We start from the raw sequence: 72,089 nt of genomic DNA on the forward strand, positions 1-72,089 counted from the left end.
GTAAGATGCAACACATTTATTAACAGGCGAAAGACTCTTAATAAATGTGTTGCATCTTTTAGCTGCAACGCGGCCTGTCATCAGTACTTTCTACGTGCTGCGGCGTGCTGTAAGAGCCTGAGGGAATCCGGGAGGGAGAATCGGAGTGGTGAGGTAAGTACATTTTTAAAATGTATTTTATTGTCTGATTGGGGGGCAAACAGTATGATTGGGGGGAGGTATGGGTCTGGCACGGAACTTTGCCTTGTTACGCTCCCCAGAGATAAATCTGGGCCGCACTATACATATAGATTTCTGCTATAATTTACATCAGTTACTGGCATAACTTATAGTAAAATTGTTGGCCATTTCTGCACCCCAAAAATGTCAACATTTGTGTATTTTAGTAAACTGTTGTAGAAAGGTTAATATATTCCCCCCAAAGGCTACAGACTGTAATACAATATCTTAACCCCTTCCCTCTTTAGCCACTTTTGACCTTCCTGACAGAGCCTCATTTTTCAAATCTGACATGTGTCACTTTATGTGGTAATAACGTCGGATTGCTTTTAGCTATCCAAGCGATTCTGAGATCGTTTTCTCATGACACATTGGACTTGATGTTACTGGCAAAATTTGCTCGATATGTTCAGTATTTAATTGTGAAAAACACCAAAATGTAGCGAAAAATTGCAAACATTTGCATTTTTCTCAACTTAAATGTATCTGCTTGTAAGGCAGGCAGTTATAACACACACAATTGTTGCTAACTAACATCCCCCATATGTCTACTTTAGTTTGGCATCGTCTTTTGAACATCCTCTTATTTTTCTAGGACGTTACAAGGCTTTGAACTTTAGCAGCAATTTCTCACATTTTCAAGAAAATTTCAAAAGGCTATTTTTACAGGGGCCCGTTCACTTGTGAAGTGGCTTTGAGGGCCTTATATATTAGAAACCCAAAAAAAGTCACCCCATTTTGAAAACTTCACCCCTCAAAGTATTCAAAACAGCATTTAGAACATTTCTTAACCCTTTAAACTTTTCACAGGAATTAAAGCAATGTAGGGGTGAAATTTACAAATAAATTTTTAATCCATTTTTATTTATAACACAGAAAGTTTTTCCATAGAAATGCAACTCAATATTTATTGCCCAGATTCTGCAGTTTTAGGAAATATCCCATATGTGGCCGTAGCGTGCTACTGGACTGAAGCAACGGCCTCAGAAGCAAAGGAGCACCTAGTGGATTTTGGGCCCTTATTTTTATTCGAATATATTTTAGGCACCATGTCAGGTTTCAAGGGCTCTTGCGGTGCCAAAACAGTGGAAATCCACCAAAAGTGATCCCATTTGAGAAACTACACACCTCAAGGAAATTATCTAGGTGTATACTGAGCGTTTTGACCCCGCAGGTTTTTTGCAGAAATTATTGGAAGTAGGCTCTGAAAATAAAAATCTACATTTTTTCAAAGAAAATGTAGGTAAAGCAAATTTTTTCTCATTTCCACAAGGACTGAAGGAGAAAAGGCACCACAACATTTGTAAAGCAATTTCTCTCGAGTAAAACAATACCCCACATGTGGTAATAAATGGCTGTTTGGACACACGGCAGGGCTTAGAACGGATGGAGCACCATTTGGCTTTTGGAGTTCACATTTAGCAGGGATGGTTTGCGGAGGCCATGTCACATTTACAAAGCCCCTGAGGGGATAAAACAGTGTAAACCTCCCACAAGTGACCTCATTTTGGAAACTACACCCATTGAGGAAATTATCTAGGGGTATACTGAGCGTTTTGACCCCACAGGTTTTTTGCAGAAATTATTGGAAGTAGGCCCTGAAAATAAAAATCTACATATTTTCAAAGAAAATGTAGTTTTAGAAAAAAATTTCTCATTTCCACAAAGACTGAAGGAGAAAAAGCCAGCAAAATTTGTAAAGCAATTTCTCCCGAGTAAAACAGTACCCCACATGTGGTAATAAACGGCTGTTTGGACACACGACAGGGCTTAGAATGGAAAGAGCGCTATTTGGCTTTTGGAGATCACATTTAGCAGGAATGGTTTACGGAGGCAATGTCGCATTTGCAAAGCCCCTGAGGGGCAAAACAATGAAAACGCCCAAATAGTGACTCCCTTTAGGAAACTACACCCCTTGAGGAATCCATCTAGGAGTATTGTGAGCATTTTGACCCCATAGATGTTTCATAGAATTTATTAGAATTGGGCAGTGAAAATAAAAACAATCCTTTTTCTTCAATAAGACGTAGTTTTACCGCAAATTTTTGGGATTTCTCAACAAATAATGCAAAAAAAGAACACAACATTTGTAAAGCAATTTCTCCCGAGTACGGCAATACCCCATATGTGGTCATAAACGGCTGTTTGGGCACACGGCAAGGCTCAGAAAGGAAAGAGCGCCATTTGGAGTGCAGATTTTGCTGGATTGGTTTCTGGGCACCTGTGGGACCAAAACTGTGGATACCCCGCAGAAGTGACCACATTTTGGAAACTACGCCCTCAATGCATTTACCTAGGGGTGTAGTAAGCATGTTAACCCTGCAGGTGTTTTGTAGAAATTAGTGTGCACTCGATGTTGCAGAGTGAAAATGGGATTTTTTTTCCATAGATATGCCAATATGTGGTGCCCAGCTTGTGCCACCATAACAAGACAGCTCTCTAATTATTATGCTGGGTTTCCTGGTTTTAGAAACACCCTTCATGTTGCCCTAATCTTTTGCCGAACATTCGACCAGGCTCAGGAGTGAAAGCGTACCATGCAAAATCGAGGCCTAATTTAGCGATTTATAAAGTATTGGATCACAATTGCAGAGGCTCAGATGTGAAATAATAAAAAGAAAGCCCTGAGAAGTGACCCCATTTGGAAACTGCACCCCTCAAGGCATCTATTAAGGGGTGTAGTGAGCATTTTCACCCACAGGTATTTTCCATAAATGATTGCGCTGCGGGTGGTGCAAAGTAAAAATTGATATTTTTCTCTAGAAATGCCATTTCAATGGCAAATATGTCATACCCAGCTTATGTCACTGGAGACACACACCCCAAAATTTTTTAAAAGGGTTCTCCCGGGTATGACGATGCCATATATGTGGAAGGAAACTGCTGTTTGGGCACACTGTAGGGTTCAGATGGGTGGGAGCGTCATTTGGCTTTTGGAGCGTGGAATTTGCTTGGTAATAGTTTTGTTTTGGAGAGTTTCCGTTTATAACGTGGGGCATATGTGAGCTGGGCAGAGTACATCAGGGGCATAGTCAGGGGGTATAATAATGGGGTAAAAAAACAATAAAATAATCCATTTATGTGTGTTACGCTGTGAAGCAATCCTTTCTGCACAGGCCAGTGTCGCACTGATATATGGCGTCCTTTCTTATGCCCCTTTTGGTCCGCATATTTGCAGTTTGGGGAATTTTGCTGTGAAGTGTTGTCCTGGTATAATACGGGCACCCTCGCTTCCAGCAGATATGTTTGGGCCCTCCCCTTCCTGGTTCCCTAATTTTAGATCCTTGATAAATCGCCTCCTGAAACAGAGGAAATGTTCCCCTCGGGCACAACTGCATATTTTTTATTTCCTGACTTATTGGAGCCATAACTAATTTAATTTTTTCATAGACGTAGCGGTATGAGGGCTGTTTTTTTGCAGGACAAGCTGTAACGATTATTGTTACCATTATCGGGTACATGCGACTTTTTGATCACCTTTCATCCTATTTTTTGGAAGGCCAGGTAAACAAAAAAACGCAATTCTGGCACAGCTTTTTTATTTTTTTTTATACAGTGTTCACCATGCGTTATACATTACCAGTTAACTTTATTATGTGGATCCGTACGATTCCGGAAATACCTAATTTATAGAACTTTTTTATGTTTGACAACATTTTGCACATTAAAATTGCTTTTGTAAAAAGAATGTATTTTTTCAGTCGCCAAGTTGTGAGAACCATATCTTTCCAATTTTTTTGTCGACGGAGCTGTATGAGGGCTTGTTTTTTGCGAGACAAGCTATAGTTTTTATAGGTACCATTTTTGGATACGTGCAACGTTTTGATCACTTTTTATTCCAATATTTGTAGGGCAGAGTGACCAAAAAACAGAAACTCGGGTATAGTTTTTTACAGGTTTTTTTTACGCTGTTCACCGTGTGCAATAAATAATATAATATTTTGATACATCAGGTCGTTACGGTCGCGGCAATACCACATACGTATGGTTTATTATTTTTTTTCAATAATAAAGGACTTGATAAGCGAAAAAGGGCGATAGTGTTTTATTTTATTACTTGAAACTTTTATTGTTTTCAAACTTCTATTTTTTTCATTTTTTTTCTAATACTTTGCACTACCTACGTAGTGCAATGTATTAGATCTGTCAGTTATTCACTGACAGCAAGCCGATTAGGCTTCGCCTCCCGGCGGGGCCTAATCGGCTTCCGTAATAGCAGAGCAGGAGGCCATTGTGTCTCCTGTTGCCATAGCAGCAGTCGGCAGTCCTGATTGCCTGTCAGGGCTGGTGATCTGCTAGTAACCACTACGATGCAGTAATCGCTTTCGATTGTTGCATCGAGGGGGATAATGGCAGGGATTGGAGCTAGCTCCGGTTCCTGCCATTAAAGGTGGATGCCATCTTTCCGGTGGCTACGGAAGCCGATCAGGCTCCGCCGCCGGGCGGATCTTGACCGTCTTCCGTATTAGGCAGACCGGGAGGCCAGTATTAGGCCTCCGGTTGCCATTGCAGCCACCGGAACCCCGGCAATTTCATTGCTGGGGTTCCGATGAGCTGCAAACACCTTAAGTGCAGCACTCGCGTTTGAGCGCTGCACTTAAGGGGTTAATGGCGGGGATCGAAGCTAATTTCGGTCCCCGCCATTACAGCCGGATGTCAGCTGTAAGATACAGCTGAGATCCGGGGATGATGGCACCGACTCAGCTTCTGGGCCGTTGCCAAACATTTGGCGTATGGATACGGCAATTTGCGGGAAGTCATAACTTTCCATGGCGTACCCATACGGCAAATGTCAGGAAGGGGTTAATGTAAGGATGTGTACACTTAATTGTGCAGCAACGCTTGTTGTCTCCATTCTATGTCAGTGTGGGAAGTAGATGTCCGGCCTTATGATTTTGTGATATGTGATAGACCCAGATTCCCAATCACCAAACCAAAGAATGCAAAATAAAGACACAAAACATTATAATTGGGTGTTAAATGGTCAAAACTTTTATTATATTATATGACCAAACCCAAAATGGCAAACCTCCGACTCACGAAGAGTCACCCTCCAGCACGCAAGAAAGGAAAAAACCCCTGTGGGGGGAAACCTCTAGGGAAACCATGGCTGGAGGATTGCCCTTCCTCTGGGCTTAGAAGGTGCCAAAATAGAATTTGTAACAGAATTTGTAAGTTTTCTCAGATTTTCAAGGAAAGACAATACAATGAACGAACAACATAAAACACATAAATTGGCTGATCTGGTTGGCTAGGCGGGTGTCTCTCTTCCTGGGCACCCATTAAAATGAATGGGTGATCCACGGATGAGACGGGTCCTCCAGATGCCTCCTTGTAGCATCTGTCTCCGCTCCGGCCAATAGAAGGGGATCTCCTGCTGGAAACCCCCCTCTATTACAGACAACCCGTATGAAGAGGATGGCATCACTGTGATGAAGAAGTGGTCTTGGGTGTAGGGTTTCCCTGCTAGAATCTCCAAATTACATCAAGTCGGCATTGGTGGAGAAGTCAAGCTCAAGGTCCTCAGTCCCATCCAATATGGCGCTGAATGTGGCAGTAAAACCTTCTAATATGGAATCTTCTTTATGTCATAAACATTTGTATTTATGACATCAGCGCATTCATCATCATTACTGCAGGAGTTTATTAACACTGCCGCCTCATTCATTGTGACGTCACCCACAGTGGTCTGAAGTGTTAACCCTTTACTGACTGGCAGTGTACTTACCACAGAGGCCATAAAGCTGAATAGAACATATCAGCGGCCATAAAGGAAAAGGGATATTGCAGGGAGCATCTCCGCACAAGAACAATGCATGACAAAGGGTTGTCCAGGATAAGATAACTTGTCTGCTTTCTCCAAAAACCAGCACCACACCTGTCCATAGGTTGTGTGTGGTATTACAGCTCATTAATATTCACTTCAATGGAGAAAACCTGCAATACCAGATACAACCTGTGGATAGGTGTGGTGCTGTTTTTGAAAGAAAGCAGCCATATTTTTCTAACTCTGCACAGCCCCTGTTAGAAATAGTTAAAAAAAAGGGGGGGGAGAAAATAAATTAAAAAAAGGTAAAAAGAGGAACTCTGAGGTAAAATAAATCAAACTAGACTGAAAGGAGTCTGCTGGAGGTGCCAGATAGAAAGACATATTTCTGCCATGGGGACCAGATTAGTTGAAATGTATCTTGAAGGGGGGCTTCAGAGAGTGGGTTTTAACCCCTTATAGCCCTATGAAGTGCTGTTGCATTGAAAAACTATGCAGTTCATCTTCGAATGCAGCGTCACAAAAACAAATTATTTTGTAAAAAATAAAACTATATAAATTTGGTATCGCCATAATCGTAACGACCCGCAGAATCAAGTTATCATGCAATTCATGCCGCCCGATGAACATTGTAAAATCAAAACAGAAATGGTGGAATTACAGGTTTTTTTTCAATTCACCCCACAAAATGTATGCTTTTTTACATTTTTTAAAATGCATTATATATTACATTAGGCCGCAGGGTAAATTCCACATAAACAGCGCCATTTATGGGTTAACTGTTTAAATGATACCAGTTCAAGTGACTTTTATCGAAAAACACCATAAGAATTTTTTTCACAATTAACCTTCTAATTGGGCCTAGAATGTGTGATACTGTCTGCTAAGCCGTTGTATCTAAGTAGACCTAAGTAGACAAAAGTCGATGGTCCAGCGCAGTCAGGTTTAAAACAGAACGTAGTTCCAATTTTATTTGGATGGTTAAAACAAGATCATTCCCGAATGCAAGGGTGAAAATGTAGGTAAGGTGCCTACGCGTTTCAGACGTATACCACGTTCTTCCTCATGGCTTTAATGCTAACAACTAAATGTCAGAACGAGGTCTATATCTGGTTGCCAACAGGTGAAAATTAGTGATGTCACAGAAAAGTGGTGCTGTCCAGCATAGTAGTGCTGAACTAGGGAGACGCCTATAAAGCATCAGCATTCTATGAATAAAAGCTATCCAGCACGGTGGAGCTGTCCAGCAGAAGTGGTGCTGAAACAGAGAGCCGGTGATAGAACATCACTGCTCCACTAGTAAGTTATGTGCTTATAGCGTTGATTGATGAATATTTATAAATAATAAAATGAGGGATAACAATGACCCAAATCTATCCTAGAGTAGTGGATAGAATATTAATGCTAATTTCTGTTTATTAGGCTGTCGGATATAAACCTCTGAAATACTCACATCGAAAAATTAAAACATGAATAGACGCAAAAAAATACATCATTTAAACAGTTTAAAACAATACATGAACTGGAAAGAAGGGGAATTATGTATTGGTCTTCAAGGATAATTAGTATTGGAAAATTTGTTTTCCTTTGTATACTAGACCGTCAAACGGGAAATCTGATGGGGGAAGGACCCGTTAATATGGATAATTAGGTGTCATCTGTAAAAGCCATGAACATTAACAGGTATTATTGATTATTAGGCCATATTAGATTCTACCGATCATTTCATAGATTCTTTTACTATTAGTGGAACATTAATTCTTTTTTTAAGTTCAAACGTTTAGGAAACCTCGTTTTTAGTGTAAATATCCAGTATGCTTCACGTGATAAGATTTTATGTTTGATGTTCCCCCCTTTTTTCTGGCATAACATCTCAGACTTGTAATTGATCTATTATGGAAGGTTATGAAATGTTTTACAACATTGGAGATATTGGTGAGGTTAGGATTTCTTATATAGCCCAAATGTTCTAGTATCCTAGTTTTACATTTGCGGCTGGTGCAACCTACATACATTAGGTTGCATTACAAACACTCCACAATGTATATCACTGCCTCACTGTTGCAATTAATGTAAGTTTGAATTGAAAAATTTGTATTGTTATCTAAATCTCTGAAGTTCTTAGTAGGCTTAGCATATGAACAGATTTTACATGGATGCGATCCGCATTTAAAGAAACCCGTATATTGAAGCCATGTCAGTTTGGGAATGTTTGAGGAAAATATAGAAGGAGACAATAGATCACCTAAGGAAGGAGCTTTTCTGGATACAACATTGCAACCATCTTTCAAAATATCTGACAGAGCCTCGTCTTACATTAGAATGGCTACATTTTTATGGACAATTTTCTTTATTTCATTAAACTGACTACTGTGTTGTAACACCAAAGTAGGTACGTTTAGACCAGTATCTTTATTATTATGTTTTGGCTCTAGAAGTATATATCGGGGCTTTTTTTCTACAATGGAGGTTGCTCTTTTGAGGGTCCATTCTGCATACCCTCTTTTGCATAGTCTCCTACAAATTTGCTGTTGTTCCACCCGGTAATTGGGGTCGTTACTACAATTTATTTTTGCTCTGTACATTTCTCCCACTGGGATTGATGAGATGGTTTGTCTGGGGTGATCGCTTGTAGCATGCAAGATAGTGTTCCCTGAAATCGGCTTACGGTATGTTTTAGTGTTGATTATTTCCCCTGCATGTCCTTTGAGTTCTAGGTCCAGAAACTGGATAGTATCTTTTTGTGAAAAATAGGTAAATTTCATTTTGAATTGGTTGTCATTAAGATAATTGATGACATTTGGGATATCTGACATATTGCCTTCCCATATAAATAGCAGGTCGTCTATATACCTTAACCACAAAAAAGGCCATACTCACTAGGTAGGTGGGTGGGTGAAAACCCGTTCCCATCAGGACGCAGACGGGTCAAAGAATGCTGCAGAAGGAGTGTGCATTAAATAGTGATAGCCCCTCCCACTAGTCTTGAGGGGAGTGGCGGACTAAGTGCTCAAAGGTGTGCGATAAATGTGTGTCAGTGTAGTGCTAGGGTGTGAATGGATGGTAAAAAATAAATATGTATGTATGAAAGTGTCAGAACTGTGTAATAATGTAATAAAAATAAATAAAATAAATGTGATGAATAGGGGTCAGTGCTGTGAATAGTACATGGGGTGTCAGTACTATGTGTAATACGTGGAGGGATAATGTGCTGGTCGTCAGGCATGGCGTATCTTGCCGAATAACAGCCTATTTGTAACGCCGCTAGTGTTAGCTAAAGCGGGCTGCTCTGCATTCCAAACCAAACGCCAGCACATCATGCCCTCCCAGCATATAAGACCCGGCTGCGTCCTGAAAAAAAGTGTAGTATACGTAGTAAGAAATATCCATGAAACATGGGGTATTAGTTGTTATTTTGGCCAAAATACGCAAAGCTCGCAACCCAACGTCAAGGGTCCCCAGTGCCTTGCGAGTCCCTAACCAGAACTTTTCGTTCCTAATTTAAAAACACAAACAGAAAAAAATGGGACATAAATATCAAAACCACAAAAAAGGCCATACTCACTAGGTAGGTGGGTTTTTTTTTTTTTTTTTTTTTTTTTTTTTTTTCTTTTTTCTTTTTTTTTTTTTCTGTTTGTGTTTTTAAATTAGGAACGAAAAGTTCTGGTTAGGGACTCGCAAGGCACTGGGGACCCTTGACGTTGGGTTGCGAGCTTTGCGTATTTTGGCCAAAATAACAACTAATACCCCATGTTTCATGGATATTTCTTACTACGTATACTACACTTTTTTTCAGGACGCAGCCGGGTCTTATATGCTGGGAGGGCATGATGTGCTGGCGTTTGGTTTGGAATGCAGAGCAGCCCGCTTTAGCTAACACTAGCGGCGTTACAAATAGGCTGTTATTCGGCAAGATACGCCATGCCTGACGACCAGCACATTATCCCTCCACGTATTACACATAGTACTGACACCCCATGTACTATTCACAGCACTGACCCCTATTCATCACATTTATTTTATTTATTTTTATTACATTATTACACAGTTCTGACACTTTCATACATACATATTTATTTTTTACCATCCATTCACACCCTAGCACTACACTGACACACATTTATCGCACACCTTTGAGCACTTAGTCCGCCACTCCCCTCAAGACTAGTGGGAGGGGCTATCACTATTTAATGCACACTCCTTCTGCAGCATTCTTTGACCCGTCTGCGTCCTGATGGGAACGGGTTTTCACCCACCCACCTACCTAGTGAGTATGGCCTTTTTTGTGGTTTTGATATTTATGTCCCATTTTTTTCTGTTTGTGTTTTTAAATTAGGAACGAAAAGTTCTGGTTAGGGACTCGCAAGGCACTGGGGACCCTTGACGTTGGGTTGCGAGCTTTGCGTATTTTGGCCAAAATAACAACTAATACCCCATGTTTCATGGATATTTCTTACTACGTATACTACACTTTTTTTCAGGACGCAGCCGGGTCTTATATGCTGGGAGGGCATGATGTGCTGGCGTTTGGTTTGGAATGCAGAGCAGCCCGCTTTAGCTAACACTAGCGGCGTTACAAATAGGCTGTTATTCGGCAAGATACGCCATGCCTGACGACCAGCACATTATCCCTCCACGTATTACACATAGTACTGACACCCCATGTACTATTCACAGCACTGACCCCTATTCATCACATTTATTTTATTTATTTTTATTACATTATTACACAGTTCTGACACTTTCATACATACATATTTATTTTTTACCATCCATTCACACCCTAGCACTACACTGACACACATTTATCGCACACCTTTGAGCACTTAGTCCGCCACTCCCCTCAAGACTAGTGGGAGGGGCTATCACTATTTAATGCACACTCCTTCTGCAGCATTCTTTGACCCGTCTGCGTCCTGATGGGAACGGGTTTTCACCCACCCACCTACCTAGTGAGTATGGCCTTTTTTGTGGTTTTGATATTTATGTCCCATTTTTTTCTGTTTGCGTCTATATACCTTGCATACCAGTTAATAGATCTGCCAAAAGAGTTATCACTAGAAAAAATGAAAAGTTCCTCCCACCAAGCCATCACAAGATTAGCCAAAGAAGGGGAGAATTTAGCTCCAATTTATACTCACTTAAGTTGTAGGTAAAACAACCCATCGAACTGGAAGAAATTGTGTGTCATCAGGAAGACAAGGACCTCTAGTGTATATGATTGTAGCTCAAAGCTGTAGTTGCTGTGTTTAAAAAGATGATATTCTAGTGCCCTATGGGCTATTTCGTGTGGAATGCTGGTATAAAGTGAGGTCACATCACAGCTCAGCCATGTAAATTTATTTTCCCATCTTTTTTTGTGAAATGAGCATAACACATCTCTGGTGTCACGTAAATGGCCCAGGGTTCTTAGTGCAAGGGGTTGTAACAAGGAGTCTAGCCATTCAGAGAGTTTTTCTGTTAGTGATCCTATCCCTGACACTATGGGGCGCATAGGTGGGGGGTTTATGCCTTTATGAGTCTTGGACAATGCGTGCGTGATTGGAATTTGAGGGACATTGGACCATAATATATTCTGCTTGTTTACTTGTTAATACGCCACTACCTAAACCATCGTTTATTCGTTTGTTGAGCTTTTTTTGGAGCATGGATGTTGGATTACATGTTAGTTTTTATATGTGTCTGTGTCTGCTAGAAGTTTCAAAATTTGGGTTTTGTACATTTCCCTATCTAGCACAGTGATACTACCCCCTTTATCCGACCTCTTAATAATAATACCCTTGTTATTTTTTAACAATTTTTTTGCCATATTCACCTCTTTAGAGATATTAAAGTTCTTATTGCAACACTTCGAATTTTCAGATAGTTGCTGGAGATCCTTTTCAATTGCCCATTGAAATCTGTCCATAGAGTCTGTCCTAGATGCCAGAGGATAGAAGCTTGGATTTTTCGTAACAAAGTCCGCAGAAAAATGAATATTTCTTATAGGAAGTTCTGGGTTCAGACTCTCTAAGCATTGGATTGCCCTATGTTCCTCAAACGATAGTGATCTATGGTCATGGCTGTTTGTATTGGATTCTCTGAGATAAAAATCTTCGGAGTCTGTTGTCATTGAGAGCGTATTATAAAAATGCCTCTTTACTGTTAAATTCCTTACAAATCTATTAATGTCCAGAAGTGTGTTGAAAGAATCGAACATGCGATTAGGGGCAAAATTGAGGCCCAACGACAGAACTTTGACTTGTGCTGGAGTCAGTTCGGATGAGTAAAGGTTGATCACATTAATGCTGAGTGTGGATTCCTGCGGTTCCGTAGGCGGCGGTTTTGTTCCTGGTCTGTTTGGGTGATGTTTCCTACCGCCCCTCCTTTCCCGTTTTTTTACTTCCTTGGTTTGCTGACAGGTTGGTATCTTTGGGAGTATAGGTTCCTAGAGTTATCACTATCTGAGGCTTCATTAAATACTTCAATTGAATCAGGTTCCGAGGAGCTGAAACTGACTCTATTCAGACATACTTAGCATTGGTGGCAGAAGCAGGAGCCATAGCAGGTCGTTGGAGGAGAGAGACAGGACAGGGGAGGTGAGCCAGTTCCTGGTGGTGTGGGAGGCAGGCAGGCATGCAGGTCCCAGCTGGTGGTGAGGTCATCTTCAGCTAGCTCCAGCTATTTAACCCTGTCGGTACGCTCGTAGCGGGGGATGTGGCGCTTGCCCCTGGCTAGCATGGGTCGGCATGGTGATAATGTATCACCAGCCGACTCATGAGCGCCCGCACGAGACAGTCCGTGCGTGCGGGAGACTTGAAATGGAGACAGGGGATAACTATCCCTTGTCTCCATGGTTTCCAAACAAAGCAGGGCCATGCTAATTGTCCTGCTTCGCTTAGAACCGCATTCATGACCAGGGCTGTTGTTGTTACAGCCCTGGCTCATGATACATTATATGTATTATACACCACATATATATTATATATATGTGTATATATATATATACATATACACTGTATATATACACACATATACATACACACTATATATATATATATATATATATATATATATATAGGGACACTTCCCTTTACAATCCCCCTGTTGTCGGGGACTCGACAATGCAATTTGGGGAAGTGTTTGTGGGGTTCTATTTACCCCCTCAACCTCCCTGGTTACTGGTAATGGTCTGAGATGGAAGGAAGTATACTATTGGACCTAGATACTCGACATCAGCTATCTCCTCAAGGACATCTTCCAGCCAGTCCTCTGACTCTGGAGTCTAGTGTCCAAAGAAACTAAACCTCAAAGTTCACAGAATGAAGATGAAATTAAATCTCATAGTCCATAGAACGAAGTTGAGATAAAACTCACAGTCCATAGAACGAAGCCTCGAAGCTCATCAGACGAAGTTGAAATTAAACCTTCATAGTCCATAGTACGAAGAAACCTTTATAGTCCATAGAACGGGGTTGAAATAAACTCACAGTCCATAGAACGAAGCCTCAAAGCTCATCAAAAGAACAAAGCTCATATGAAAACCTCAAAGTCCATGAACAGCAGATTTCTTGTTCTTTCTTGCTTGGAGTTTCATCCTCTTGAGTGGCGTCAGCAGTTCTTTCCAGTGGCCGATCCAATTTTAGCATGCCGACCCGTGTAAGGCTACTTGTGCCCTCATATGGTCAGCCTTGGAATGGCTTAGCCCGCCTTTCAACAACCTTTTGTACGTGATCCATTACTTTTCCAACTTTTCCCAGCATCTTGATTGAAGACGAAACAATCTTTTTGGGCCGATATCCAGGTCTTTATCATGGCAGGTTATCATCCCCGAGGAGGAGTTGAGGTCTTGGTACCCAGGAATCTACTGTGGGGTGGAGCATCGCCTTCCATTTCCCCTCTGACATTCAATCCATCATCATATTGACCATACCAGTTCTCAGGTTGAGGTGGCAAATACCTACAAGGGTTTGTGTGTACCTTACCTGTCCCTAAGGGTTCCTACACACTACCCAATCACACAAACAAAGTGAAAAATATCCAAACATACAAAAATATTCCCCCCCAAACCATAGGTATATGTACATATAGAGATTCATGCTCAAACAGCATCTCTCACTACCCCTCCATAAACACGAGAATGGTCCACATGTAAATCGGGTGACTACAGGCTGTAAATATATGCCCGCCTACACATACATACTCACTCACTGTGGGATGGGCACGTCCTCACTGAGTATGCCTATGTTGCGGACACATATCAACACCTGGAATGTCTATATGTCTGAACCTAAAAAAAGAATTAATGTTCCACTATTAGCAAAAGAATTTATGAAATGATTGGCAGAATTTAATATGGCCTAATAATTAATAATACTTGTTAATGTTCATAGTTTTTACAGATGACACCTAATTATCCATATCAACGGGTCCTTCCCCCACCAGATTTCCCGTTAACCAATTGACGGTCTAGTATACAAAGGAAAACAAATTTTCCAATACTAATTATCCTTGAAGACCACTATATAATTCCCCTTTTTTCCAGTTCATGTATTGTCTTAAACTGTTTAATATCATGTATTTTTTAGCGTCTAATTATGTTTTAATTTTTCGATGTGAGTATTTCAGAGGTTCATATCCGACAGCCTAATAAATAGAAATAAGCATTAATATTCTATCCACTACTCTAGGATAGTTTTGGATCATTATTATCCCTCATCTTATTATTTATTACTAGTGTAAAGGATCTGCCAGGCACAGCTTCGGGGTTAACGCCCATAGATAATCAGTCTGCACCTGCTTCTATGTCTGTGAGACTGACTCCATCTTCCACCACTCAGGGTGGCAGGCTTAGGAGTGGGAGAACCTATCACAGCCTGGCCAGACGGAGCTAGCTCCCGCCCTCTGTCTATTTATACCTGCCTTTCATGTTCCTCCTTTGCTTGTGATTCTTCTCGTGTGGTTTCCTGGCCCTGCTGCAGCTTCTTGTACCATTGTCCTTGCTTCATATTGACCCCGGCTTGCTGACTACTCTCCTGCTCTGCGTTTGGTACCTCGTACACTCCTGGTTTGACTCGGCTTGTTTACTACTCTTCTGCTCTGCGTTTGGCACCTCGTACTCTCCTGGTTTGACTCGGCTTGTTCACTTCTCTTGTTGCTCACGGTGTTGCCGTGGGCAGCTGCCCCTTTCTCCCCCTAGCTCTGTGTACCCTTGTCTGTTTGTCTGTCGTGCACTTATTGAGCGTAGGGACCGTCGCCCAGTTGTACCCCGTCGCCTAGGGCGGGTCATTGCAAGTAGGCAGGGACTGAGTGGTGGGTAGATTAAGGCTCACTTGTCTGTCTCCCCATCCCTGTCATTACATAATCACAAGCCCATACCTTGTCTACCCAGGTCCCTGACACCACTATCGACCCCCTTGAGACCCTGGCTCAACAAATGCAGGGTCTCTCCCTACAGGTCCAGGCCCTGGCTCAGAGGGTCAACCAGCCTGATGCTACCATGGTAATCCCCCTCACCTCACCTCTTGAACCCCACATGAATTTGCCCGACCGGTTCTCAGGGGACTGGAAGACTTTTCTTTCCTTTTGGGAGAGTTGTAGGCTCTATTTTCGTTTAAAGCCCCACTCCTCAGGTTCTGAGAGCCAGCGGGTGGGTATAATTATGTCCCGGCTCCAGGAAGGGCCCCAAGAATGGGCCTTCTCCTTGGCTCCTGACGCCCCTGAACTTTCCTTTGTTGATCTTTTCTTTTCTGCTCTCGGACTCATCTATGACGAGACTGACAAGACTGCTTTTGCCGAGAGTCAGCTGGTGACCTTACGTCAGGGTAAGAGACCTGTTGAGGAGTATTGCTCTGACTTTAGGAAGTGGTGCGTAGCTTCTCGGTGGAATGACCCTGCCTTAAGGTGCAAGTTTAGGTTGGGTCTGTCGAACGCCCTGAAAGATCTGCTAGTTAGTTATCCCTCTTCTGACTCCCTAGACCAGGTTATGGCTTTAGCGGTACGACTTGACCGACGTCTCAGGGAACGACGACTTGAACGTCTTGATGTTTTCTCCTCTGACTCCCCCATGATGCCTCCCGAGGTTCCGTTGCTTCGTTCCTCCCCGGAAGACTCAGAGTTACTTATGCAACTCGGGGCCTCCGTGTCCCCCCAACAACGTAGAGATTTCCGCAGGAAGAATCGTCTCTGCTTCTACTGTGGGGATGACAAGCATCAAGTGAACAACTGTCCTAAGCGTAAGAATGCAGCCGGAGAACTTCCGCGCCTAAGTGATCATCGGGGAGGTCACTTGGGCGCACAGGTATTTCCCGTAAATATGAAACGTAATAAAATCTTGCTTCCCTTTCAGGTCTCTTTTGGTGGTAGGTCTGCTACCGGCAGTGCCTTCGTGGATTCAGGGTCTTCTGCTAATATCATGTCTGTGGAATTTGCTATGTCTCTAGCTATGCCTTTGATTGATTTGCCTAAACCTGTCCCGGTAGTGGGTATCGACTCCACTCCTCTTACTAATGGTTATTTTATACAGCATACCCCTGTTTTCGAACTCCTTGTTGGCTCCATGCATTTGGAGCAGTGCTCTGTACTGTTAATGCAGGGATTATCGTCCGATTTAGCTTTAGGCCTTCCCTGGTTGCAGTTGCATAATCCCACGTTTGACTGGAATTCTGGGGACCTTACCAAGTGGGGTAATGAATGCTTGACGTCATGTTTTTCTGTTAATTCTATTTCTCCCCCTGAGGTGGTGAACACGCTACCTGAGTTTGTTCAGGACTTCGCTGATGTTTTCTCTAAGGTGGCCTCTGAAGTGTTACCTCCTCAAAGACAATATGATTGCGCAATCAATTTGGTACCAGGAGCTAAGCTCCCTAAGAGTAGGATATTTAATCTCTCTTGTCCCGAACGTGAAGCCATGAGAGAGTATATCCAGCAATGCCTGGCCAAGGGTTACATTCGCCCCTCTACTTCTCCGGTAGGTGCTGGCTTCTTCTTCGTAGGGAAGAAGGATGGTGGTCTTAGGCCATGCATTGACTACCGAAGCTTGAATAAGGTCACTGTAAGGAATCAGTATCCCCTTCCTCTCATTCCTGATCTCTTTAATCAGGTTCAGGGGGCCCAATGGTTCTCTAAGTTTGATCTACCTTGTATAACCTTATCCGCATCAAAGAGGGGGATGAGTGGAAGACTGCGTTTAACACGCCCGAAGGTCATTTCGAATACCTCGTCATGCCCTTTGGGTTGTGTAATGCTCCCGCGGTCTTCCAGAATTTCATAAATGAGATTTTAAGAGACTACCTGGGTTTATTTCTTGTAGTCTACCTTGATGACATACTTGTGTTTTCCAAGGACTGGTCCTCCCACATTGAGCATGTCAGGAAGGTGCTCCAGGTCCTTCAAGAAAACAAACTGTTTGCTAAGACTGAAAAATGTGTGTTTGGGGTGCAGGAGATACCATTTTTGGGCCAAATCCTCACTCCTCATGAATTCCGCTTGGACCCCGCCAAGGTCCAGGCTGTGGCGGAATGGGTCCAACCTGCCTCCCTGAAGGCGTTACAGTGCTTCCTGGGGTCCGCTAATTATTACAGGAGGTTTATTGCTAACTTCTCGGTCATCGCTAAGCCTCTTACGGATCTCACTCGCAAATGTTAAGGCTGATGCACTGTCACGTAGCTTCATGGCCAGCCCTCCTTCGGAGGAAGATCCTGCTTGTATTTTGCCTCCAGGTATATTCATTTCCGCTATTGATTCTGATTTAGTCTCTGAAATTGCGGCTGATCAAGGTTCAGCTCCCGGGATCCTTCCTGAGAACAAGCTGTTTGTTCCCCTGCAATTCCGGCTAAGGGTACTTAGGGAAAATCATGACTCTGCACTATCTGGCCATCCAGGCATCCTGGGTACCAAGCACCTCATTGCCAGAAACTATTGGTGGCCTGGGTTGCCTAAAGACGTTAAGGCCTACGTCGCCGCTTGTGAAGTTTGTGCTAGGTCCAAGACTCCCAGGTCCCGACCAGAGGGCTTACTATGTTCTTTGCCCATTCCCCAGAGACCTTGGACCCATATCTCCATGGATTTTATCACCGATTTGCCTCCATCTCAAGGCAAGTCGGTGGTGTGGGTTGTAGTAGACTGCTTCAGTAAGATGTGCCACTTTGTGCCCCTCAAATAACTGCCCAATGCTAAGACGTTAGCTACCTTGTTTGTCAAACACATCCTGCGTCTCCATGGGATCCCTGTCAATATTGTTTCTGATAGAGGGGTACAATTTGTTTCATTGTTTTGGAGAGCCTTCTGTAAAAAGTTGGAGATTGATCTGTCCTTCTCCTCTGCCTTCCATCCTGAAACTAATGGCCAAACTGAGAGGACTAATCAGTCTCTAGAACAATATTTAAGGTGTTTTATCTCTGACTGTCAATATGATTGGGTCTCATTCATTCCCCTCGCCGAATTTTCCCTTAATAACCGGGTCAGTAACTCGTCAGGGGTCTCCCCCTTTTTCTGTAATTTTGGGTTTAATCCACGGTTCTCTTCCGTTTCACCTGGTAGTTCCAACAATCCCGAGGTAGAGGTCGTTCATTGAGAACTGTGCACAGTCTGGGCTCAGGTTCAGAAGAACCTAGAGGCGTCCCAGAGCATACAAAAAACTCAGGCAGATAGAAAACGTTCTGCTAACCCCTTGTTTATGGTCGGGGATCTGGTGTGGCTATCGTCTATAAATTTGCGCCTTAAGGTCCCGTCCAAGAAGTGTGCTCCCCGGTTTATAGGGCCGTACAAGGTCATTGAAGTCCTCAATCCTGTCTCCTTCCGACTGGAGTTGCCCCCATCTTTTCGAGTACACGACGTGTTCCATGCCTCCCTCCTTAAACGCTTCTCCCCGTCCTTGGCTCCCTCGAGGAATCCTCCGGTCCCTGTTCTTACCCCTGAGTGGGCAGAATTCGAGGTGGCCAAGATTGTGGACAGCAGGATGGTCCAAGGCTCCCTCCAGTACCTGGTCCATTGGAGAGGATACGGGCCTGAGGAGAGGATTTGGGTACCCGCTCGGGATGTTCACGCTGGGATATTGGTCAGGAGGTTTCACCTTCGTTTCCCCAGTAAACCAGGTCCACTTAGAAAGGGTCCGGTGGCCTCTCATAAAAAGGGGGGGGTACTGTAAAGGATCTGCCAAGCACAGCTTCAGAGTTAATGCCCATAGATAATCAGTCTGCACCTGCTTCTATGTCTGTGAGACTGACTCCATCTTCCACCACTCAGGGTGGCAGGCTTGGGAGTGGGATCACAGCCTGGCCAGACGGAGCTAGCTCCTGCCCTCTGTCTATTTATACCTGCCTTTCCTGTTCCTCCTTTGCTTGTGATTCTTCTCGTTTTGTTTCCTGGCCCTTTTGTCTCCTGGTTTGACTCGGCTTGTTTACTACTCTTGTTGCTCACGGTGTTGCCGTGGGCAACTGCCCCTTTCCCCCCTAGCTCTGTGTACCCTTGTCTGTTTGTCTGTCGTGCACTTATTGAGCGTAGGGACCGTCGCCCAGTTGTACCCCGTCGCCTAGGGCGGGTCGTTGCACGTAGGCAGGGACTGAGTGGTGGGTAGATTAGGGCTCACTTGTCTGTCTCCCCACCCCCGTCATTACAACTAGCCATCAACCAATGCTGTAAGCACATAATTTACTAGTGGAGCAGTGATGTTCTATCACCGACTTTCTGTTTCAGCACCACTTCTGCTGGACAGCTCCACCGTGCTGGATAGCTTTTATTCACAGAATGCTGATGCCCTATAGGCGTCTCCCTAGTTCAACACTACTATGCTGGACAGCACCACTTTTCTGTGACATCACTAATTTTCACCTGTTGGCAACCGGATATAAACCTCGTTCTGACATTTAGTTGTTAGCATTAAAGCCATGAGGAAGGACGTGGTATACGTCTGAAACGCGTAGGCACCTTACCTACATTTTCACCCTTGCATTCGGGAATGATCTTGTTTTAACTATCCAAATAAAATTGGAACTACGTTCTGTTTTAAACTTGACTGCGCTGGACCATCGACTTTTGTCCCCTTTTTTCCAGACCCATATATACCCAGTACAGATATTGTTGTAGATTTCACGTGCAGCCCTATGTAACACCTCTGATAACACAGTGATAGCTCTCTGAGTACAGATAATGCAGTAGATGTTACCTGTAGTCCTATGTAACACCACAGATAACACAGTAATAACGGAGTACAGATAATGTAGTAGTGTTACCTGCAGTCCTATGTAACACCACAGATAACACAGTGATAACTCTCTGAGTACAGATAATGCAGTAGATGTTACCTGCAGTCCTATGTAACACCACAGATAACACAGTGATAACTCTCTGAGTACAGATAATGTAGTAGATGTAAGAGACAAACACATGCAGAGACACAGAGACACACACACACACACACACACACACACACACACACACTGTAACATAGACACATACAAACACAGAGACACATACTGTATACACACTACACACACATATGCACATAGACACTCACCATGTATCCTTGCTGACAGGATCACAAGTTTATTTCAGGACAGGAGCTTCCTCCTCTGCTTCTCGGCTGTTATTTACTCCGTGTGTGTAACAGCAGAGCACAGAGTAGAGGCAGAGCCCAGTGGCACCCCCTACATGCTGGGAGGGTGCAGCAAGGGAGTGGACCAGTCCAGTCCCCTGACCTGAGTCATCTGACCTCATGTCACTGACGTGAGGTCAAGTGACAGGTAGGGTGATTGGACTGGTCCACTCCCTGGCCGTCACAGACCTCAGTCAGAACGACGCTGCGTGATTTCCTGGCTCTTCCTAAAGCTGCTGCAGGTGTCCGACATACAGGGCGCCTATAAGCAGCGATCAGCTGCTCTGCGGCGCCCCCCCCCCCTTCCCTACAACTTATTTGCGCCCGGGGCACATGCCTCACCTGTCCCCCCTAGCTACGCCCCTGCACATAGGATACCTGCTGCACAAACAACTCACACATTGGATACATGCTGTACATGCCACTCACCCATAGGATACATGCAGTACACGCCACTCACCCATAGGAAACATGCTATACACGCCACTCACACATAGGACACATGCTGTACACGCCACTCACACATAGCGTACATGCTGTACACGCCACTCACACATAGGATACATGCTGTACACGTCACTCACACATAAGATACCTGCTGCACACGCCACTCACACATATGACACATGCTGTACACGCCACTCACACATAGGATACATGCTCTACACGCCACTCACACATAGGATACATGCTCTACACGCCACTCACACATAGGACACATGCTGTACAGGCCACTCAAACATAGAATACATGCTGTACACGCCACTCACACATAGGATAAATGCTGTACACGCCACTCGCACATAGTACACATGCTGTACATGCCACTCACACCACACGCCACTCACACATAGGATAAATGCTGTACACACCACTTACATATAGGACACATGCTGTACACGCCACTCACACAGGATACATGCTGCACACGCCACTCACACATAGGATACATGCTGCACACACCACTCACACATAGGATACATGCTGTACACACCAACACCACTCACACATAGGATACATTCTGTACACACCACTCACACATAGGATACATGCTGTACACACCACTCACACATAGGATACATGCTGTACACACCACTCACACATAGGATACATGATGTACACGCCACTCACACATAGTACACATGCTGTACACGCCACTCACACATAGGATACATGCTGTACATGCCACTCACACATAGGATACACACTGCACACGCCACTCACACATAGGACACATGCTGTACAGGCCACTCACACATAGGATACGTGCTGCACACGCCTCTCACACATAGGATACATGCTGTACACACTACTCACACATAGGATACATGCTGCACACACCACTCACACATAGGATACATGCTGTACACGCTACTCACACAAAGGACACATGCTGTACAGGCCACTCACACATAGGATACATGATGTACATGCCACTCACACATAGGATACATGCTGTCCATGCCACTCACACATAGGATACATGCTGCACATGCCACTCACACATAGGATACATGCTGCACACGAAACTCACACATAGGATACACGCAGCACACGCCACTCACACATAGGATACATGCTGCATGCGCCACTCACACATATAATACATGCTGTACACGCCACTCACACATAGGATACATGCTGCACACGCCACTCACACATAGGATACATGCTGCACATGCCACTCACACATAGGATACATGCTGCACGCGCCACTCACACATAGGATACATGCTGTACACGCCACTCACACATAGGATACATGCTGTACACGCCACTCACACATAGGATACATGCTGTGCACGCCACTCACACATAGGATACATGCTGCACACACCACTCACACATAGGATACATGCTGTGAATAGAAGTGTATGACGCTGACAAATCAGCATACACTTCTCATCGTTCCCACCCAGCTTCTTTCACTGCAGAAATACAGCGTGACATCACCCACAGGTCCTTCAACCTTGTCATCGGACAAAGAAGATACATCGGCTCCAGGCGTCCAAAAGGTTAATATGCTCGTCTCTAGGGAGTTTGCTATGCTTACCTGCACATGGTGATGCTGCTGCAAATTCAACTGTACTCTGACACCTGGAGCGGATGTGTCTTCTCTCTTCCGACGCCAAGGTTGAAGGACCTGCGGGTGACGTCACGCTGTGTCTGCAGTGAAAGAAGCTTGCTGGGAATGATGACGTCACCCACAGGTCCTTCAACCTTGGCGTCGGAAGAGAGAAGACACATCAGCACCAGGCGTCAGGGAGTACAGTGCAGGGTATGTGCAGGTAAGCATAGCAAACTCCCTAGAGGCGAGCATATTAACCTTTTGGACGCCTGGAGCCGATGTATCTTCTTTGTCCGACGACAAGGTTGAAGGACCTGTGGGTAACGTCACGCTGTATTTCTGCAGTGAAAGAAGCTGGGTGGGAACGATGAGAAGTGTATGATGCTGATTTGTCAGCGTCATACACTTCTATTCACAACGCCCAGTTGGTAAATCAAGTAAACACGCCCAGTTGGTAAAAACACAATACACACCCAGTTGGAAATACGAGAAAACACGCCCAGTTGTCCATTTAAATGCTCATTTGCTTAAATATAAAATTGCTCATAACTTGGGCAAAAATTATTGTTTTTTTTAAAAAAAAACAACGTTACTGTTTTCTACATTGCAGCGCTGATCACATGCATAGGGATTTGATAATCTGGTGACAGAGCCTTTTTAAGTTGTGAAGTGGCTTTGAGGGCCTTATATATTAGAAACCCCCAAAAAGTCACCCCATTTTAAAAACTTCACCCCTCAAAGTATTCAAAACAGCATTTAGAAAATGTCTTAACCCCTTAGTGACCAACAATACGCCTTTTTACGTTTGTCACTAAGGGGCCTTAGGCTAGGCTGACACCTTTTCACGTGAGCCTAGCCTAAGTCCTGCACGGGTCTCCCGTGCAGGCTGGAGCCGGGGCTCAGCTGTCTGATGACAGCTGAGCTCCTGCTCCAACACCCGCGATCGAAGTTTACTTCGATCGCGGCCGTTTAACCCGTTAAATGCCGCCGTCAATAGCGACCGCGGCATCTAACTTTGTTTACAGAGGGAGTGAGCTCCCCGTCACCCATCGGCGGCCCGCAAATGCTATAACGGGTCTCCGATGGGGTGTCATGGCAGCCGGGGGCTTGATAAAAGCTCCCAGGTCTGCCCTGGACACATGCCTGTTAGGACGTGCCGGAGGCACGTCCTAACAGATTGCCTGTCAGATTTACACTAACAGGCAATAATGCTCTGGTATACGAAGTATACCAAAGCATTATAGCAGCGATCTGAAGATCGCACAGTAAAGTCCCCTAGTGGGACTAATAAAAGAAGTAATCAATGTGAAATAAAGATTATTAATAAAAAGTACAGTAAAAAAATAAATAAAACCATTTTTTTCCATAAAAAGTGGTTTTATTTAGTAAAAGTGTAAAAAAAAAATAATAATAGTACACATATATGGTATCACCGCGACCGTAATAACTCCATTAATAAAGTTAATATGTAATTTAAACCGCAAAGTGAACACCGTAAAAAAAAAATGCAAAAAAACAATGGCGAAATTGCAATTTTTTTCCATTGCCCCCCAAAAAAGTCATAATAAAAATGAATCAATAAGTCCCATGCACCCCAAAACAGAACCAATCAAAACTACGTCTCGTCCCGCAGAAAACAAGCCCAAACAATCAATACATTGATGAAAAAATTAAAAAGTTATGGCCCTTGGAAAGCGACGATGCAAAACAAATAATTTTAGTTCAAAAGTGTTTTTATTGTGCAAAAGTCGTAAAACTTAAGAAACCTCTACATATGTGGTATCGGTGTAATCGTACCGACACATAGAATAAAGGTAACATGTTATTTACGTCGCACAGTGAACGGCGTCAATTTAAAAACGCATAGAACAATGGCGGAATTTCAGTTTTTTTTATAAACCCCCCAAAAAAAGTTAATAAAAGTTAATAAAAAAATTATATGTACCCAAAAATGGTGCTATTAAAAAGTACAACTAATCCCGCAAAAAACAAGTCCTCATACAGCTATGTAGACGAAAAAATAAAAAAGTTATAGCTCTTTGAATGCGACTATGGAAAAACAAATAAAATAGCTTCGTCATTAGGGCTTAAAATGGGCTGGTCACTAAGGGGTTAACCCTTTAGACATTTCACAGGAATTAAAGCAAAGTAGAGGTGAAATTTACAAATTACATATTTTTTAAAATAAATTTTTAATACAATTTTTTTTATAACACAGAAGGTTTTATCAGAGAAATGTAACTCAATATTTATTGCCCAGGTTCTGCAGTTTTTGGAAATATCCCACATGTAGCCGTAGCGTGCTACTGGAATGAAGCACTGGCCTCAGAAGCAAAGGACCACCTAGAGGATGTTGGGGCCTTACTTTTATTAGAATATATTTTAGGCACCATGTCAGGTTTGAAGGGCTCTTGAGGTGCCAAAACAGTGAAAATTCCCCAAAAGTGACCCCATTTGGGAAACTACACACCTCAAGGAAATTATCTAGGGGTATAGTGAGCATTTTGACCGCACAGGTTTTTTACAGAAATTATTGGAATTAGGCCGTGAAAATTAAAATCTAAATTTTTTCAAAGAAAATGTAGGTTTCCACAAGGACTAAAGGAGAAAAACCACTGCAAAATTTGTAAAGCAATTTCTCCCGAGTAAAACAATACCCCACATGTGGTAATAATTGGCTGTATTGAGACACGGCAGGGCTTAGAAGGGATGGAACGCCATTTGGCTTTTGGAGCTCAAATTTAGCAGGAATAGTTTGCAGAGGCCATGTCACAATTACAAAGCCCCTGAGGGGATAAAACAGTGGAAACCCCCCCACAAGTGACCCCATTTTGGAGACTACACCCATTGAGGAAATTATCTAGGGGTATAATGAGCGTTTGGACCCCACAGGTCTTTGCTGAAATTATTGGAACTAGGCCCTGAAAATAAAAATCTATATTTTTTCAAAGAAAATGTAGGTTTAGCTAATTTTTCTCATTTCCACAAGGACTGAAGGAGAAAAAGCACTGCAAAATTTGTAAAGCAATTTCTCCCGAGTAAAACAATACCCCACATGTGGTAATAAGTGGCTGTTTAGACACACGGCAGGGCTTAGAAGGGAAAGAGCGCTATTTGGCTTTTGAGATCACATTTAGCAGGAATGGTTTGCAGAGGCCATGTCACATTTGCAAAGCTCCTGAGGGGACAAAACAATGAAAACGCCCAAAAGAAACTACACCTCTTGAGGAATTCATCTAGGGGTGTAGTAAGCATTTTGACCCCACAGATGTTTCATAGAATTTATTAGAATTGGGCAGTGAAAATAAAAACAATCCTTTTTCTTCAATAAGACGTAGCTTTAGCGCAAAATTTTTAATTTTCCCAACAAATAAAGGAAAAAAAGAACACAACATTTGTAAAGAAATTTCTCCCGAGCACGGCAATACCCGATATGTGGTCATAAACTGCTGTTTGGGCACACGGCAGGGCTTAGAAGGGAAGGAGCGCCATTTGGAGTGCAAATGTTGCTGGATTGGTTTCTGGGCGCCTATGGGCCCAAAACAGTGGAAACCCCCCGGAAGTGACTCAATTTTGGAAACTACACCCCTCAATGCATTTACCTAGGGGTGTAGTAAGCATTTTAACCCTGCAGGTGTTTTGTAGAATTTAGTGTGCACTCGATGTTGCAGAGTGAAAATGGGAGTTTTTCCATAGATATGCCAATATGTGGTGCCAAGCTTGTGCCACCATAACAAGACAGCTCTCTAATTATTATGCAGTGTTTCCCGGTTTTAGAAACACCCTACATGGGGCCCTAATCTTTTGCCCTGACATTCGACCAGGCTCAGGAGTGAAAGTGTACCATGTAAAATTGAGGCCTAATTTGTCGATTTACAAAGTATTGGTTCACAACTGCAGAGGCTCAGATGTGGAATAATAAAAAGAAACCCCTGAGAAATGACCCCATTTGGAAACTACACCCCTCAAGGCATTTATTAAGGGGTGTAGTGAGCATTTTCACTCCACAGGTCTTTTCCATAAATGATTGCAATGCGGATGGTGCAAATTAAAAATTAATATTTTTCCCTAGATATGCCATTTCAGTGACAAATATGTCATGCCCAGCTTATGCCACTGGAGACACACACCCCAAAAATTGTTAAAAGGGTCTCCCGGGTATGAAGATGCCATATATGTGGAAGTAAACTGCTGTTTGGGCACATTGTAGGGTTCAGAGCGGAGGGAGCGCCATTTGGCTTTTTGAGAGCGGATTTTGCTTGGTAGTAGATTTGTATGATTATTGCTGGTGTTTCCATTTATAATGTGGGGCATATGTAAGCTGGGCAGAGTACATCAGGGACATAGTCAGGTGGCATAATAATGGGGTAAAAAAGCAATAAAATGATCCATAGATGTGTGTTACGCTGTGAAGCAATCCTTTCTGCACAGGCCGGTGTCGCACTGATATATGGCGTCCTTTCTTATCCCCCTTTTGGTCCACACTCCGCACCTTTGCAGTTTGGGGAATTTTGCTGGGAAAGTGTTGTCCTGGTATAATACGGGCACCCTCGCTTCCAGCAGATATGTTTGGGCCCTGCCCTTCCTGGTTCCCTAATTTTAGGTCCTTGGTAAATCGCCTCTTGAAACAGAAGAAATGTTCCCCTCGGGCCGGCACAACTGCATATTTTTTCTTTCCTGACTTATTGGAGCCTTAACTAATTTTATTTTTTCATAGACGTAGTGGTATGAGGGCTGTTTTTTTGCTGGATGAGCTGTAGTTATTACTGGTACCATTTTGAGGTACATGTGACTTTTTGATCACCTTTTATCCTATTTTTTGGGAGGCCAGGTAAACAAAAAAATACAATTCTGGCATAGTTTTTTTTTAGGTTTTTTTTATACAGCGTTCACCAAGCATTATAAATTACATGTTAACTTTATTCTGCGGGTCCGTACGATTCTGGCGATACCTAATTTCTAGCACTTCTTTATGTTTTACATTTTTTTGCACAATAAAATTACTTTTGTAAAAAGAATGTATTTTTTCTGTCGCCAAGTTGTGAGAACCATAACTTTTTTACTTTTTTGTCGACGGAGCTGTATGAGGGCTTGTATTTTGCGAGACGAGCTATAGTTTTTATAGGTACCATTTTTGGATACGTGCGACTTTTGATCACTTTTTATTCCAATATATGTAGGTCAAAGTGACCAAAAAAACAGAAACTCTGGTACGTTTTTTTTTTACGTTGTTCACCGTGTGCAATAAATAATATTATATTTTGATACCTCAGGTCGTTACAGTCCCGGTGATACCAAATACGTATGGTTTATTATTATTTTTCAATAATAAAGGACTTGATAAGTGAAAAAGGGCGATTGTGTTTTATTTTATTACTTGAAACTTTTATTGTTTTCAAACTTTTATTTTTTTCACTTTTTTTTGACACTTTTTTTATACTTTTTTTTACACTTTTTCTCAAGTCCCACTAGGGGACTTGACGGTCCAACTGTCAGCTTTAGTTTTTTTCTAATACATTGCACTACCTACGTAGTGAAATGTATTAGATCTGTCAGTTATTCACTGACAGCAAGCCGATTAGGCTTCGCCTCCCGGCGGGGCCTAATCAGCTTCCGTAATGGCAGAGCAGGAGGTCATTGTGTCTCCTGTTGCCATAGCAGCAGTCGCAAGTCCTGATTGCCTGTCAGGGCTGGCGATCTGCTAGCAACCGCTAAGATGCAGCAATCGCTTTCGATTGCTGCATCAAAGGGGTTAATGGCAGGGATCGGATCCTACCATTTCATGTGGATGTCAGCTGTAATATATCGCTGACCTCCACCGCTGATGACGCTGGATCAGCTCCTGAGTCGGCGCCATCTTGCCGGCGGCTACGGAAGCCGATCAGGCTCCGCCGCTGTACGGATCTTGACCGGCTTCCGTGCTAGGCAGACTGGGAGGCCAGTATTAGGCCTCCGGTTGCTATTGCAGCCACCGGAACCCCGGCAATTTCATTGCTGTGGTTCCAATGAGCTGCAAACAGGTTAAATGTAGCGATCACGTTTGAACGCTGCATTGAAGGGGTTAATGGCGGGGATCGAAGCTAATTTTGGTCCCCGCCATTACAGCCGGATGTCAGCTGTCAGATACAGCTGAGATCCGGCGATGATGGCACCGACTCAGCTTCTGAGCCGGTGCCAATTATTTGGCGTAAGTATATGACATTTTGCGGGAAGCACTGGCTTTCCATGTCGTATACTTACGACAAATGTCGGGAAGGGGTTAAGCTTTCTATGCATTTAAACGTCTTTTCTCCTATCCATATGGGACTGTTAATCAATGGATACAACAACTGGGGTAATACTATCATTTTAATTACGGCTATTCGATCTGCCATAGAAAGGGGTAACCTATTCCATATCTTAATTTTTGGGTGAGAATTTTGTAGCGGGTGTCGATCCACGTAGGGTAGTCTCTTCAATCAACCCATCGGGTTGACCACCAGATCATGGGTGCAGGGGATTTAACAGGTGAGTAATGGCTGTTTTTTTCATTTCAAAACATTCCATGCAACTAGTTTAATTTCTCGGACATTCCTTTTAAGGAAATATTTATCGGGGCACAATGCACCATTTCTGGGCGCTGTATCCAATGTTTATCTGGACAGTCGCCTGGTTATATTTCTGGACTTTGTATGCACTATTTACCTGGATGCTGGGTAATAATTATGTGAGTTAGAAACAGGAGGACCTGCAATCTCATCAACATTGTCCTTTCCTCATAAAATGTTCTTCTTGAGACATCTGATGGATTACTCTGAAAATATGGCGTAGATGCCAATCAAGGTCCAAAGGTTGACATACTCAATGGCCTCCAGGATCTGAATTTTACCTTTTTCTTTCACTAACCCATTTCTCTAGGAGTCATATATAAAGGTTGGGTCTATGGAGCCCAGATGAGCTACATTAGCAACTTTGAAAGAGCAGCCTCAGAGACATTCAGCTCCAGGATGGTCTGTGCCAGATAAGTAGTGGTTCAGAACGCACTGGACGATGTAGGTGCACGAATAGGGTCCCAACCCAATCGTAGTCAAAATAAGTATTTGGCACACAAAGCTGAAGTTTAAAGAAGAAATCTTGATTTTTTTCAAGTGGTTGTAGATGCCAGAAGCTTAGTGCGACGCTTCGGTCATTACATGACCTTCATCAGGCACTGTGCCGTTCTGGTTGCTGGTACATCCAGTAGTTGGCGCTTCGTTCCGAATGGCAGCTGACCGCTGTAGTTGGCGCACTTGAGATTTCTTAAAACTTTGGCTTTGAGTGCCGAATACTTATTTTGGTCTGTGTCAGATGTTAGGGATGAAGTCTACCACTGGCCAGACCACCTATCTTTCCTTCGCTCTGGAAATATAGGACAGTCCACGAGGCAGCACATCATGTCTGGTCAATTCCCCTACTACTCTGTACACTAACATCTTCAAAAGAGAAGAGGAAGGTGCAGATGTGACGTTCAGGTTAGGTATTTGCAGTATTGAAGTTGTATTGTGCTCCCCTTGGAGCGCTGTGCAAAGGCAAAACTCCTTTATTGGAATGATGTGTAGATGGTTGGTACTCTATTTGGGTGTGCAGGCTTAGTTTGTTGTGTGCTCACTTGGCTAGGTCGGCATTAATGAGTGAAATGTATACAGTACCTTAGGAAAATACAGTGTGAGACAAAGATGATAACAGGAGCGCTCCCTAGAGTAATACCTTGAAAAAAAATGTCAATTAGTCTTCTCACCTTTTAAACCTCTTTGTTGATAAGAACATCGACTGGATGCAGTTGTCTCTCTTTTTGTAGCTTCTTGTTCTTCTGACACGGAGTACAGTATGTCTCAGGCTGGGGGATTTCTTTGCTGGACTTCAATGAATCAGTGACCATGTCCACAATTGATTACACAGGTATAATATAGATTTTATGAAAGTTCTTTGGAATTAAAACAAATTATTTTTATGTATTTGTCTATCCATTTTTATTAGAAATACAATAAATACATTGAGGTATGTTTTTATTGACATGTGTTGCTATCAGCCAGACAGGAAAAAAATATGGATGGCCTTGGGAATCTGTAGAGGCAGCTGTTCTACAGGAAAGGGAGTGCAGAGACCCTACCAAACAGGACGAGGGGAGGAAGTCCATTGCCGGGCATCTGAAGAGACTTGCCATTAAACACCCAAAACCATTGTACTTCACCGCAGCCCTGCGAATCATGGACAAGGCTTCATTTTCAAAGACTTCTGGACAGTTGTCTTTTAATTGGATGGATCTTAAAAACCCCTTCTGGACAGTGGGGGATGGGAAGGAGGAGGTGTGGACGGATGACGTTCCGGCATTCTTAGATGGACATTAGTGGTTCATATCTGCTGCCTCTTTAGCTTTCAGGCCTTGATCTGGCACATCCCTTTCCATGGCTGACATTCTCGACACCAGGGCTTCCTCCTGCTGATGTTGTACGGTACATTCCCTTCAGTTCTGAAACAAGAATAAATAAAATGTCCTAGTGAAGAGTTGCTCTCTTGAAGATATTCCCCGTGACCCACACCAAGACCCTTTATCTGCCAGGTAGGTAGATAGTGCGTTCTATGTTCAACTAAGATACAAAATTCACAAGTAAATCTGCTCAACTAAGATGGGGTTAACACAAAGGTTTCAAAACGGGGACAGATAGGGCGCCAAGCGATGGTAGAATTTTATTTAAATACGCGTTTCTGGCACGACTTGTCCCTTTATCTGATCTTAACCTGACGAAGGGACCAGTCAAGTTTAGTCCCGGACCAGTCCGGTCCAGAAATACAGTCAAAATAAAATGGGTTTTACTTTACTGTCCACGTGTGAAGTATTTGTGTTACCCGCCGCTTACCAATTTTTAAAGGGGAACTCCAAGAAAAATTTGTCATGCAATCAAAGGCGCAGTGCCCACCCAAACTACATCGCAGGATTTTATTTAAAAAATTGGCTGTTATCTATTGGATTACTCCAATATGTAAAGGCCAATATCACTAACAGCTCCTGGCTCAGCCAGCAGAGGTGGGGTCCGGAGCCGAATGGGACCCAGAGCTGCTGAAGGAGCGGGAAGTACATAAAGGGGATTTGTCCGGGGGTCTGAATACATTTTAGGGTTTGGTATTAAAGGGGTTTTCCAGGCTTTATAAAAATTGTAATTCAAACTGAAAATTGCACCATTTAGCAAATACCCACCTTCTAATTCTCTGCGGCTCCAATGCCGGCGGTTCACAATCCTCTGCCGGCCTGTTTACATAGGCTGGACCAGTGATGTCCTGTATCGGCACATGATCGCACTAGTCAATCACTGGCCACAGTGGTCACGTGCCATACTTACTTAGATCACTTCTGCAGGCGATACCCTCCCTCTATACTGTCCTTACTGCAATGTTTTTATAGTGAGGACAGAATACAGGGAATATCTGGTACACAAAGTGTATTCTCACTAACCCTGCCCCATGACAAGCCATGCCCAATGAACCACGTTCTGTCAAAGGTAGGCCCTGTCAAGTCCTGTCTCAATCCATCTGAAACCGAAGTGTCCCTAGAAAGAAATTCCAAATATTGTCAACTATGCTCTATTAGGGTATAGTATGAAGAATCAGTGCAGTAGGGTCTATATACTACTATATACACAAAGCTGCCATGTGCCGAACATTGCAAAACACCCTTTTCATAAAAGAGCGTTAATTCCAGTCCTGCAGTCACCCTGATGACCTTATACTGTGCCAGTACTTGAGGTAGGTGTGCCCCTTTATATATTACTTGCAGCCAGAATTGGCACCGGGATTATCAGCTCATTGACAAATTCTTGAGGTCACATTTGTGTCTTGATGTCACCAGTCTGAACCAATCCTACACCACTTGCTCTTTATAGAATTTTCAGAAAAAAAAATACCCCTAGCAATAAATACTGCATGTAAATAATATTCTCATTACAGTACAACAACAAATAAATGGAAAAAGCGCCATATCCCTATTAGGTCCCGCGGACATCATAGAGGTGGTCCTTGACTTCCAGTCCTGCAGTCACCATGAAGACTTTGTGCTGTCAGTGCAGGCAGAATAAAGCTGACATGGTGACAATGTAATGTTTTATATGTACTACTACTCCCTGTACTGACTGATAGTAGAGAGAATGGACTAAGCTGAAGGATTCCCGACTCTTAGCAATTCTTTAACCCCTTAAGGACGCAGCCTAGTTTTGGCCTTAAGGCTCAGAGCTCATTTTTCAAATCTGACATATTTCACTTTATGTGGTAATAACGTCGGAATGCTTAAACCTACCCAAGCGATTCTGAGATTGTTTTCTCGTGACACATTGGGCTTCATGTTCGTGGTAAAATTTGGTCGATATATTCAGTGTTTATTGGTGAAAAATTTCAAAATTTCGAGAAAATTTTGAAAAAATTGCATTTTTCAGAATTTAAATGCATCTGATTGTAAAACAGACGGTTATACCACCCAAAATAGTTACTAGTTCACATTTCCCATATGTCTACTTTAGATTGGCATCGTTTTTTGAACATTCTTTTATTTTTCTTGGACGTTACAAGGCTTAGAACATAAACAGCAATTTCTCATATTTTTAAGAAAATTTCAAAAGCCTTTTTTTTAAGGTACCTCTTGAGTTCTGAAGTGGCTTTGTGGGGCCTATGTATTAGAAACCCTGATAAAACACCCCATTTTAAAAACTAGACCCCTCAAAGTATTCAAAACAGCAGTTAGAAAGTTTTTTAACCCTTCAGGCATTTCACAGGAATTAAAGCAAAGTGGAGGTGAAATTTGCAAATTTCATTTTTCTTGCTGAATTTCAATTTTATTCATTTTTTTTTCTGTAACAGAGAAGGTTTTACCAGAAAAACACTACTAAATATGTATTGTCCAGATTCTGCAGTTTTTAGAAATGTCCCACATGTGGCCCTACTGTGCTCGTGGACTAAAACACAAGCCCTAGAAGCAAGGAAGCACCTAGTGCATTTTGAGTCCTCTTTTTTATTAGAATATATTTTAGGCAGCATGCCAGGTTTGAAGAGGTGTTGAGGTGTCAAAACAGTAGGAATCCCCCAATAGTGACCCCATTTTGGAAACTACACCCCTCAAGGAATTCATTTAGGGTTGTTGTTACCATTTTGACCACACAGTTTTTTCACAGCACGTATTTGAATTGGGCTCTGAAATGAAAAAAATTTCATTTTTTCCAATAAAATGTCATTTGTGATCAAAATTTCTTATTTTCACAGGGAACAAAATACTCAATTTTGTTGCCCAATTTCTCCTGAGTGCATCAATACCCCATTTGTGGCAATAAACTGCCGTTTGGGCCCATGGGAGGCCTCAGAAGGGAAGGAGCGCTGTGTGTTCTTTGGAGTACAGATTTTGCTGGTTTGGTTTTCGGGTGCCATGTCGCATTTGCAGAGCCCCAGAGGTATCAAAGCAATGGAAACCCACCAGAAGTGACCCCATTTTGGAAACTACACCCCTCAAGGAATTCATTTATGGGTAATGTGACCATTTAGACTCCATAGTTTCTTCACAGAACTTATTTGAATTGGGCTGGGAATTAAAAAAATATATATTTTTTCCAATAATATGTAATTTTAGCTCAAAAATTCTTATTTTCACAAGAAATAAAATACTCCATTTTGTTGCCCAATTTGTCCTGAGTGCGGCAATACCCCATTTGTGGTGATAAACTGCCGCTTGGGCCCATGGGAGGGCTCAGAAGGAAAGGAGCGCTGTGTGTTCTTTGGAGTACAGAATTTGCTGGATTGGTTTTCAGGTGCCATGTCGCATTTGCAGAGCCCCAGAGCTATCAAAGCAATAGAAACCAATCACAAATGACCCCATTTTGGAAACTACACCCCTCAAGGAATTCATTTATGGGTGTTGTGACCATTTTGACCCCATAGTTTTTTCACAGAACTTATTTGAATTGGGCTGGGAATGAAAACAAAATTATTTTTTTCAAATAATATGTAGTTTTGGCTGAAAATTTCTTATTTTCACAAGAAACAAAATACCCCATTCTGTTGCGCAATTTGTTCTGAGTGCCGCAATACCCCATTTGTTGTGATAAACTGCCGTTTGGGCCCATGGGAGGGCTCAGAAGGAAAGGACCACCATTTGGCCTACTGGGGATTTTCTAGTGCGAAGTCATGTATGCAGAAGCCCCTGAGGTACCAGTACAGTTGAAGCCCGCAAGAAGTGACCCCGTTTTAAAAACTACACCCTTAAGGCATTCATCTAGAGGTGTAGTGAGCATTTTGACCGTAGACCTACACCCCATAAACTGTAATGTAGGTTCTCCCGGGTATGGCAATACCCTACATGTGGCTGTTATCAGCTGCCTGGACACACAGCAGGGCCCAGAGGGGAAAGACGAGGGGGGATAAGCTGTGTGGAGTGCATGAGGGTAAGTAAAATTGGGGTAAATTATAAACCAAGGGATGTATGATAAATTTTAAAACACTTTCATACAGAGCTCTGGTTATTCGGGACAGGTGTCACATTGATATATTGTGTCATCCATTATCGCCCTCTTATAGCAGACTTTGCACCTCTTTTGACTTTTTCCCTTCTTGCCAGTTTGGGGAACTTCTCCTGGAAAGTGTTGCCCTGGTACGATGCGTGTGGGCTCGCTTCCAGAAGTACTGGGTGCCCCCCCCTTCTTGGTCCCTAAAGATTAGGTTCTTGATAATCACCTGCATTGTACAATGCCATATGTATGATGTGCCCGGCCAGCTTCTTATACCACACCGCATGGCGCTGTAGGGCTTCAGGGCTTGATCTTACAAGTCCATCCCTCCCATGTACCTATTGTAGTCCAGGATGCAGTCTGGTTTGGGGGTGGCCTTTCCTTCATATATCCTAAACCTGTAGGTATACCCTGATGCACTCTCACAGCTTATACATCTTCACGCCATACCTTGCCCTCTTACCTGGCAGGTACTCGCGGAATTGAACGCTCCCTTTAAAATGTACCAGGGACTCATCAATAGAAATACACTTCTCGGGGGTGTATGCTTGGGAAAACCGGGCACTGGAACGGTCTAATAGGGGTCTCCGTTTATACAAACGGTCAAAACTGGGGTCATCTCGGGGTGGGCACGGCTCATTATCAGTATAATGTAAGAAGCGAAGTATTGCCTCATTTATTTATTTTTTTAGGTTCCAGTTCAGTTCTGAAGTTGCTTTGAGGGGCCCATATATTAGAAACCCCTATCAAATACCCCATTTTAGAAACTAGACCCCTCAAAGTATTCACAACAGCATGTAGAAAGTTTATGAACCCTTTAGGTGTTACACAAAAATTTAGAGCAAAGTAGAGGTGAAATTTACATTTTTTTTTTGTCAGAAAATCCTCTTTATACCATTTTTTTTATAACACAAAAGGATTTATCAGAGAAACGCAACCTAATACGTATTACCCAGATTCTGCAGTTTTGAGAAATATCCCACATGTGGCCCTCGGGCGGTAATGGACTGAAGCACCGGCCTCCGAAGCAAAGGAGCACCCAGTGGATTTTGAAGCCTCTTTTTTATTAGGCACCATGTCCGGTTTGAAGAGGTCTTGTGGTGCCAAAACATTGGGAACCCCCCAAAAGTGACCCCAATTTGGAAACTAGACCCCTTGAGGAATCCATTGTAGTTTTCTTGGGGTGCATGCGGCTTTTTGATCAGGTTTTTATTCTATTTTTAGTTGGCGTGGTGACTAAAAAACAGCAATTGTACTATTGTTTTTTTTTTTCGTTTTTTTTTACAGCGTGCACCGTGCGCTATAAATGACATATTCACTTTATTCTGCGGGGCGATACGATTACGGCGATACCAGATGTTTATAGTTTTTTTTTATGTCTTATGGCGTTTGCACAATAAAATAAGTTTTGTAAACAATCATTCACTTTTTGTGTTACCTTATTCTAAGAGCCAGAACGTTTTTATTTTTTAATCAATAAAGCCGTGCGAGGACTTATTTTTTGCGTAACGAACTGGAGTTTTGATCAGTAACATTTTTAGGTACATGCGACTTTTTGATCTCTTTTTATTCCTTTTTTTGGGAGGTGAAGTGACCAAACAATTGTGATTGTGGTTCGGTTTATTATTATTTTATTTTACGGCGTTCATCGTGCGGGATAAATAATGAAATAATTTTGTAGTTCAGGCCGTTACGGACGCGGCGATACCAATTATGTATAGTTTATTTGTTTGTTTATATATTTTTATTAATAATAAAGGACTGATAAGGGAAAAGGGGGGATTTTTACTTTTATTACTTTTAAATCTTTTATTTTCTTATTTTTACACATCTTTTTTTAACTTTTTTTTAACTTTATTACTTTGTCCCACTAGGGGACATGAGGGCAGGAGGCCCTGATCGCTATTCTAATACACTGCACTACATGCGTAGTGCAGTGTATTAGAACTGTCAGCTACTCACTGACAGCAAGCATAGTGGGTCCTGACGTTGTCAGGACCCACTAGGCTTCCGTCTATGGCATAGCCGGACGCCATTGTTTGGTGTCCGGTTGCCATAGTCACCATCGCCGGCCGCTATCGCGTAGCAGGCCGGCGATGGCAGCTTAACCCCTAAAAAGCCGCGATCTCTATAGAACGCGGCTTTTAAGGGGTTAATCAGCGGGGACACAGCGATCGGTCCCCGCTGTAGGAGCTGTGACAGCTGCTGAACAAGACAGCAGCGTCACAGCTCCTGTATGTGTCGGGAGGACGGCCGAAACGGCCGTTACTCCCGAGACGTACTATTACGGCATGGAGCGCGAACGATACAGCTGCCATGCCGTAATAGTACGTCAAGGAGCGGGAAGGGGTTAAATAGGGAATATGCCCTGAATACTAACCCCAAATTTATATTACATTTATAGTAGGGCAGATTTACTATTCAAATTGAGCCAGAATTATGGCGTACATGTTGTGCGCCATATTTATTAATTGTTTTAGACACATTTTGCGGCGTGCTTGACAAGGGGTGTGGCCTATAATAAAGGGGCGTGTCTTAAACTAAGCCAACCAAGAGGTGGTATAAGGAAGAGAAAAGTGTCTAACATGTCTAGCAAAATCTATCATACATCGTGCACCACTGTGATAAATTTGGCGCAGTTTCTGACTTCCTTGTATCAGTTTACACTGTGTAAAACTCAGATAGTTTTAGACCCCATGCACACTAAATTATTTTTGCGGCCGCAATTCACCCGCAAATCTGCAGGTGAATTGCGGCCCCATTCATTTCAATGGGCCCATGCACACGACCTTGGTTTCCACGGTCCGTGCATTGCCCAGGAACCTGGTCCGCAAAAACAACGGACATGTCTTACTACGGTCGTGTTTTGCGGTACAGGCTCATAGAAAATAATGCACGCGGTCATATGCACGGCCTGCGATTTGAGGGCGGCCGTGGGTGACACTCCGCGGACGTACGAGCCGTAAGTCACGGTCAATGCACCTCACTATGGTCGTGTGCATGAGGCCTTAATAAATCTGCCCCATGGTAATACCAGTGACAGCCCGCTCTTTCCCGGTGGGGTACAGTCCTCCGCACATCTTCATCCATGTCTCATCTTGTATGTGCCGGTTACTTTTCTCCTTATACCTGAGAAGTAACAAAAATAACATCAGAAACTAAAAAAACACAATTCCAAGTATTTCTCCCCATTTCTAAAAATAACATTTCCTGCAGGTGAATAATGGAAAATATAAAGATATAAATATATTCAGGCCTATGTGTCTGTCCAGGGGGTCAGTGAGGGTCCTGCCTGTTATATGTGGGGAGGTCTTGCTGCACAATAACGGAGGGGAAAATGTCTGTACATCAATATATATTTGTCTCTAGGAGCCCCTACAAAGTCTCAGTGAGGGCCCTGTCTGTTATACGGGGGGAGCTTGTATACAGCGTTAGTAACAGGCATGTCACTCCAGTATAGATATTTTGGGTGCCGGTTCTTCGACCTCACTGTCCATAGTTTAATTAAACACCTTAAGAAAATCAATTATCACCAAGAAGTTTTATTTAAAGGGGTACTCCCATCTTACTATTTCTCTGGGACTCACACCTATGTGGAAAACGGAGGTCTCTCCCTGACCCTGTCCTGCTTTGTTCCCAGATCCCTGTCCCGTCTAATGGCTGCTGATTCCAGGTGGAGAATGACTTGGGAAAGGCCTCGCACGTTCCTCTCTCTATTCTGTTCTATGGAAGTTTCGGAAACAGCTGAGCGCTGTTGAACTATTTGCGTAACTCCCATTGTACAGAACGGAGAGAGCTGCGTGCATGCGCATAGGTGGATATCACATAAACGTCTGAGATGGAGAAAACCCTCTAAAGAGATTATTTCATTAAAGGGGTTGTACATAATTAGAAAAATAGAGCTGATATCTTCCAAAAACAGAGCCACACCTGTCCACAGGTGATGTGCGGTGTGTGGACAGCTTAGCCCTATACATTTCAATACAGAAAAGCTGCAATACCACACACAGCCTCTGGACAGAGGTGGCGCAGAGCTTCCATTTGGGTCATAGAGAGGGTCTCCAGCGTGATACCCCCCTCTATGATATCTAAATACCCTTATAGGGCATTTCCGGTGTAACCAGAAGTTAAGGTGATACAAAAAAATATTCCATACATGAGATTTCCTTAATGGAGATATTGTAACAATAATTACTGAAAATATGTAATTGACTTTTTCCTCCATTGTAGGAATAGAACCCGAGAAGTGACGTTTTGGACTACGGAACAGTCGATCCTCCGGATGAAATGCTGTGTGGTTGGAGCGCAGTCCCAGGAGCGCTGGTGTTGATGTGCTGATCCATGTTCTTCTTATCTGGAGCTTGTATACAGAACACGCGATCCTTCTGGTCCGACCTACTAACATATATAAGCACAGCCTAAACACACACGTAATGATATATAATAACATAACATTAACATAACATTACTATGTATCAGCCCTGATACGTCAGTCTCATCATATTTCTGGGGTCCCCGCACACAGGATATACGTTACCTCCTGTGATGATGTCACTTCCCTGTATTTCCTGTATGACATGGCTGCTCTTCCTCTTCCCGTTTCCCTTTCTGATGTATTTCCTCTTCCTGTGTGATAAGACGTGTGCTGTTGCCTCCTGCTGTGTATAACACGAGATGCAACATGTCTTATAAAACATGTAAATAATAATCGCAGAAAGCGAAAAACATTTTGTTCATTTCCATTCACATCAATGGTTATTTGTTTGCAGCCGTTTTTCTGAGCCATACTTGTCTGTTTTTAGAATCAACTACAGGGAGATTTGAGATGTGGTTTGAGAATTTCTTTCCTATGTAAACCACACCGATAAGGACAGCTAAGAAGCCTCAGTTATCAGCGAGCGACCCCATCATTAGACTAAGCAGAGTGCCCCCATACAGTGCCAGCAGAGTATTGTCCCTTAAACAGTGCCAGTATACTGCCCCCTCATAAACAACACTACCAGCAGAGACCACCTCAATAAACCATATTGCCAGCAAAGTGCCTCCAATAATTAGTGCCAGCAGACTGCCCCCAATAACCACTACAAGCAGAGTTCCCCCTCACAAATAGTCCCAGCAGAGTGCCTTCCTTTATGCAGCTACATCATGTAAGATCTTCCCTAGTTTGGAAGTCTCCAGGACAATCTGGGAGAGAAGACAAGTGTGATGTAACCTGGTTGCAGTGTGTAAATGTAGCCTGAAACATCACGTGTAGCCCCTAAGTCTATGTTCACATGTTACATATTTATTGCAGATTTCCATGGTCAAATTGACACATAAAGTATGAATGTGAATAGGGTTCTAGAAAACTGCATAAACTTAGGCCTAGTTCACACAGAGTTTTTTTGGAGCGTTTTTTTAAGTGGAAAACGCATCGAAAACCGCACCAAAAAACGTCCGAAAACTAATCTTATTGATTTCAATGGGATGCAGAGGCGTTTTTCCCACGAGAAAAAAACACTCACAGGAAAAAGCAGCGTCAAGCCCTTTCTTCAAGCGTTTCCGTCTCTGACCTCCCATTGCCATCAATGGGAGGCAAAGAAAATGGTTTTCGCAGCATTTTTGCCTGCGGTGCTCAATGGCCGTGGTCGAAAAATGCGTAAAAAAAGCGGCAGAAGGAATTTTGAGGCAGATTTTTCCACCTGCAAAAAACTTGGTGTGTAAACAGGGACTTCGTGTCCACATGTGACCTACTCTATCCAATCACAGCTGTAATTCCAGCCAAGGCTGCCTAAGATTATGTTCACACCCCCCACTTCTCTTGCGGTTTGGCCGCTGCAGCCCGATGAGGAGGGATTATAACTAGAAATTGTGGATATAAAGAACATGCAGAGGTTTCTGTGTGACAGTCTAAGGGCATGACCAGACGTGGCGGAGTTCTGCATACACTGTCCGCATCAATGCCGCACATAATCTGCGTTGCAGATTCTGTCCGGCTTTGCCTAAAATGGCATTAAATTGATGCAGACTGGCCGTTGCGTATTGAGGGGGAAAGGGCTTCCCTTCTCTCTATCAGTGCAGGATAGAGAGAAGGGACAGCCCTTTCCCTAGTAAAAGAAAAAGAAATTCATACTTACCCGGCCGTTGTCTTGGTGACGCGTCCCTCTTTCGACTTCCAGCCCGACCTCCCTGTATGACGCGGCAGTTCATGTGACCGCTGCAGCCTGTGATTGGCCTGTGATTGGCTGCAGCCATCACTTGGACTGAAACGTAATCCCGGGAGGCCGGACTGGAGGAAGAAGCAGGGAGTTATGGGTAAGTATGAACTTCTATTTTTTTACAGGCTGATGTATATTGTGATCGGATGTCACTGACCAGGGTGCTGAAACAGTTACTGCCAATTGTTTAACTCTTTCAGCACCCTGGACAGTGACTATTTACTGACATCGCCTATTAACGCTCCTGTAATTACGGGTGCACACACGCAGTCACCCGTAATTACGGGAGCCCCATTGACTTCCTCAGTCTGGCTGTAGATCTAGAGATACATAGGTTTAGCCAGAATGAAGAACTATCATGTTAGTAAAACCAGTACGCTCCGCAGCACACATAACATCTGCGGACTTCATTGCGGAATTTTCACTCTCCATTGAAGTCAATGGAGAAATTCCGCAATGAGTCCGCAACAAGTCCGCTACACGTCTGCAACAGCCAGTGTATGCTGCGGACACCAAATTCCGCACCACAGCCTATGCTCCGCAGAATTGTCCGCAACGTGTAAACGAACCCAACTAAAAAGCTGTGGAAAGCAATGGAGAAACGTGTACGCTGCGGATTTCCGCTGCCGACTATCCGCAGCGGAATTGCAGAGCAATTCCGCCACGTCTGGTCATGCCCTAAGGCTCTGTTCACATCTGCATTGGGGTCCCGTTCTGACGTTCCCGTCAGAGGTTTCCGTCAGAACAGGACCCTGAGCAGACACAAACTGACACAGACGGAAACCAGGGGTTTCCGTTTCCATCACCATTGATTTCAGTAGTCGACTAAGCTATTGCTTCCGGCAAAACGAAGGGTCCGGAGCACAAAAGAGACAAACGGAAACCACGGGCACCGGCTCCGTCACCATTGAAATCAATGGTGATGGAAACGGAAACCCCTGGTTTTCGTCGGTGTCTGCTCAGGGTCCCGTTCTAACGGAAACCTCCGACGGAACGTCAGAACGGGACCCCAACGCAGATGTGAACAGAGCCTAATATGGATGAGAAAGGGGAGGTGGGAATACTCATTTATTATGCCCTGATACTGAACTGGTATTACTAGTATTATACCCTGTTCTATGAACTCTACCCGCTGGAGTACCCCAAAGATGCTTGTACCACTGATCGAGGTGCTATGTGTTTTGTAGTAAAATTAAATTGGTATTTGATTATTTTTTTTACAGTTAATATTTATTAAAAATTCTGTTTTAAAGTTTTTTGCCTGGCAGTGATAGTTTGATATTTGTCCAAAACCTATTTATTTCCATATTTCATGGATATTATGAGGTGGGACGACTCACCTAACCAGTATGTACCTGACGGGAGCTGCATGCGTCCATCTCATCAAGTCTCCGATCTCCTGGCAGCTCCACTTTGTACAGATCCTACAATGAAAATCTATGCAAAAAGTTTACACCAAAAAAACAGAAAATTCTACTGCGGAACCAGGATTGTTGTTGTGTGGCAGGGCTGCACCTCGCCCTTCTGCTGCCGGAGGTAAACAGTGAAATAGCGCCACCACCTGCATCACCATAGAGTGGCCATGTGGGGTAGAGAAAAGATAGCAAAGAAAATATAGAAAACCTTTATGTTTACATGTAGTAGAAATCTATTTAATACAAGTGAATAATATTTATAAAAATCGTAATCACATGCTGCGTTAGGCCTCATTCCCACGACAGGGTTTCCCGGCCGGGTGCCGGCCGTTCATAAATCGGCCGGCACCCGGCTGCATTAGGAATAATAGACCCCTAATGGGGCTATTCACACGACCGATTTTTTGACGGCCGGGGAAACCGGCCGTCAAAAAATAGGACATGCTCTATCTTCGGCCGGGTACCCGGCCGCCCGGCTCCCATAGAAGTCTATGGGGCCGGGTAATACCCGGCCATCACCGGGATGTGTCCCGAGTGATGGCCGGGTTTTCCGGCGCTTGCGCTCTATCTCCTCCTCCTCACAGCGCAGAGTGCATGTGAGGAGGAGGAGTTGATGCCATTCTGACGAATGGCATCGCTGTACACTGTGTTGCAGGGCCGGGGTGTACAGCAGGTGGAAGGGAGCGCTGCGCTGGCTCCCATCCCCTGCTTGTTTTAAAAGCACCCTGGCCCGGCGACACCTTCGATGGCGCCGCTAGCAGCTGCTGCGGCTGCTACTACTGCAGCGACGCCACTATCGCAGAGCAGGGAGGTATCTCCCCGCTCTGCTATGTGCTAGCCGCACTTTAGCTCCTTGAAGGAGCGGAATCCCTGTGTTTTCGGGGATTCCGCTCCTGGACAGAGCGCTTGATGTCTCTGTCCATATCTGGGCAGTGACATCAGGGGAAACTCCTGAAGCGGAATCCCCGAACACATGGGGATTCCCCTTCAGGAGTTGCCGCTGATGTCACTGTCCAGATCTGCCCGGCCCGGATGCAAAACTTTATGTAAACCGGCCGGGCAGAATGGCCGATTTTACCGGCCGGCACTCGGGCTCGGGGCGCGACCCGGTCGTGTGAATCCCGCCTTAGGCCTCATTCACACGACAGGGTCCGAGTGTCGGCCAGGAAAATCGGCCGTTTTTGGCCGATTTTCCCGGCCGGTTTGCATCCGTTCCGATTCCGTTCCGGGCCGTGTTGCTGTTTTTACCGGCCGATTTGGACCCGATTTGCATCCGGTTTTTTCCCTGACCGTTTTTTAATCGGATTAATTTTTTGCACTTTACTTATTTTTTTATTATTATGTTCTGTCCCTCAAAGGTCAAAAAAGACCTTTTTGGAACTTTTAATATTTTTTTTCTTTCTTTTACACCATGTTTTTCCCTGTAACTGGAGCTGCACAGCAGCCCCAGTTACAGGGGAAATCAGCCCTCTCACAGTGACGATTGTCACTAATAGGATTGTGCTAGGTCTAGTAAGACCCAGCAGCAGTCTGTCACTAACGGCACCCGGCGATCATGTGACCAGTCACATGATCACCGGGAGGAATAGAGACAGCACCGCTGCTGTCTCTATTTCTATACACAGCGTTCATTGAGCGTTGTGTAAAAAGACATCGTAGAAGACAGAAGCAGTGAAAGCTGCTTCTATCCTCTCCTCAGGGTCCCCGGCAGTCACGGACAGCCGGAGACCCGACATTCAGCTGCCCGATCGCGCGGGCAGCAAGTTAAAACCCGAGCCGTAAAAAGTCTATGGCTCGGGTTTTAAGGACCCTGACCGCTGGCCGTAAAAACACAGCCAGCGGTCGGGAACCGTAACAAGCAGGGGAAGGGAGCCAGCGCAGCGCTACCTTCCACCTGCTGTACACCCCGACCCTGCCACACAGTATCACCAGCGTAGCCATTCGTCCGAATGGCATCAACTCCTCCTCCTCACATGCACTCTGCACTGTGAGGAGGAGAGAGTGCGCGAGTGACGGTTGACCCGGCCATCACTCGGGACACATTCCGGTGATGGCCGTGTATTACCCGGCCCCATAGACTTCTATCGGAGCCGGGCGGCCGGGTACCCGGCAGAATATAGGGCATGTCCCATTTTTTGACGGCCGGTTTTCCTGGCCCGTCAAAAAATCGGTCGTGTGAATAGCCCCATTAGGGGTCTATTATTCCTAATGCAGCCGGGTGCCGGCCGATTTATGAACGGCCGGCACCCGGCCGGGAAACCCTGTCGTGTGAATCCCGCCTTAATTCTGCAGTGTATTACTGACATCTCTACCTACCTGCACTCATTATATTACACTCATCCATTATATACCTACCTGCACTCATTATATTACACTCATCCATTATATACCTACCTGCACTCACTACATTACACTCATACATTATATACCTACCTGCACTCATTATATTACACTCATACATTATATACCTACCTGCACTCATTATATTACACTCATCCATTATATACCTACCTGCACTCATTATATTACACTCATCCATTATATACCTACCTGCACTCATTATATTACACTCATCCATTATATACCTTCCTGCACTCATTATATTACACTCATCCATTATATACCTACCTGCACTCATTATATTACACTCATCCATTATATACCTACCTGCACTCACTATATTACACTCATACATTATATACCTACCTGAACTCATTATATTACACTCATCCATTATATACCTACCTGCACTCACTATATTACACTCATCCATTATATACCTACCTGCACTCATTATATTACACTCATCCATTATATACCTACCTGCACTCATTATATTACACTTATATATTATATACCTACCTGCACTCATTATATTACACTCATGCATTATATACCTACCTGCACTCACTATATTACACTCATCCATTATATACCTACCTGCACTCTTTATATTACACTCATCCATTATATACATACCTGCACTCACTATATTACACTCATCCATTATATACCTACCTGAACTCACTATATTACACTCATCCATTATATACTTACATGCTGGCCCTTTAAGAAACGGCCTGGGCCAGCGCGCACTTGGGATCCGGCTGCCGTGAGCAGGAGACATCAGTGGACGTTAGCGACCTCGTGGTGGAGGAGGCTGTCAAGCAAGGTACAGGATCCAGCGACGGAGACCACTGGCAGGAGAGGGACCTGCCGCCAGCGTTACAATAACTTTACCCCAGTCCTCTGCAGTCCAATCAATATACTTAAAACAGGATGTCAGTCTGTCCTTGATGTTTTTCTTGGAGAGAAGTGGCTTCTTTGCAGCTCTTCTTGACACCAGTCCAGCCTCCAAAAGCCTTCACCTCACTGTGCGTGCAGATGCACTGACAGATGTCTGAGGAAGCGCTGCACTGCTGTTGAACCGATCCCATAGCTGAATCCTCTTTAGGAGAAGGTCCTGGTACTTGCTGGAATTTCATGGACACCCTGAAGCCTTCTTCATAGCAAATGAACCTCTCTCCTTGAAGTACTGGATGATCCGATAAATGGTTCATTTTGGGGTAATCTTACAAGCAGCAATGTCTTTGCCTGTAAGGCTCTTTTGATGCAAAGCAATGATAAGCAAGTTAACGACATCCACCGGGATCCGTTATATGTCAATGTGGTGATGTATCTAGATGACATCAAGATTTTCTCACCCGCTTTGACTACACATTGGAAACGTGTTCGACAGGTCTTTCAACGGCTGCTGGAGAATAAGCTCTGTGCAAAGTTGGAGAAGTGGGTCTTCCAGAAATCCTCCCTTCCCTTTCTAGATTATATAGTCTCTGACCAGGGATTGAAGATGGACACCAACAAAATATCTGCTGTGTTGAACTGGCTTTGTTCTCAGGGTCTCCGTGCAATTCAACGCTTTCTGGGATTTGCACATTTCTACCGGCAGTTTATTCCCCACTACTCTTCATTACTGGCGCCTATTTCAGCTCTTACAAAGAAAGGAGTGAATGCTAAAAATGAGACCCAAGAGACCAAATTGGCATTTCTTCAACTCAGTCTGTCTCTGCCGCCCCTATATTGCAGCATCCGGACATCTCCAAGCAATTCTTCTTTGAGGTGGATGCCTCTACTATCGATGCAGGTGCAGACCTGATGCAAAAAGGTCTTACCGGCAAGACTGTCACCTGCGGCTTCTTCTCCTAGTTATTTTCTCCTGCCGAGAAGAATTACTCTTAGAGATCAGGAGCTTCTGGCCATTGAATTGGCATTGGAAGAGTGGAAACATCTGCTAGAAGGGGTCATGCATCCTGTAATTATTTTCAGACCACGAATATTTGGTCTATCTACAGACCGCTCAGCGGTTGAATCCGCGCCAGGCCAGGTGGGCGCTCTTCTTTGCCTGATTTGAAATTCGGTTACATTTCCGTCCTGCTGAAAGGAATACTAAGGCTGACGCTCTGTCTCGGTGAATTGAAATTAACTTGGTTTTTATTTTTCCAAAGTACAATACAAAAGTATACAACATCCCAATGATACAGTCTCACAGCGTTGTATACAGAACACAGAAAAAGCTTGCACCTTTAGATATCAGAAACGTGCCTCGGACGTTGACATACTGACATATTAACAGACAAACAAACATAAAAACAGACATACAAAGAGTGGTGGTGATAAATATAAGCAATTATACATATGAGATGTCAAAAAGGAACAGGATGATGCAGGATACGAAAACCATGTATAAGTTAGCACAGATACATTCACAGAGTGACAGAGTTCTTGCGGAGCAGAAGTTGAACATGGGGTAACTCCGTCCAAGGGGCCCATTGAGACAAACACTTCTGCCTATAACCTTTAGATGTAGCAAAGTGCAATACGTAATAGAAGTGAAGATAAACCCTGTTTAGCACCTCCGAGAGATTCAGAGCCTCAGCTGTTTTCCATCTCTTGGCTATATGGAATCTGGAAGCGATAAGAATATGGCTTATTGGCAACCTATATTCTAAAGGGATCTCATCCATCTGCATATCAGTTAAAGCCAATGCAGGGGAAGGTAAAAGTTCTGCTCCCATTAATTCTGATATGTAGCGGAAGATACGCTTCCAGAATGGGTAGACTGATTTACATGTCCACCATAGATGAAATAATGTGCCCCTTGCTCCACATTCCCTCCAACACAAAGGAGAAGCCCTGGCTTGCATATGTTGTAACAGGTGTGAGGTACCAACAAAACTGAATTTTCCTAACGGCTTCTATATGATTGACACATTTGGATATCCTATGTGAGTGATGTAAAGCAGCCCTCCAGTCCTCCTCCGAGAACTCCCGACCCATATCCGTCTCCCACTGAGACATGTATTTCAATTTGAGAAATGAGCTGTGGGTGTTTAAGGACAAGTAAGCTGAGGCCAAACCTTTCAGCGATGTAATATCCGAATCTGTCTCGGTGATTTGATGACTCTGATCAAGTGTAACATATTATATCGATCCTTCTCGCATCATTCTGGTGGCTCCGGTCCTACTGAAGGATATCCATCATCGTAAAACCTTTGTTCCCTCAGCCAGAAGGACAGTGCTTTCCTGGGGACATAACCCTAAACTGGCCGGTCACGCAGGAGTGCGTAAACCAGAGAGCTCATTTCTCATCAATTTTGGTAGCCAGCCATGGTCCAGGATGTTCAGGACTATGTGGCTTCCTGTTCCTTCTGCTCCCAGAACAAGACCTCCAAGTCCAGACCACCTGGTCTTCTTCTACCTCTTCCAGTCCCTGATTCTCTGTGGCAACATATTGCGATGGACATTGTGAGGGATCTACTCCTTTCATCCAAATGCAATACCATCTGGCCGGTGGTAGATCGCTTATTCAAAATGGCACATTTTGGTCTTTTGTCTTGTTTGCCTTCTGCTCCTCATCTTGCCGGTCTCTTTATACAGCATATATTTCGCCTGCATGTTCTTTCCCATCATATTGTTTCAGGCCACGGTGTACAGTTCACCTAAAGATTTTGGAGAGCTCTGTGTGGCCTGCTGGAAGTCAAGTCAGATCTTTCTTCTGAATACCATCCACAGTTCAATGGCCAAGTGGAGAGGGTCAACCAGATCCTAGAGAACTTTCGACACCATTTCAGGCAACGTGTCCGCTAGTATCAATTGTATCAGTTATTACAAAATGTTTCTTCACATTTAAGTGTTTTATCTGCTGCTGGGGCGCAATCGCCACCTCCTCAATTTGCTGCCTTCAGTCCTGGATTGCATCTTCCAACTCCTCCATCTTACAAAGGCGACTCCAGGCCTTGTAGAGGATTAAATCAATGCACAATCCGTTTTGAGCTAGTAGCGCAGCAATTAGCTTCCGACCACGCTAAGGTAGCCAACATCTTGTCTCTACTGTCTGGTGAGGCGCAGGCCTGGGCTTCACCTCTATGGAAAAGGAAAAACCCATCATCTTTGTTATCCAAGAATTTTTCACGACTTTTAAAAAAGTCATCATCTGCTTCTTCGTCACTACTCCAGTAGGACAATATGCCATCCAGTTTTGCACATTATCCACAGAGTTACAGTGGAACATTGATTCTCTTGTCGCTATGTTTTGGAAAGGTCTGGCAGAGCGCATCAAGGATGAACAGGCCCTGTATTAACTACCGAGGTCTTAATGAAATCACGATAAAAAAAAAAACACGTTCATTTCCAAGCTCTTTGACTGACTGCAAGGTGCTAAGATTTTCACCAAGCTAGACTTACGTGGTACTTACAATTTGATTCACATCTGTGAAGGGAATGAGGGAAAAATCATGTTTAACACTAGAGATGGAAACCATGAATATCTAATTGTGCCTTTTGGTCTCAGAAATCCCCCGGCTGTCTTTCAAGAACATGTTAACGACATTTTGCAAGATCTATTATACGGCTGTGTTTTGTTATATTTGGATGCCATTTTTGTTTTCTCCCTAGACCACTATACTCATCGCAAGCAATAGAGTCTTGTTCTGCACCGACTTACAGAGAATCATCTATATGCCAAGCTTAAAAAATTGCTTTTTGAGTGATCCAGACTGTCTTTTGTAGGATATATCTCTGATCAAGGAATTCAAATAGATCCAGCAGTACTTAAATTGTCTAGTCCCCATGGACTCAAAGCCATACAACGACTTCCTGAAGTTACTAATTATGATCGACAATTAATTCCTAAATTTTCTTACCTGGTGGCACCCATCTCTGCTATCACCAAAATGGGTTTCATTGCCAAAATTCGGACTTCTAAAGCTGTTTCTGCTTTCCTCAGCCTTAAACAGGCCTTCTCCTCTGCCTTAGTTCTCCATGGACCGGACTACAGTAAAACCTCCATCTTGGAGAAGCAGGTCTCATCTGTAAGGAGTGCGTGCTGTTCTTTTTCAAAAAAATTATAAAGCAAAAACGCTTTCCTGTGGATTCTTCTCCAATGCCTTGTCCCCTACCCAGAAAAATGATGGCATTGGAGATCAGGAACTCTTGGCCATAAAATTAGCTCTCGAAGAATGGAGACGTTTGCTAGAAGGTGCTCATTATGCCATCACTGTCTACACCGACCACAAAAATGTATTGTATCTGCAAACGGCATATAAACTAAACCCTCATCAAGCAGGTTGGACTTGGCTTACCAAGTTGCTCTGGTTGTACTGTAATCTGGTTCGTAGTTGACTGTTTTTTGAAGATGGCACACTTTATTCCTCTGACCGGCCTTTCTTCTGCTAAAAGTCTGTCTAATCTCTTCAGTAAACACATTTTTCGTCTGCGATGACTCCCTAAGCATATCGTGTTCGATAGAGGAGTGAAATTTACTTCAAAGTTCTAAAGGCCACTCTGCAAGTTGTTTGAAGTTAAGTTGGATTTTCTTTCCGCCTACCACCATTAATCTAATGGAGAATTGGAATGGTTCAACCAGGTTTTGGAAAACTTTTTCAGCAATTTTGTGTCCGCACTTCAAGATGACTGGACTAGTCTCCTTCCCTGGGCAGAGTTTGCTTATAATAACTACACCTGGGAATTCACACCTTTTTTCTTGATTTATGGACAGCATCCAAGAATCCCTCTGCCAGTTCCAACACTGTCCAAAGTTCCAGCAGCCAGTTTCACTCAATTCTTGCACAAAGGGCAGGAGGCCAAGGAGTCTATAAGTAAAGGAGTAGGCCGATTGAAGGGAAATGCATACAAGAAGTATAGAGTTCCTCCACAATTCCACCCAGGAGACAAGGTCTAGTTATCCACCAAGTACATTTGTTTGAGGACCCACTGTTTTAAATTGGATCCTTGGTTTTCTACAAGCTCCGACTCCCACAGTCTTTGAAAACTCCCAAATGTTTTCATGTGCCTCTTCCCAAGTCTCTGTTCCGGAATCACTTCTCCAAGAAGTTTCCTCGTTCTCCTGCTTCCTCCACTCCTGATAGAGAGTATGAAGTCAACGGGATTCTGGGCACCAAGAGGTCCAGAGGGATGCTCCGGTATCTGGTCAATTAGAAAATCTTTGGTCTGAGGAGAAATCTTGGGAACCTGAGGAAAATAATCAGGCTTCATCTCTCCTCTGGAAATGTTGTCTTCACTTTCCCCACAAGGCTAAAAAGAGGGGGCATAAGGCTCTCTGCGGCTGCCATATACTTACCTCCACATGACGTCCTCTGGCTCCTGGCCACCACCACATACCTCCATCACTACGTGACATACACCTACTAACCCACACTTACTATATTACACACATCCATTACATACCTACCTTCCTACCTGCACTCACTATATAACACTCATCCATTATATACCTACCTATCTGCACTCACTATATTACACTCATCCAATATATACCTACCTATCTGCACTCACTATATTACTCTCATCGATTATATACCTACCTACCCAAACTCACTAATTTACACTCATCTATTATATACTTCTTTGCACTCACTAAATAACACACTTCCATTTTACACAAACCTACCCACACTCACTATATTATACTCATCCATTACCATTTATTTTAGCCTCTTTAGGGCTCTATGTGCTCTGACCCTTTTCTAGGGCATCTGTTTTTGGCCCCACGCAGGCACCATTTCAGTGGTCCTCGGGCACTATTTATATAGTCCTTACTCGGGAACCATTTCTATGGTCTTCATCTAGGTACCATTTATTTTGCCTCTTTAGGGCTCTTTGTTTTGGCCCTTTTCTAGGGCATCATCTGTTTTTGGCCACACGCAGGCACCATTTCAGTGGTCCTCGGGCACTATTTATATGGTCCTTTCTCGGGCACCATTTCTATGGTCCTCATTTGGGTACCATTTATTTTGGCCTCTTTAGGGCTCTATTTGTTTTGACCCTTTTCTAGGGCATCTGTTTTTGGCCACACGCAGGCACCATTTCAGTGGTCCTCGGGCACTATTTATATAGTCCTTACTCAGGAACCATTTCTATGGTCTTCATCTAGGTACCATTTATTTGGCCTCTTTAGGGCTCTCTTTGTTTTGGCCTTTTTCTAGGGCATCATCTGTTTTTGGCCACACGCAGGCACCATTTCAGTGGTCCTCGGGCACTATTTATATGGTCCTTTCTCGGGCACCATTTCTATGGTCCTCATTTGGGTACCATTTATTTTGGCCTCTTTAGGGCTCTATTTGTTTTGACCCTTTTCTAGGGCATCTGTTTTTGGCCACACGCAGGCACCATTTCAGTGGTCCTCGGGCACTATTTATATAGTCCTTACTCGGGAACCATTTCTATGGTCTTCATCTAGGTACCATTTATTTTGCCTCTTTAGGGCTCTTTGTTTTGGCCCTTTTCTAGGGCATCATCTGTTTTTGGCCACACGCAGGCACCATTTCAGTGGTCCTCGGGCACTATTTATATGGTCCTTTCTCGGGCACCATTTCTATGGTCCTCATTTGGGTACCATTTATTTTGGCCTCTTTAGGGCTCTATTTGTTTTGACCCTTTTCTAGGGCATCTGTTTTTGGCCACACGCAGGCACCATTTCAGTGGTCCTCGGGCACTATTTATATGGTCCTTTCTCGGGCACCATTTCTATGGTCCTCATTTGGGTACCATTTATTTTGGCCTCTTTAGGGCTCTATTTGTTTTGACCCTTTTCTAGGGCATCTGTTTTTGGCCACACGCAGGCACCATTTCAGTGGTCCTCGGGCACTATTTATATAGTCCTTACTCGGGAACCATTTCTATGGTCTCCATCTAGGTACCATTTATTTGGCCTCTCTAGGGCTCTCTTTGTTTTGGCCCTTTTCTAGGGCATCATCTGTTTTTGGCCACACGCAGGCACCATTTCAGTGGTCCTCGGCCACTATTTATATAGTTCTTACTCAGGAACCATTTCTATGGTCCTCATTTGGGTACCATTTATTTGGCCTCTTTAGGGCTCTCTTTGTTTTGGCCCTTTTCTAGGGCAACATCTCGTTGTAACCTTTCATCTACAGCGTAATCTCGCGAGATTACGCTGTGCTCTACTGTAACTACCATAGACACATTAACGAAGTGCAGGGATTGTGAATAGACATCCCGTGGAATGTCTATTCACTGTCAAAACTGTCTTCGGTATTGTTAATGTGTTAGTATAAGACAGCACATAGCGATCTAAAAGGATCCCTATGCGCTGCCTAAATGAATGGAGAGGAGTGCATGACGCTGATTGGTCAGCGTCATACACTCCTCTGTACAACGCCCACTTGGTCTGAAGTAAAAACACGCCCACTTGGGCATTAAGACACTCATTAGCATAAATCTAAAATCGCTAATAAAGTGGTGAAAATAGATCGTTTTTTTTAAATAGAAAGCATTACTGTCACCTACATTACAGCGCCGATCTCCTAATGTATGAGATTGGGCACTTATAATGTGGTGACAGAGCCTCTTTAACCCCCTCCCGCTGTGGCCACTTTTGACCTTCCTGACAGAGCCTCATTTTTCAAAGCTGACATGTTTCAATTATGTGGTAATAACTCCAGAATGCTTTTACCTATCCAAGCGATTCTGAGGTTGTTTTCTCGTGACACATTGGACTTTATGTTACTGGCAAAATTTCCCCGATACATTCAGTATTTAATTGTGAAAAACACCAAAATTTGCATTTTTCTCAATTTGAATGTATCTGCTTGTAAGACAGGCAGTTATAACACACAAAAATGTTGCTAATTAACATCCCCCTTATGTCTACTTTAGATTGGCCTCTGTTTTTGAAAATCCTTTTATTTTTCTAGGACGTTACAAGGCTTAGAAACTTAGCAGCAATTTCTCACATTTTCAAGAAAATTTCAAAAGGCTATTTTTACAGGGGCCAGTTCAGCTGTGAAGTGGCTTTGAGGTCCTTATATATTAGAAACCCCCAATAAGTCACCCCATTTTAAAAACTGCACCCCTCAAAGTATTCAAAACAGCATTTAGAAAGTTTCTTAACCCTTTAGACATTTCGCAGGAATTAAGGCAAACTAGAGGTGAAATTTACAAAGTTCATTATTTTTTTCCAGAAATTCAATTTGAATCCATTTTTTTTGTACCACAGAAGGTTTTACCAGAGAAATACAACTTAATATTTATTTCCCAGGTTCTGCAGTTTTAGGAAATATCCCACATGTAGCTCTAGTGTGATAAAGGACTGAAGCACCGGCCTCAGAAGTAAATTAGCACCTAGTGGATTTTGGGCCTCCTTTTTATTAGAATATATTTTAGGCACCATGTCAGCTTTGAAGAGGTCTTGTGGAACTAAAACAGTGGAAACTCCCCAAAAGTGACCCCATTTGGGAAACTACACCCCTCAAGGAATTTATTTAGGGGTGTAGCAAGCATTTTGACCCGCCAGTTTTTTTGCAAAAATTTTTGGAACTAAGCCATGAAAATTAAAATCTACATTTTTTACCACAACATTTGTAGAGCAATTTCTCCCGAGTAAAACAATACTCCACATGTGGTAATAAACGGTTGTTTGGACACACGGCAGGGCTGAGAAGGGAAAGAGCGCCATTTGGCTCTTGGAGCTCAAATTTAGCAGGAATGGTTTGCGGAGGCCATGTCTCATTTGCAAAGCCCCTGAGGGGACAAAACAGTGGAAACCCCCAACAAATGACCCCATTTTGGAAACTACACCAACACCCCATGAGGAAATTATCTAGGGGTATAGTGAGCATTTTGACCCCACAGGTTTTTTGCAGACATTTTTGGAAGTAGGCTGTGTAAATGAAAATCAAATTTTTTTCAAATAAAATGTAGGCTTAGCTATTTTTTTTTCATTTCCACAAGGACTAAAGGAGAAAAAGCACCATAAAATTTGTAAAGAAATTTCTCCCGAGTAAAACAGTACCCCACATGTGGTAATAAATGGCTGTTTGGACACACGGCGAGGCTGAGAAGGGAAAGAGCGCCATTTGGCTTTTGGAACTCAAATTTAACAGGAATGGTTTGCGGAGGCCATGTTGCATTTGCAAAGCCCCTGAGGGGACAAAACAGTGGAAACCCCCAACAAATGACCCCATTTTGGAAACTACACCAACACCCCATGAGGAAATTATCTAGGGGTATAGTGAGCATTTTGACCCCACAGGTTTTTTGCAGACATTTTTGGAAGTAGGCTGTGTAAATGAAAATCAAATTTTTTTCAAATAAAATGTAGGCTTAGCTATTTTTTTTTCATTTCCACAAGGACTAAAGGAGAAAAAGCACCATAAAATTTGTAAAGAAATTTCTCCCGAGTAAAACAGTACCCCACATGTGGTAATAAATGGCTGTTTGGACACACGGCGAGGCTGAGAAGGGAAAGAGTGCCATTTGGCTTTTGGAACTCAAATTTAACAGGAATGGTTTGCGGAGGCCATGTTGCATTTGCAAAGCCCCTGAGGGGACAAAACAGTGGAAACCCCCAACAAATGACCCCATTTTGGAAACTACACCAACACCCCATGAGGAAATTATCTAGGGGTATAGTGAGCATTTTGACCCCACAGGTTTTTTGCAGACATTTTTGGAAGTAGGCTGTGTAAATGAAAATCAAATTTTTTTCAAATAAAATGTAGGCTTAGCTATTTTTTTTTCATTTCCACAAGGACTAAAGGAGAAAAAGCACCATAAAATTTGTAAAGAAATTTCTCCCGAGTAAAACAGTACCCCACATGTGGTAATAAATGGCTGTTTGGACACACGGCGAGGCTGAGAAGGGAAAGAGCGCCATTTGGCTTTTGGAACTCAAATTTAACAGGAATGGTTTGCGGAGGCCATGTTGCATTTGCAAAGCCCCTGAGGGGACAAAACAGTGGAAACCCCCAACAAATGACCCCATTTTGGAAACTACACCAACACCCCATGAGGAAATTATCTAGGGGTATAGTGAGCATTTTGACCCCACAGGTTTTTTGCAGACATTTTTGGAAGTAGGCTGTGTAAATGAAAATCAAATTTTTTTCAAATAAAATGTAGGCTTAGCTATTTTTTTTTCATTTCCACAAGGACTAAAGGAGAAAAAGCACCATAAAATTTGTAAAGAAATTTCTCCCGAGTAAAACAGTACCCCACATGTGGTAATAAATGGCTGTTTGGACACACGGCGAGGCTGAGAAGGGAAAGAGCGCCATTTGGCTTTTGGAACTCAAATTTAACAGGAATGGTTTGCGGAGGCCATGTTGCATTTGCAAAGCCCCTGAGGGGACAAAACAGTGGAAACCCCCAACAAGTGACCCCATTTTGGAAACTACACCCCATGAGGAAATTATCTAGGGGTACAGTGAGCAGTTTGACCCTACAGGCGTTTTACAGAACTTATTGGAAGTAGGCCGTAAAAATGAAAATCTACATTTTTTCAAAGAAAATGTAGGTTTAGCTAATTTTTTTTCATTTCCACAAGGACTTAAGGAGAAAAAGCATTTGTAAAGCAATTTCTCCCGAGTAAAACAATACCCCACATGTGGTCATAAACATCTGTTTGGACACACGGTAGGGATCAGAATGGAAGGAGCACCATTTGGATTTTGGAATGGTTTCTGGGCGCCATGTCACATTTGCTGAGCCCCTGTAGTACTAGTAGTCATTTGTGTTGCACATGATTAGAAATTCCCATGTAGCCCCAACCTAAAGCATAAAGTTCCTTCATGGGCAAAGCTGCCAACAAAAATAGGTATTTCCCATGATGCAGTAAAGTGATTTGGAAGGATATGGGGGCTGTAGATGGGATCTGCTCCCAATCGTACACGCATTCTCATATGTCTCACTATAGAGACTCTCTTCATGTAAGGGGCAGACATTACAAGATATCTGCAACCCCGGCATTATTCCCCATGTAGAAGATCATTCCCACAAAAATCCTTCATGTGTCTACAACTGTCCATAAAAGAGAGTCATTCATTCCTAAATATGTCACCAATCTTTCCTGATTACGCCATTTTATGGGTGCAACACGTCCGGCCATGTGTAGCAGTATACATATATACTCTATGTGAATAACGCAGACAATACATTCATATTAAATAGTCACCTACCTCTTGTAACTTACCTGTTCACCACATAGGAGTAGGACTGATGACATCATATGAAGACACGTCATCTCTAAAAAGGGAAGAAAAAACAGTAAATAGATTGTAAATAAAAATAATAATTCTCAGTTAGACCCCGTTTACACAGAGTTTTTTTGCAGGCAGAAAAATCTGCCTCAAAATTAATTCAGGAATGGAAAATCTGCCTGCAAATTCTTGCCGCTATTTTCGTGGCCTTTTTCGCTGCATTTTTCGGGTAAAAAACGGCGGAAAGAAAGAGTATGCCGCTTTTTTGTAACACAAGCGGCTGAAAGCCGCCGCGGAAAAAAACGCCTCCGCCTCCCATTGAAATCAATGGGAGGTGGTTTGGGACTTTTTTTTACACTAAATCTGATACGGTTTCCGCATAAAAAAACTTTGTGTGAACTGGGCCTTACAGATGTGTTAACCCTTAACTTGCATCAAGTTATACAATGTATCATAATACCAATTCAATACAATCTCGTGCCATCTAGCAAAAAAAAGCAACATACACTTGTTTTTAACATGGGAGTCTATGGGCGACATATGGCATCCGTCGGAGTAAATACTTTCTTTTACATCTTCGTTTAACATCTCGCGCCATATATCTCGGGTTAGGCCCCATGCACATGACTGTATTTTCATCTATCCGTAAATACTGTCGGTAAATACGAATCCGTAGTCATCCGTATATATATGGAACGATATCCGCAAATACGGTCTGTAGTGCATCCGTATTTGATCCGTATATACGTATACGTAAAAAAAAAGGGAGGCTGCAAATGATGTCACTAACATGTTGCTTAGCAACGCTTCTGTAAATACGGATGGTTTATGCATACACATCCGTAGCCGTCCATATATACGGAAGCGCCCATAGGCTTCTATGGGAGAGTGGCAGGTTCTGTCATTTTTTCAGCAAAAATACAGAAAGGTGTCCGTGGCCAATAGAAATGAATGGGTCCGTAATTACGGATGAAAAATACGGTCGTTTGCATGGGGCCGAAGACATAAGTTAAAGAGGCTCTGTCACCAGATTTTGCAATCCCTATCTGCTATTGCAGCAGATCGGCGCTGCAATGTAGATTACAGTAACGTTTTTATTTTTTAAAAACGAGCATTTTTGACCAAGTTATGACCACTTTTGTATTTATGCAAATGAGGCTTTCTAAAGTCCAACTGGGCGTGTTTACAGTAAAAGTACAACTGGGCGTGTATTATGTGTGTTACATCGGGGCGTGTTTACTACTTTTACTAGCTGGGCGTTCTGACGAGAAGTATCATCCACTTCTCTTCACAACGCCCAGCTTCTGGCAGTGCAGACACAGCGTGTTCTCGAGAGATCATGCTGTAACGTCACTCACTTCCTGCCCCAGGTCCTGCATCGTCTCGGACGAGCGAGGACACATCGGCACCAGAGGCTACAGTTGATTCTGCAGCAGCATCGGCGTTTGCAGGTAAGTCGATGTAGCTACTTACCTGCAAACGCTGATGCTGCTGCAGAATCAACTGTAGCCTCTGGTGCCGATGTGGCCGACACGATGCAGGACCTGGGGCAGGAAGTGAGTGACGTCACAGCGTGATCTCTCGAGAACACGCTGTGTGTCTGCACTGCCAGAAGCTGGGTGGTAACGAAGAGAAGTGGATGATGCTAATTCGTCAGCATCATACACTCCCATTCCTAACGCCCAGCTAGTAAAAGAAGTAAAAACGCCCAGATGTAACACACAATACACGCCCAGTTGTACTTTTACTGTAAACACGCCCAGTTGTACTTTTGCAAGCCTCATTTGCATAAATACAAAAATGGTCATAACTTGGCCAAAAATGCTAGTTTTTTTAAAAATAAAAACGTTACTGTAATCTACATTGCAGCGCCGATCTGCTGCAATAGCAGATAAGGGTTGCAAAATCTGGTGACAGAGCCTCTTTAAGGAAGGACACTTCTGTATATCTGCCCAGAGAAAACCCAGACAACTGTTGTCACCCAAATTGTCCACACTCCTGAATGGCAAGACTGCTTAGTAATGTAACGCTACAGTATGGTGAGGTGACATATCACTTCATAACTAGACAGATTTACTATTTATATAGAGATGTGATAAAATCAATGCTACGGGGGCTGAAGGGAGGCAGAAAAGAAGAACGTTTTGCTTCTGAGTTATTTCCTGTTAACCCTTTCCTGTCGCTGCACTGGCTATTTATGTAAAGGAAAGGGTATTTAAATATGGTGCCTGCTCAGAAGCAGAGTGGGCGTCATAGCCGCTGGGTCTCTGCTGTGTAACACCGGCTCACACGCGGCAAGATGGCGGGAGCCGGTGTGTTCCTCTAGCAGCTGGCCGCCTTGTGAACGCTCCCAGCCCTGCTATAGGAAGATTGCTATTAGGACCTGCCTGTGGCAGGTCTCAATAACAAAGTACTGATTTCACCATAGATTGCAATACTGTGATATTGCAGTCTATGGCACAAGCGATCCAATGATCGCAGGTACAAATCGCCTAGAGGGGCTAAAAAACAATAAAAATAATTCCCTAGATCACAATATAAAAATAAACATAAACACATTAGGTATCCCTGCGTCCGAAAATACCCAAACTATAATAATATAAAAATATTTATCCAATATGGTGAACACCGTAGCGTGAAAAAAAAAAAAATGTCTGAATCGCTATTTTTTTGCCACTACAACCGCCCACAAAATTGAATGAAGTGTTTGAAATGCCCGATATTCCCCAAAATGGTATCAATAAAAACCACATCTTTCCACGTACAAAAAGACGCCTTACACAGCCCTGTACACAGAAATATAAAAACGTTATTATGGGGGTCACAATATGGTGCAAATATTTTTTTCAAACTTTGTCGTTTTTTTAAAGGTAATAAAACATAACAAAAACTATATAAATTTGGTATCACCGCGATCGCACTGACCCTCAGAATAAAGGTAACACGTCACTTTCACTGTACAGTGAACACCGTAAAAACGAAATCCATAAGAAAATGCCGGCCTGCTGTTTTTTTCCAATTCCACTCCATTCTAAAAAAAAAAAATCCAGCTTCCCAGTACATCACACATAATATTAACCCCTTCCCTCTTTAGCCACTTTTGACCTTCCTGACAGAGCCTCATTTTTCAAATCTGACATGTTTCCCTTTATGTGGTAATAACTTCGGAATGCTTTAACCTATCCAAGCGATTCTGAGATTGTTTTCTCATGACACTTTGGACTTTATGTTACTGGCAAAATTTGCTCGATACATACAGTATTTAAATTTGAAAAACACCAAAATGTAACGAAAAATTGCAAAAATTAGCATTTTTCTAAATTTAAATGTATCTGCCTGCAGATAGTAATACCACACACAATTATTGCTAATTAACATCCCCCATATGTCTACTTTAGATTGGCCTCGTTTTTTGAACATCCTTTTATTTTTCTAGGATATTACAAGGCTTAGAACTTTAGCAGCAATTTCTCACATTTTCAAGAAAATTTCAAAAGGCTATTTTTACAGGGGCCAGTTCAGTTGTGAAGCGGCTTTGAGGTCCTTATATATTAGAAACCACCAAAAAGTCACCCCATTTTAAAAACTTCACCCCTCAAAGTATTCAAAACAGCATTTAGAAAGTTTCTTAACCCTTAAGACGTTTCACAGGAATTAAACAAAAGTAGAGGTGAAATTTACAAACTAAATTTTTTGTTGTTGCAGAAATTAATTTTTAATCCATTTTTTTTGTAACACAAAGTTTAACCAGAGAAACGCAACTCAATATTTATTGCCCAGGTTCTGCAGTTTTAGGAAATATCTCACATGTGGTCCTAGTGTGCTAATGGACTGAAGCACCGGCCTCAGAAGCAAAGGAGCAACTAGAGGATTTTGGGGTCTCCTTTTTATTAGAATATATTTTAGGCTTCACGTCAGTTTTGAAGGGCTCTTGTGGTACCAAAACAGTGGAAACCCCCCAAAAGTGACCCCATTTGGGAAACTACACCCCTCAAAGGAATTTATTTAGGGGTATAGTGAGAAATTTGACAAGACAGTTTTTTTGCAGAAATTTTTTGGAAGTAGGCTGTGAAAATGAAAATCTACATTCTTTCAAATAAAATGTAGGTTTAGCAATTTTTTTTTTATTTCCAAAAGGACTAAAGGAGAAAAAGCACCGCAACATTTGTAGAGCGATTTCTCCCGAGTAAAAGAATACTCCACATGTGGTCATAAACGTCTGTTTGGACACACGGCAGGGCTTAGAAGGGAAAGAGCGCTATTTGACTTTTAGAGCTCAAATTTAGCAGGAATGGTTTGCGGAGGCCATGTCGCATTTGCAAAGCCCCTGAGGGACCAAAACAGTGGAAACCCCCCACAAGTGGCCCCATTTTGGAAACTGCACCCCTTGAGGAAATTATATAGGGGTATAGTGAGCATTTTGACACTGCAGGTTTTTGGCAGAAATTATTGGAAGTAGGCCGTGAAAATGAAAATCTATATTCTTTCAAAGAAAATGTAGGTTTAGCTAATTTTTTCTCATTTCCACAAGGTTTAAAGGAGAAAAAGCATTTGTAAAGCAATCTCTCTAGAGTAAAACAATACCCCACATGTGGCAATAAATTGCTGTTTGGACACACGGCAAGGCTTAGAAGGGAAAGAACTCCATTTGGCTTTTGGAGCTCAAATTTAGCAGGAATGGCCAGGACACATTTTCAGAGCCCTTGAGGGGACAAAACAATGAAAACGCCAAAAAAGTGACCCCATTTTGGAAACTACACCCCTTGAAGATCTACGTGTGTGGTGATCATTTTGACCCCCACAGGTGTTTCATAGAATTTATTAGAATTGGGCAGTGAAAATAAAAACAATCCTTTTTCATCAATAAGATGTAGCTTTAGGTCAACATTTTTAATTTTCTCAACAAATATTTGTAAAGCAATTTCTCCTGAGTACGGCAATACCCCATTTGTGGTCATAAACTGCTGTTTGGGCACATGGCAAGGAACAGAAGAGAAGGAGCGGCATTTCGCTTTTGGAGAACAGATTTGGCTGGATTGGTTTCTTGACACCATGTCACTTTTGCAAAGCCCCTAAGGTACCAGTACAGTGGAAACTACCCAAAAGTGACTCCATTTGTGATACTACACCCCTTCAGGAATTAATCTAGGGGTGTAGTGAGCATTTTGACCCCACAGCTGTTTCATAGATTTTATTTGAATTGGGCAGTGAAAATAAAAATTACATTTTTTTTCCCAATAAGACGTAGCTTTAGCTCAAAAATTTTCATTTTCTCAAAAAATAAAGTAGAAAAAGAACCCAAAATTTGTTAAGCAATTTCTCCCGACTACGGCAATACCCCATATGTGGTTATAAACTCATTTTTGGGCACACAGCAGGGCTCAGAAGGGAAGGAGCGCAATTTAGCTTTCGGAGTACAGATTTTGCTGGATTGGTTTCTGGTCGTTATGTCGCATTTGCAAAACCCCTGTGGGACCAAAACAGTGGAAACCCCCCCAAAAGTGATCCCCATTTTGGAAACTACACCCCTCAATGCATTTACATAGTGGTGTAGTGAGCATGTTAACTCTGCAGCTGTTTTGCATAAATTAGTGTGCACTCGATATTGCAGAGTGAAAATGGGATATTTTCCATAGATATGCCAATATGTGGTGCCCAGCTTGTGCCACCATAACAAGACCGCGCTCTAATTATTATGCTGTGTTTCCCGGTTTTAGAATCACCCTACATGGGGCCCTAATCTTTTGCCTGGACATTTGACAGGGCTCATTGCGAGAGTACCATGCGAAATTGAGGCCTAATTTGGCGATTTACACAGAATTGGTTCACAATTGCAGAGGCTCAGATGGGAAATAATAAAATAAACCCCCCAGAAGTGACCCCATTTTAGAAACTACACCCCTCGAGGCATTTAGTAAGGGGTGTAGTGAGCATTTTCACCCCACAGGTTTTTTCCATAAATAAATGTGCTGCGTATGGTGCAAAGTAAAAATTATTTTTTTTCCCCAGAATTGCCAATTCAGTGGCAAGTATGTCGTGCCCAGCTTAGGACACTGTAGACACACACCCCAAAAATTGTTAAAAGGGTTCTCCCGGGTATGGCGGCGCCATATATGTGGAAGTAAACTGCTGTTTGGGCACACTGTAGGGCTCAGATGGGTGGGAGCGCCATTTGGCTTTTGAAGCGTAGATTTTGCTTGGTAGTAGTTTTGTTTGAGTATTACTGGTGTTTCCATTTATAATGTGGGGGTACATGTAAGCTGGGCAGAGTACATCAGGGACATAGTCAGGTGGCATAATAATGGGGTAAAAAAACAATAAAATGATCCATAGATGTGTGTTACGCAGTGAAGCAATCCTTTCTGCACAGGCCCGTGTCGCACTCATATATGGCGTCCTTTCTTATCCCCCTTTGGTCCACACTCCGCACCTTTGCAGTTTGTGGAATTTTGCTGGGAATTGTTGTCCTGGTATAATATGGGCACCCTCGCTTCTAGCAGATATGTTTGGGTCCCCCCTTCATGGTTCAATAATTTGAGGGCCCTGATAAATCGTATCTTGAAACAGATGAAATGTTCCCCTCTGATCTGCACAACTGCATGTTTTTATTTCCTGACTTATTGGAGCCATAACTAATTTTATTTTTTCATAGACGTAGCGGTATGAGGGCTGTTTTTTTGAGGGACAAGCTGTAGTTATTATTGGTACCATTTTGGGGTACATGCGACTTTTTGATCACCTTTTATCCTATTTTTTGAGAGGCAAGGTGACCAAGAAACAGCAATTCTGCCATAGTTTTTTTAGGGTTTTTTTATACAGTGTTCACCATGCGTTATAAATTACATGTTAACTTTATTCTGCGGGTCGGTACGATTCCGGCAATACCTAATTTATGGCACTTTTTTATGTTTTACAACATTTTGCACAATAAAATTACTTTTGTAAAAAGAATGTATTTTTTCTGTCGCCAAGTTGTGAGAACCAAATATGTATGCTTTATATATTTTTTTCAATAATAAAGGACTTGATAAGGGAAAAAGGGCGATTGTGTTTTATTTTATTACTTAAAACTTTTATTATATTTTTGACAACTTTTTTTTCACATTTTTTTACACTTTACTTTAGTCCCGATAGGGGACTTGAAGGTCCAACTGTCAGATTTTTTTTTCTAATACATTGCACTACCTACGTAGTGCAATGTATTAGATCTGTCAGTCATTCACTGACAGCAAGCCGATTAGGCTTCGCCTCCGAGCGGGGCCTAATCGGCTTCCGTAATGGCAAACAGGAGGCCATTGTTAGGTCTCCTGGTGTCATAGTAGCAGTCGGCAGTTGTGCGATTGCAGGGCACAGCTGCCGATCTGCTAGCAACCACAAAGATCCAGCGATCGGATCTGATCGCTGCATCTGAGGGGTTAATGGCAGGGATCAGCGCTAGCTCCAGTTCCTGCCGTTACATGTGGATGTCAGCTGTAACATAAAGCTGATATCCACCGCTGATGGCTCCGGCTCATCTCCTGAGCCGGCGCCATCTTGCCGGCAGCTACGGAAGCCTTTCAGGCCACGCCTCCGGGCGGAGGCTGGAAGTTTTCGGTGCTACGCACACCGGGAGGCCACTATTAGGCCTCCGGTTGCCATTGCAGCCACCGACACCCCAGCGATTTCATTGCTGGGGTGTCGATGAGATGCAAACACCTTTAATGTAGCCATCGCTTTTGACGGCTGCATTTAAGGGGTTAATGTGGGGGATCGAAGTTAACTTCGGTCCCGCCGTTACAGCAGGATGTCAGCTGTCAGATACAGCTGACATCCGGGGATGATGGCACCGACTCAGCTTCTGAGCCGGTGCCAAACATTTGGCGTAAGTATACGACATTTTGCGGGAAGCACTGGCTTTCCATGTCGTATACTTACGACAAATTCGGGAAGGGGTTAAATAGCACCATTAGAAAGTACAACTTGTCCCATAAAAATTAAACCCACACATGGCCGTGTCAACGAAAAAATAAAAAAGTTATTACTCTTGGAAGGCAGGGCGGAAAAAAAAAGCATAAAAACGGAAATCAGTCTGGTCCTCAAAGGGTTAAAGGGCTATTCCAGTTTCTGCAAATAAAAATTATTTTTTGTATAAAGGAAAGATATAACATTTTTCAATATACTTTCTGTATTATTTCCTTACGATTTTAAGATCTCTTCTTGCTGTCATTGAATAGTAATGTACATTTTTTTTACTTACATTGGATAAAAATCTGTCAGATGTCAGCCTCCAAAATTAAATTCAGACCCCAGACCAGAACCCTAAATTAATTCAGAACCTGATATTAATACTGTCTCTAGACCAGACACCTGAATATATTCAGACCCCTGACTAGACCCCAAATTCAATTAAGACACCAGACCCAGAGCGGCCATTAGTAGTATCTGGGCCCTGTACTGACAAATGGTTAGGGCCCCTTTGGCTCCCAACCTCCATTGTTTACTTTTGGTGGAGACTTGGGTATTACATGATCCTGCTCCAGTATAATAATTGGGGGATCCCCACACACAGTGCTCCTTGATTTGTGGGTTTATATTGCAGTTCTGTGCTAGAAACAAGTGCTGAATTATCAGAGTGTCTGTATTATTGGATGCCGGATTAAAGGAATTACACTCTATATTTATATTAACACACAACCTGTAGACATATGAACATTATATACACAACATATATACGGCGTGGCTGCGGGGGAGGGGGGGCTGCTCTGTGTAATGACGGCCATGTGGTGTAATAGAGTATATGGACAGGGGGTGTATAAAGCAGACAGACCCTATAAGTGAGCAGGTGAGAGGGGTAAAGACAAGGAGAATTGTGGGTAAACCAGTGGGCGGACAGGTGTGAAGCTCCACCCCCGCTCTCACCTGTCTTACAGGAAACCTCCGGCCACAGATGAAGACTTCCCAGCGCTCCTGAATCCTCCGCTGCGGTATCTGGGTGACGTCTTTCTGTTCAGGGCTCGGCCGTTTGCTGTACTGACGTCTCCTGCCTCCTAATGCAGAAGCAGGAGGGTCTGTCACACGGGAGGACTTGATGGAGGGGCTGCTCGGTCCTCTGGTCTGGACGCTGCTGCCGTCCCCTCGTCCTCATTTCCATGGAGTGATTGTCACCCCCAGAATCATGGAACTGCTGAATAGTGACGTCACTGGGAGGTCCTGAAGCTCCGGCGTCTGCAGAAATGGAGGGATCGCAGGTCCTTGTGCAGCTTCACTCAGATCCAGATAAGATAAAACCGCTCTCCTGCAGGAGTGTCCCCATAATCCAGCGCTTTTATTATCTCCCCTGTGGACATGTCCTGGCGTCTTCTTGTTATAGTCACCGGACGTCTGATTTACCCTCTAACACTGAGATGTCGGCTTCTGATCAGAGTTATGGCGCTCTACCTGCCCCCGATATGTCACCTGAATGGCGCCGTTCTGGAGATCCCCCGCTGTCCTCTACTAGGCCGCAGCTGAAGCCGGTAATAACCATGACAACAGAGCAGCGTTGCCATGAGCCACCCAGGAGCTCGTATAGGAAATATTACAACTGCCATTACCAGTGAGCGGAGATATTGGAAGAGATTTATTATTAGTGTCATGAGGAACATTGTACATAATAAATGACTTGTGACGTTTCTCTTCTTTACGACACCTCATGACTGACATTTATATGCACCCCAAAAAATTGGACAGCTGCGTGTATGGTAAAATAAAAAAAAGCCCATAGTCCCCTGGAAATTCCCCGCTGCTCCAGCGCCGATGACCCTGTGGTCTCCCGCCAGTCTCTGTTTTATTTCCTCAAAACCTGGACAACCCCTTCATTTGTGAGAATTGAGACCCTCCAAGAAGAAAGGCCGAAATAAAGCGCTTAAAGAGGCTCTGTCACCACATTATAAGTGGCCTATATTGTACGTGATGTGATCGTCGCTGTAATGTGGATCACAGCAGTGTTTTTTTATTTAGAAAAACGATCATTTTTGACGGAGTTATGACCTATATTAGCTTTATGCTAATGAGTCTCTCAATGGACAACTGGGCGTGTTTTACTATATGACCAAGTGGGCGATCACATCATGTACAAGATAGACCACTTATAATGTGGTGACAGCGCCTCCTTAAGGTTTGTCTCATGAAGAACAGCCTCTTCTGCAATCAGGGTATGATCACACGGAGTGTTTTCAGGCGTATTTTGGGGCGTTTACGCATCGAAAAATGCCTGAAAAAAATGGAAGAACGCCTGCAAACATCTGCCCATTGATTTCAATGGGAAATACGGCGTTCTGTTCCAACGGGGCGTTTTTTTACGCCTCGTTTTCCAAAATAAGGGTATTCCATTAACATGGAATATGCTGCGATCACTTTTTGAGTCATACCTGCCATACCTGCCCACAGGTTGTGTGTGTTATTGCAGCCCTGCCTCTTTTACTACAATGAAGCTGAGCTGCAATACCAGGCACGACCCATGGACAAGTGTGGCGCTGTTTTTGGAAGAAAGCAGCCATGTTTTTCTAATCCTGGACAACTTCTTTAACCCTTCCCTGTCAAGATGGGAATCTCATACGTCCCGGCAGGAAGGCACCTTGGTAGACAAGGACGAATAAATCAGGAACCAACATGAAGTTTAACCCCTTCCCGACATTTGACGTATCCATACGCCAAAGTCGGGAAGGGGAAGTATGGAACAGGCTCACGGAGTGAACCCGCTCCATACGATGCCGGTGTATATGTATATGACACTCGTGCACGATCCCGCTTGTTTAACTCGTTAAATGCCGCGGTCAATAGCGACCACAGCATTTAAATCGTTAGAAAGAGGGGGCGACCCCCTCTAACAGCTCATCACGCCCCCCCGCAATGCAATCGTGGAAAGCGGCAGTTATGGGAGCACTCGTTGGCACTTTTATGGGAGCACTGGATGGCAGTGTTATGGGAGCACTGTGGTTGGCACTGTTATGGGAACACTGTACTTGGCACTGCTGTGGGAGCACTGTGGTTGGCACTGGTATGGAGACACTGTGGCTGTCATTTATTATGAGGGCAATGTGGTATTTCGTTGCACTGTGAATGTCCTTAACCCCTTCCCGCTCCTGGACGTACTATTAGGTCATGGTAGCTGTATCGTTCGCGCTCCATGACCTAATAGTACGTCTCGGGAGTAACGGCCATTTCGGCCGTCCTCCCGACACATACAAGAGCTGTGGCAGCTGCTGTGTCGTACAGCAGCTGCCGCAGCTCCTACAGCGGCGACCGATCGCTGTGTCCCCGCTGATTAACCCCTTAAAAGCCGCGTTCAATAGGGATCGCGGCTTTTTAGGGGTTAAGCTACAATCGCCGGCCTGCTACACGATAGCGGCCGGCGATTGTAACTATGGCAACCGGAAACCAAACAATGGCGTCCGGCTATGCCATCGACAAAGTCAGGACCCACTATGCTTGCTGTCAGTGAGTAGATGACAGCTCTAATACACTGCACTACGCATGTAGTGCAGTGTATTAGAATAGCGATCAGGACCTCCTGCCCTCATGTCCCCTAGTGGGACAAAGTAATAAAGTTAAAAAAAAGTACAAAAAAGATGTGTAAAAATAAGAAAATAAAAGATGCAAAAGTAATAAAAGTAAAAATCCCCCTTTTTCCCTTATCAGTCCTTTATTATTAATAAAAATAGATAAATAAACAAATAAACTGTACATAATTGGTATCGCCGCGTCCGTAACGGCCTGAACTACAAAATGATTTCATTATTTATCCCGCGTGGTGAACGCCGAAAAGAAAATAATAATAAACCGTACCAGAATCACAATTGTTTGGTCACTTCACCTCCCAAAAAATGGAATAAAAAGAGATCAAAAAGTCGCATGTACCGAAAAATGGTACTGATCGAAACTACAGTTCGTTACGCAAAAAATAAGTCCTCGCACGGCTTTATTGATGGAAAAATATAAAAGTTCTGGATCTTAGAATAAGGTAACACAAAAAGTGAATGATTTTTTACAAAACATATTTTATTGTGCAAACGCCATAAGACATAAAAAAAAACTATAAACATCTGGCATCGCCGTAATCGTATCGCCCCGCAGAATAAAGTGAATATGTCATTTATAGCGCACGGTGAACGCTGTAAAAAAAATAGAATAAAAAAACAATAGTAGAATTGCTGTTTTTTAGTCACCACGCCACCTAAAAAAAGAATAAAAACTGATCCAAAAGCCGCATGCACCCCAAGAAAACTACAATGGATTCCTCAAGGGGTCTAGTATCCAAAATGGGGTCATTTTTGGGGGATTCCGCTGTTTTGGCACCACAAGACCTCTTCAAACCGGACATGGTGCCTAATAAAAAAGAGGCCTCAAAATCCACTATTTTATTGCTTCGGAGGCCGGTGCTTCAGTCCATTACCGCCCGAGGGCCACATGTGGGATATTTCTCAAAACTGCAGAATCTGGGCAATAAATATTGAGGTTTCTCTGGTAAAACCTTTTGTTTTATAGAAAAAAAAGGTATAAAAATGATTTTCTGACAAAAATAAATATGTCAATTTCACCTCTACTTTGCTCTAAATTCCTGTGAAACACCTAAAGTGTTCATAAACTTTCTAAATGCTGTTGTGAATACTTTGAGGGGTCTAGTTTCTAAAATGGGGTGTCTAATATATAGGCCCCTCAAAGCAACATCAGAACTGAACTGGAACCTAAAAAAAAAAAAATCCTAATGAGCATTGGCTACTCCAAGATGACCCCAGTTTTGACCGTTTGTATAAACGGAGACCCCTATTAGACCGTTTCAGTGCCCGGTTTTCCCAAGCATACACCCCCGAGAAGTGTATTTCTATTGATGAGTCCTTGGTACATTTTAAAGGGAGGCTTCAATTCCTCGAGTACCTGCCGGGTAAGAGGGCAAGGTATGGCGTGAAGATGTGTAAGCTGTGTGAGTGCATCAGGGTATACCTACAGATTTAGGATACATGAAGGGAAGGGCACCAGTATTCAGCCCCCAGAATGCCCCCCCCCCCCCTTACTGGGAGTTATGCAAAAATTGTGTGGGATTTGGTGCACCCACTGCTGGACCAGGGTTACCACCTTTACCTGGATAATTTTTATACCAGCGTCCCACTCTTCAAGTGCCTCGCTTCCAGAAGTCCGGCGGCATGCGGCACTGCTAGAACAAATCTGAGAGGCCTCCCTAAGACTCTGCAGGGCAAACACTCAGAAGGGGTGAGAGCAGGGCACAATCTAGCAGCAACAGATTGTGTGTCAAGTACAAGACAAGAGAGATGCCACACCAGTACCCATGTACCTGTACGAGGTACCAGTACAGAGACCCCCAAACCAGACTGCATCCTGGACTACAATAGGTACATGGGAGGGGTGGACTTGTCAGATCAAGTCCTGAAGCCCTACTGTGCCATGCGGTGTGGTATGAGAAGCTGGCCGTGCACATCATACAGATGGCATTGTACAATGCGTACGTGCTACATCCATGTACAGGCCAGACGGGAACTTTCCTGGAATTTCAAGAGGTGGTTATCAAGAAACGAATTTTTAGGGACCAAGAAGGGGGGACACCCAGTACTTCTGGAAGCAAGGCCACACGCATCGTACCAGGGCAACACTTTCCAGGAGAAGTTCCCCAAACTGGCAAGAAAGGAAAAAGTCAAAAGAGGTACAAAGTCTGCTATAAGAGGGGGATAAGGGATGACACAATATATCAATGTGACGTGTCCCGAAAAACTAAGGCTCCGTATGAAAGAGTGCTTCAAAATGTATCATACATCACTTGATTTTTAATCTACCCCAGTTTTACTTACCCTGATGCACTCCGCACAGATTATCCCCCTTATCTTTCCCTTCTGAGCCCTGCCGTGTGCCCAGGCAGCTGATAACAGCCACATTGAGGGTATTGCCATATCCGTGAGAACCCACATTACAGTTTATGGGGTGTATGTCCCGGTAAAAATGCTCACTACACCTCTAGATGAATGCCTTAAGGGTGTAGTTTTTAAAATTGGTCACTTCTCAGAGGTTTCAACTGTACTGGTACCTCAGGGGCTTCTGCATACATGACTTTGCACCAGAAAATCCCCAGTAGACCAAATGGTGGTCCTTTCCTTCTGAGCCCTCCCATGAGCCCAAATGTCAGTTTATCACCACAAATTGGGCATTGCCGCACTCAGGACAAATTGGGCAACAAAATTGGGTATTTTATTTCTTGTGAAAATAATATATTTTGAGCTAAAAAAAACATATTATTGGAAAAAATTATATTTTTTTAAATTCCCAGCCCAATTCAAATAAGTTCTGTGAAGAAACTATGGGGGTCTAAATGGTCACATAACCCATCATTTAATTCCTTGAGGGGTGTAGTTTCCAAAATGGGGTCACTTCTGGTGGGTTTCCATTGCTTTGATACCTCTGGGGCTCTGCAAATGCGACATGGCACCCAAAAACCAAACCAGCAAAATCTGGACTCCAAAGAACACACAGCGCTCCTTCCCTTCTGAGGCCTCCCATGGGCTCAAACGGCAGTTTATCTCCACAAATGGGGTATTGCTGCACTTAGTAGAAATTGGGCAACAAAATGGTGTATTTTGTTCCCTGTGAAAATAAGAAATTATGATAAAAAATTACATGTTATTGGAAAAAATTTCATTTTTTTTATTTCACAGCCCAATTCAAATAGGTGCTGTGAAAAAACTGTGCAGTCTAAATGGTAAAAACAACCATAAATGAATTCCTTGAGAGGTGTAGTTTCCAAAATGGGGTCACTTCTGGTGGTTTTCATTGCTTTGATACCTCTGGGGCCAGGGCCGACTCTAGCTTTTCTGCTGC

General features: G+C 43.3%; 1 long non-coding RNA gene across 2 annotated transcripts; it reads right to left on the bottom strand.

Moving 5' to 3' along the window:
* Window positions 1-30,606: 30,606 nt before the first annotated feature.
* Window positions 30,607-42,012, bottom strand: LOC142732891 (uncharacterized). Of its 2 annotated transcripts, XR_012879726.1 has the most exons (4): window positions 39,661-42,012; window positions 39,319-39,521; window positions 38,158-38,252; window positions 30,607-31,114 (listed from the first exon to the last, which is right to left on the bottom strand). It is a non-coding gene; the product is annotated as an uncharacterized LOC142732891 (long non-coding RNA). The 2 variants fall into 2 exon arrangements; XR_012879725.1 differs by having other exon boundaries at window positions 39,319-42,012.
* Between the last annotated feature and the right edge of the window lie 30,077 nt (window positions 42,013-72,089).

Source organism: Rhinoderma darwinii, unplaced genomic scaffold (assembly GCF_050947455.1).
Source record: "Rhinoderma darwinii isolate aRhiDar2 unplaced genomic scaffold, aRhiDar2.hap1 Scaffold_93, whole genome shotgun sequence".
NCBI lineage: Eukaryota > Metazoa > Chordata > Amphibia > Anura > Rhinodermatidae > Rhinoderma > Rhinoderma darwinii.